The sequence below is a fragment of the Silene latifolia genome, chromosome Y, assembly GCF_048544455.1.
Source record: "Silene latifolia isolate original U9 population chromosome Y, ASM4854445v1, whole genome shotgun sequence".
NCBI classification, from domain to species: Eukaryota; Viridiplantae; Streptophyta; class Magnoliopsida; order Caryophyllales; family Caryophyllaceae; genus Silene; species Silene latifolia.
The window spans coordinates 375,648,528-375,720,616 of NC_133538.1; the positions used below are offsets into that span (position 1 = coordinate 375,648,528).

Here is a 72,089-nt window from a genome sequence, read left to right on the forward strand (position 1 = left end):
CTTGTCCGAACAAGTGTAGGTGCGATAACCGATTCTCATATTCATTTAAAATTTCTCCCACTCAATGTAAAACAATTTGCAGATCCGGATCCACAAAGGTCGTATTTTACAATCGATCTGTATCTAGAGTGGTTTCCCCGACTAGAGAGTAACTTAACTGATAAAACGAATCCGTATCCGAGCATGGCCATGCATTTCGATTCTGACTCCTCGAGTGGCCCTGAGAAATATCGAGTACCCGATAAAGGCTGAATATTTCCTTCAACTCGACTCCTTCCGATCTAAGCACGACATGAAATGACCCGAAAAATCTACTTGGCCCCCTTTTACGGATGACCGTGAGAAAGAAACCAAAGTCACCCAAAATCTGCCGTAGTCTCAAGAGACAGTCGATAGTCTAAGAATCGACTCTTAGGATCACCATGGAAGTCCTATCCACGACCGGGCAACGAATGTTATAAAACATTTAGGACTCCACGTCGATGTCACAATTGTGTCCTACGAAATATCCGTATAAATCGCCTCTGTGATTGGTCAGTCAACCGGTTGACTTATGGCTCGTTGAACCCACCATCAACCAACGTCACAAAATAATTGCCAGAGTTATCAGCTCATGTGGGCAATTAAGGACTAACAAGATATGATGTTTGTTCAGTTCACTTTGTGGTGTTCAAAATCGTCGTACAATTCCACATGAAAAACAAAATATATATATAAAATATCAAAACGATGAGGTCGTATAGAGTACAAAAGCGAATGAATCTAATCCATAAAAGAGTACTACAACTTAGGAACACGTTTAATTCCCATGGAATTAACGTGCCCTTCATGCTTATCTTGTCGTAATGCTTTAGTGAGAGGATCTCGCTATGTTGTCATCTCGTAGCAATCTTTTCTATCACTACTGTCTTTTGCTCCACGTAATCCCGGATTAGATGAGCTTTCCGTTGTACATGTCTAGACTTGTTGCTAGACTTAGGCTCCTTAGCTTGGAAGATGGCACCACTATTGTCGCAATAGATGGTGATCGGGTCATTCGAACTAGGCACTACAGATAGCCCATGTAAGAATTGACGCATCCATATCGCTTCCTTTGTTGCTTCGGACGCGGCATAGTACTCGGACTCGATCGTAGAATCTGTTTTTGTAACAGTTTGTTTCGAACTCTTCCAGTGATCTGCAGCGCCATTAAGAGTAAAAACGAATCCTGACCGAGATTTCGAGTCATCACGATCCGTTTGGAAGCTAGCATCTCGCAGAATCGGTTGCACATAGCTTTTGTTCGCCTCCATAAGTCAATGCCCAATCTTTAGTCCTCCGTAGGTACTTAAGAATGTTCTTGACAGCTAACCAATGTGATTCACCTGGATGCTGTTGGAATCGACTTGTCATACTCAATGCATATGCCACGTCCGGACGTGTGCATATCATGGCATACATGATTGATCCTATTGCCGAAGCATAAGGAATCCGTGTCATGCGCTCTTTCTCTTCCGGTGTCTCTGGTGCCTGAGACTTGCTCAAATGCACCCCTGGAGACATAGGAAGGAACCCCTTCTTGGAGTTAGTCATGCTTTGAATCTCTCTAGGACTTTGTCTATGTAAGACTCGATCGAGAGACAACATCCGTCGTGATCTATCTCGATAGATACGGATGCCTAGAATTCTTTGTGCCTCTCCCAGATCTTTCATCCGGAAATGGTTTTTCAACCATACTTTCACCGGGTTAGGAGAGGTATGTCATTCCCAATCGGGAGTATGTCGTCAACATACAATATTAGGAAGACAATCTTGCTCCCACTCGACTTGATATATAGACATGGTTCCTCGACGGATCGAGTAAATCCATTTTCTTTTATCACTTGGTCGAAGCGATGATTCCAACTCCTTGATGCTTGCTTAAGTCCATAAATGGAACGCTTAAGCTTGCACACTTTCTTAGGATGTCTTTGGATCGATAAAACCTTCGGGTTGTACCATGTACAACTCTTCCTCCAAAAAGCCGTTTAAGAAGGCGGTTTTCACGTCCATTTGCCAAATTTCATAATCATGAAAAGCGGCAATCGCTAAGATAATCCGAATGGAACGCAGCATGACTACGGGTGCAAAAATCTCATCGTAGTGCAAACCTGGCACTTGGGTGAAACCTTTAGCAACTAGTCGTGCTTTGTAGATATCTTGCTTCAACCTTCCACGAGAATGCTTTATCTTGTAAAGCCATTTGCATTGAAGGGGACGAACCTTAGCGGGTAAGTCAACAAGATCCCACACGTTGTTCTCATACATAGAGTCCATCTCGGATTTCATGGCCTCAAGCCATAGCTTTGAGTCGAATCTGGTCATGGCACCTTTATAGGTTGCGGGTTCACTACTCGTTAAGAGTAGAACGTCATCTATGTCATGTTCCTCGACCATACCAATGTATCTGTCTGGAGGAATAGAGACTCTTCCCGACCTTCTTGGTTCCTCAGGAATGTTCACCGCAGCCGGGATTGAAGGAATAGGTTCCTCCAATGGTTGCTCGGTGTTTGGTTCTGGAATCTCCGACAGGTCGAAGGTTCTATCACTCTTTGCATTCTCGAGAAATTCCTTCTCTAAGAATGTCGCACTAGCCGCAACAAAAACACGTTGTTCGGTTGGCGAATAGAAGTAATGACCACGTGATCCTTTAGGATAACCTATAAAGTATGTCTTGACCGATCGCGGGCCGAGCTTATCTTCAGGTCTCCACTTGACATAAGCCTCGCAGCCCCAAACCCGTATAAAGGACAAGTTAGGGACCGTTCCCTTCCATAGTTCATATGGAGTCTTGTCAACAGCTTTAGACGGACTTCGGTTAAGTATTAGAGCGGCTGACAAAAGAGCATAACCCCATAATGAATCAGGTAAAACCGTGTGACTCATCATGGATCGAACCATATCAAGTAGTGTTCGATTTCTCCGTTCGGACACACCATTCAATTGAGGTGTCCAGGTGGAGTTAACTGTAGGGCAATCCCACCGTCTTTAAGGTGTTGATCAAACTCGTGAGAAAGATACTCGCCACCACGATCCGAACGTAGTGTTTTAATCTTTCTACCTAATAGGTTCAGTACCCTATTTTGGTATTCCTTGAATTTCTCAAAGGATTCACTTTTGTGCTTCATTAAGTAGACATAGCCATATCTACTCAAATCGTCCGTGAAAGTGATGAAATACCTATAGCCTTCTCGTGCGGTGATTGACATAGGACCACATACATCCGTGTGTATGAGCCCTAATAGGTCGCCAGCCGCGCATTCCAACACCTTTGAAGGAAATACGAGTCATCTTACCGATGAGACATGATTCACACGTGCCAAATGATTGAAAATCAAAGGCCGAGATAGCTCCATGTTTGATGAGCTGTTTTACGCGTTTCTCATTAATGTGTCCCATACGGCAGTGCCATAGATACGTTTGATCTTTGTCACCAACCTTTAACTTTTTATTCATTACGTGTAATATTTCCGTGGTCCGATCTAAAACATAAATTCCGTTCATAGAGACTCGCCTTTGCCAGAAATCATATCGTGTAATGAGAAAATGCAAGCATTGTTTTCTATTACAAATGAAAAACCAAGTTTATCAAGCGCAGAAACTGAAATAATGTTTTTGGAAAGACTAGGAACATAATAGCAATCATATAAAGACAACTCAAATCCGCTAGGAAGCTGGATCACATATGTCCCCTTGGAGATGGCGGCTACTCTTGCTCCATTCCCGACACGCAGTCCACCTCACCCTTTACGAGGGGTTCGATGTTTGAGCCCCCGCACATGATTACACATGAGAAACCACAACCAGATCAAGTACCCAAGTTCCGTAACTTGCGTGGTTAATCTCAATCATGTGAATAAAAGTAGAAGAGAGAGAAGACATACCAACGGGTTTAACACGACCTGCCTTTAAGTCCTCATGATAAACAGGACATGTGCGTCTCCAATGCCCAATCTTGTGGCAATGGTGGCATTCCATGTTTTCACTCTTGCTCTTTGTCATGCCTGATGAGTTACTCGCCTCACCAGGACCACTCTTCCCCGAACCCGACTTCTTGAACTTCGCCTTACCTATCGTTAGGTTTGCCGAGCTTTTGCCCTTACCTTTCCCTTTGTTTGACACAACAAGAATATCCTGTTTCGAGCTCCCACTGAACTTCATGTCCTTCTCGGTCCATACGAGGAGGGAGTGCAATTCATGGGGAGTTTTCTTCAAATCATTCATATAGTAATTCGCTCTGAATTGCGAATAACCATCGTGGAGTGAATGAAGAATACGGTCGATAACAATGTTCTCACCGATGTTACGATTAAAGGTCTCCGGTTTCTCGACATTCTCAATCATGCTGAGAATGTGTGGGCTAACCGGTTGGCCCTTCTCGAGTCTCGCATCAAAGAAGCGAGTGGTATGCTCATAGGTCACGATTCTCGGTGCTTTCGAGAATTCCTTAGTGAGCGTGGTGAAAATCTTGTTTGCACCTTGGGCTATGAAGCGTTTATGCAAATTGGGTTCCATTGCAAAAATAAGTACGTTCTTTACCGCACCAGCTTCTAAAGCGAAATCGTTATACTCGTTGATTTCGTTAATTCCAGCCGTGGGGCCTGGGTTTAACGGCATGGCTCAAGCAGATATCCGAGCTTCCCGTCGGCCAGGCGGCAGATTCCGTAATCTTTGCCTCCCGATCCAGCGAAGTTGGATCCGTCATTCTTCGATCCGAGTAGACCGATTCATCCGACTCATGAAGATCCTAAGCCAAGACTCACGGTCCAATGTGGCACTTGGCATTGGGTTATCACTTGAACCACCATTTGTTGTTAAGCGCTTTAAAATCGTGATCTACACCGAAAAAGAAAGAAAAACAAAACGAAATAAGCAACTCATCGAGGTGATTTAAGTCTATTTTAAAATTCATTTTAAACATGTAGACTCTTGCACTTGCATAATTGATCTCCCTCAAGAAAGATACAAGTGATCCCAAGACTCAATTTTCGTAAATTGATAAGCCAACTGTTTAGCTAATTCTTCCGTAAGAACTCTTGGTCGATAGATTTTCGTAAATCCTATCTATAGTCCACCATAGTCACAGGATCGTACGAGTGACCATGGTGTTGAGATAAAATAGGTCAATCGGTTCCAACTTACCCGACGTAGAAGGGGTCATAGTATGCCTACCGACGAAGAAGGGACTCATTGGAGTTTGACCTATAAAGACCGTTCTCAATTTTAGTTTATACGAGGAAGATCCCATCAACTTAATTGTAATTCATTTTAAGTGAACGAATAACTAGCGTCTGCGTGAATGAATCAATTTAGATGATGGCTTAGCATGATCGTGTGACATACGAATGTCAATGAAAACTAACTCGTGACCTCTATATGTGTCAGTTTTCATGCAATAATTAGGTGGTTTGGTTTTTAGGCGGAATATGATGCAAATTATCGTTGCGAAAAATAAATAAAAGAATGCAATACGTAAATAAAAGGTCCTAGTGTGGCCTATCCTAGTAAAAGAACATAATACAACTTTGGAATCCACCGTTGGACCCGAAAAGCTTGTCTTGATGTTCCATCTTGATCCATGTAGCGGGAGTGAGCATCCGGTCTCCATCTTTGGTCTTCTCAAAAATTACAATTAAAATTACAAAATATAAACCTATTTACATTCTAATTAAAAACTGTAATTACAAGTGAAAAATCCAAAACGGAGATACAAGATCTCAAAATACAACCAAGACCGTGTTCCATCATTACGGTAACACGTTCTACTAAGGCCACACTAAGTTACAACTGATTGCAAAATTAAATACGTAATTAAAATGGCATTCACGGCATTCAACAAAACGATAAATAAAAATGCATCAACTAAAAACAAATTCATTCGTGACATAATTCCGTAATTATGTTAAATTTATCCAAACCACCTTTTAATGATTAAAATTCATGTGATAAAACCGCTTCTATCATTCAATTTTAATCTATTATAATCCGTTACTTTAAATATAATTTAAAATAACTTAATGGTACGTGTGTGAACCGTTTCACAATCATAGCGAGTGTACTATATCCGGATAAAGTACATATTGAAGCCAAAAGAAAATTTAAATCAAAAGAAACAAATTTTCAAAGTCAAGTAAAGATGAAATCCCTCGATCCAGGGACACAAGTGCTCGATCGAGGACGGAGGGCTCGATCGACGATCGATCGCAAGTCGATCGAGAGGTATGCCAATCAGGAGGTGCTCGATCGACTAATCATGAGGTCGATCGAGTACCTATATCAGCAAGTCTGCTCGATCGAGTACGAGGACAACTCGATCGAGCAGAGGGGTTTTGAAAATGGGTCGATCGAGTACAGCAAGGACTCGATCGAGCAAAAAGTTTTTGAGACAGGGTCGATCGAGTACAACAGGGACTCGATCGATCAAAAACAAGACAGAAACAGCACTCGATCGAGTAGAAATACGCTCGATCGAATGCTAAAGAGGCTGTAACTTCAAAAACCCTCGTGAAAACATATTTTCGAGACAAAATCAATTGTAATTTTGATCAAAACCGCATCAAAACAATTTTAACAATTGACAAAAACTTGACATGTTGCTATAATCTCCGTATAAAATAACAACATGTAAAAACAACATGAAATTTGAAACAAAACAGCCGTGTAAAACATGGCACGGTTTGGTTTTTGAGACAAAATAAAACAAGAGCAACCGTGTAAACAAGACACGGGTTCCCAAAGCAACCAAAAAAAACGCAAAAATAAAAAAAAATTTCTGCCGAGTTAAAAAAAATGGCTGCCGAGACAAAATTTTTTAACCAAAATACATCGTTTCAACGACGTTTTATGAAAAACACATGAAAAATTCACGTGGCCTCGCTCTGATACCACTTGTGGGTTAATATCCGTATACTACCCTTTAATTGCAGGACTATAACGTAAATTTAAACATGCAATTTATAGTCATAAAACGATAAACACAATGAAATGATTAATGTATAGAAATAACCTCGGGTCCTTTAAAATTGCGGCGTAAAGAAAGAATGAAATCAAAGCGATTTCCTCCTAATTGTTACACCCAAGACTTTGTCCGAGATATGCCCTTGTGCTAGAACAGTGTTCTCCGATTGCCTTGCAATATAGGGAGAACTGATGTGAGTTTTGTCGAGATGAGAGATCTCGGGTTTTTCGAGAGGAGAATGCTCTTCAAAACCCTAGTTTTTCTCAAAAATGAAATTGTCTAGGTCAAAAGGAGAGGGAGTCTCTCCTTTTGTTTGGTTCGGCCGGACCGAGTGCATGCATGGGGAAGTGGGCTTCCACTTCCTCTTAATATTAGCTCGAGGTCCAGTTCACCAAATGCTAAAATGTATATGACGGGTTTATATTATAAACTGTTATCGGTTATCGGAAATTAAGGCATCGGCTAATAATACGGGTCAAATTTGAATTATTAATACGTGTCCGACAAAACAGTATTGTATAATTATTTTTAATATACATTTAATTAAATATAAATCACGTATATTTAATTTTACGAATTAACTGGTTAATTCGCCTTAGCCCATGATATTTAATCCGTATTAAATATAATATCTCAACATCACATATTTGACTAATTACTAGTCAAATAACTCGGACTAACTGGTTAGTCAATCTTGGCATCTACATGACAGTATTTTCATACCGTCATATCTCTCGAACGTATCCTATAGGTGTGACTTTTAGGGACCAGTTGATCACCGCCATCTGTATGACAATAACGTCAAACTTATCTAGCAAGCCAACCGTTATTGATAAACGTGGATCAACTGATAATAATACCAAAAGTATGCCCTTTGATCCTTTTAGAGGTTTATAAGTCCTTGCACTAACTGTTAAGGACACCAACCCCAACAAAATCTCCCCACACTAAGTCCTTACTCGTCCCCGAGTAAGAGGAGAAAAACATTACACTTATATTCACCTTTAAATAATATCCGATGAAAGGCATTTAACGGGCCTTCTCCGTCTCTTCAACTCACAACGAGACACTTATGAGGTAAAGTGCCTCCTTGCAAGGCAAGTGGGGTCTTGCCAAAATGGAGGTGCATCCAACATGTAAGCACATAAGCAAGTAATAGAATGCATCAATCAAAAAGTCAACCGCCTTCCTCATCCAAGCGGGGGTTTTGTTTTGAAAAGTTAAAAGGTTTTGGTCGGGAGATACCGTCTCATAGTCTCGGCGGGGTGTCAATGCCCTAGTTATGGCTCAAGAAACCTCAATATGACAACCAAATGCCTAGGAAACACATTCAAAGGCGGGAAAGGGGGAGACAAAGCCTAACCTTCAAGATTGACATGACACACATAAGATTCAACCAAATTGACCCATGACTACAAGGACCTAGACTACCGACTTCCTCACGGTTTTCGCTAATCGCTCATTTTGTAAGGATGGGTGATTTATGTGCCAAAAAGTAACCAAAATCACTCACTCCTCGACTCGTGAGACATGCCCGCAATCTAACGTAGAAGCTCCTCCTATATGACCATACATGAGATACAATAAGGAAACAGGTGCATAAAGAGAAACAAGGGTTGTAATGGGGCTAGGTGACGGGTCGAAACGGGGTTGGTGCAAGCACCATTTTGGAAAAATGTGGAGGTGCACATTAAGAAGTTGCCGAAATTCCATTTCTTCCACTTTATTACAACAAATGAGTAAAGTCTACACCCTAACAAAATTCGGTTTCCCAAATTATGCAAAAATTGTGCAAACCTGACTCACTTTGGAAAAACATAAAAACATCACCTTATTGCAACAATTGAGTAACGTTTACACCCTAACATGAACTCGGCTTACCAAATTCAAGCAAAAATTGTGTAAACCCGACTCACATAGGAAAAATCATCATAAGCCCCTTATTTTGCAACGCCTTTTTCTACTCCCTTAATGATGCATAAGGAGTGTTGCTCGGCTTTTTTTATCAAACATTATTCAAATACATAATAAGTAAATCTCTTTTTTTTTTCTTTTCTTTTGCTTTCTTTTTCAAAACCGCTTTATTCAATTTCTTGCCAAAATAGATACTAATGTTCCAACACAAGTGAAGTGAGCTCAACTTCACCAAATTAGGACACAATACCCCCAACTCATGCAACCACAACCATGACAACTTCTTGATCGGGGAAGGATGTTTTTGGAATGTAGTGGATATATAGTAGGTTCCAAAAGGAAAAGCAAGGCTCAAGAGGGTTAAACAAAAGAATGTCCTAATCTAGTGGGTAGAAACAAAGCTTAGTTTGGCAATGTGAGGTTAAAACAAGTATATGCAACAAATTGATTCAAACTATTCACAAAAATGAACATCTCATGGTCTAGAGGGAGAGGATGCCACGCTTATGCGTCGTGGTGTGACATGCCACGCAAGGAGCCTACTCACAACCTAAGGGAGACCGGGTATGGATGTACCGGTCTCAAGAAGGCTCTAGATCTCACATGTAAGTGGCTATGTCGAAATCTAGGTCTAGACTACGGTCTAGGTCTCACATGGTGGTCAATGCTTTTGGTCAAGCCTTATTTCCCGGGTATTTGCAAGCAAATACCCTATCAAGGAGGTCAATGAGTGCAAGCCATTAAAAGGGGAAGGACACGGCCAAGACGGTATAATCATAGGGATATCATGCTCCCTTCCTAGACCACATTTGTTAGAAATATGTACAAACTTGATGCAAAAAAGAAAATTGAAAACACAAACAAACATTTACAAGGTACGAGATGCAATTCTAAGCTAGCAACCAAAGTAAATATGCAAACAATTTTTCTAACCTAGCAGCACATAAGCACACAAACCAAGTTTCAAAATGGAACATTCTCATCAACATTGTCCATCCTCTTCCATATATACATCAACTTGTAAAAGAAAAGGAATGGGGAAAGGAGAAAGAGGTAAGGAAGATCAAACCAAGCGGTCTTCTAGTCTCCTAATGCCTGCAATGTTCCTTATGTGCCTGTGCCACTTGTTAGACAAACATATACTCCCTCCTATTCACCATTTTCTTCCCTATTTCCTTAAACGGATTATTCAGGTTTTCTTCCCCTTTCCTCTTTTGGAAATATTAGAGATATTATATTAGAGATATTATTATTAGGAAAATATATTTTTAAGTATTAGAGAATATTATATTATAGGTAGAATATTATTAGGAATATTCTTGGATTATTCCTTAAGTTACTCTACTATATAATGTAATCGGTTTATCAATAATAATCACCTCATTCAGTTATACTCTCCCTTATATTATTAATATGGTATCAGCCTAAAATCGATCCTTTCAAACACCCTTCCGCTTGTAACAACCTCGAACAAAATTCGCCGGCCGGAGATGGCTGTTATATACCACCCAAAGCAAACCACCTAGCCACCACCTTTTATCCTGGCCATCTCCGTCCTTGAGTCTTCCGCCTACCACCACCTCTCACACCCAGACCCCACCCATCACCATCACCAATCTCCGACCAACCAGAATGACATCGGTTCACCGGCGTCAATCCAACCGTATCCCTCACCGCTACCGCCGATCCACCATACCACTGCTTTCCACCATATTCCCGCATCCAAACCCAAACCCTAGTCCTAACCCTAACCCTGCAACGACCCTAGCCCAACATCACCCTAAGCCTAAATTATTATATGAGGAATAAATAAATTGCTCTCAGCCTCCGACCGTTCCTCATGTTGGATTGCTGCCATCTTGTTGACTAAGTTAAGTCCGTCCACGCTAACACCGCTCTCAAACTTGTCGCTGTCCATGGTTGCTAAAACAACCTTCTTTGCCATGTTGCTTCGACAACCGCCACCGTCCTAAACCACGCCATGTCCCGTCATCGCCTTCTCCCTCTCTGCCTCAGGTTCGCCCTAACAACCCCCCCTGCCTCATGGGCCGGGTGGTTGACTCCGCCGGCTACGGCCCGCACCGCTAACCATGATTGCCTCGGGATCGAAGAGCCTCGGATATGTGCTTTGTCTTTGGTTTAGTAGTCTGTTGTTTTTAATTGTACTGTTGAATTTGCTTTGGACCTCACAGTTCCGGTGTTTCACAAGTTTGCTTCGGCCCTCGTGCACCATTTGTTTTTCTTTTATTTTATAGTCGGTGTTCCACGAGTTGCTTCGGTCCTCGTGCACCTTGACATTAGTTCGGTGTCTCACAAGTTGCTACGGCCCTTGTGCACCCTTCATTTCATTATGTGTGGCATTCTCCTCTTATGGCAAGATCTCCGACACGACGAGGCACCGCATCCGGTTAGAGTGTCAACAAAGGTTAACTTGGCTCATCTACAACGGCATCAACTATCTTTTGGTCCAGCCAAAACGTCCGTCAACTATCGTTTTGACTGAGGGGGTGTATTAGAAATATTATATTAGAGATATTATTATTAGGAAAATATATTATTAAGTATTAGAGAATATTATATTATAGGTAGAATATTATTAGGAATATTCTTGGATTATTCCTTAAGTTACTCTACTATATAATGTAATCGGTTTATCAATAATAATCACCTCATTCAGTTATACTCTCCCTTATATTATTAATAGGAAACTTTTACTCTTATTTAATTAATTCCTCTCTCCTATCACCAAATCCCACCCAACTCACAATTCCTTATGTAATTTCTATTTATTCATTCCTCTCTCCTATCACCAAACCCACACAACTCAAAATTCATTATTTAATTCCTAATTATTAATTTCTCTCCCCTATCATCAAACCCCACTCAACTCAGAATTCATATTTTATTTCCCTCCTAAAATCTTGTGCCCACCACAAAGGGGAACAAAATGGAGAATAGGAGGGAGTATATACAATGCAATTCTTTTGAAATTTTTGGATTTTTTCTATTTTTAGGCATTTTCTTGAATTTTCTTAAATTTACAAGCATATATACATGGATGTTTACAAATGCACATTATATACAAATATATACGAAGTAGATATTTCCCTCCCCATACTTAGAAGTTCCATTGTCCCCAAGGCAATAAAGCATAGGGAGAGAATAGGAAAAAAATTAAGCTAAGACTCAATCTTTGACACAAACACCCAAAGACTCAATCTTTGGATGAGAGCAGCAATGGTGAACAAGGAAAAGATGAATAAGAAAGAGAAAAATAACAATCAAACAACAAAAGAGAAGAATTCTAGCATAAACAATTAAACAAAACTTAAGAGAAAGCAAATGTAAACAAATGAAATTAAGGAAGGAAATTGTACCAATTCAATAGCAAGAAGGAAACTTAGATTAAAAATAAGGATGGATAAATCTTCAACCTTGTTACAACCCAATTACTAGCACTAATAATCTACTAATTATTGAAGGAATTAATCTAATTAGGGAAAGATTAGCAAAGTAATTAGCAAAGTTTCAAACTTGGAGAATAGAATTAATGTAGATCTAGGGTTGTGTGTCTAAACACGATTTAGAGAGAGTATTTATAGTATCCTCCTACTTAGGTTACAAAAAGGGAATTAAGAGAAAACACGGGTAGCAGCGACAGCCAGCCGGTCGACCGGCCGCCGGCCACCCTTCCGGCGCCGAGACATTTCAATTTTGGAGCTTTAAATTGCTTAAGGCAACCCTCCGCCGGTTGACCGGCCGCCGGCTGGTCGGCCCAGGGGCATCTTCAGCTCTTCTCCTCCCTTCTTCCTTGCTAACTTCCACATGTGTCTTGTTCCTTGCTAGATTCCCCTTGGTTAGCTCGATTTCCTACAATCAAATGTAGGAGACGGTAATAGCGGGAATGGAAAGCATAATGCAAGAAAAAGACCTAAGATCATGCCTAAGTACGTCTAAAAGTTTAGCAAAAAGAAGGGTAACAAGGTGCCATATGTTCAATCATCATTGCACTAACACCCTTTTCACCTTCGGTTCTTCTTTTGCCACAAAACATAAATCAATTAATCAATCAAGTTTGTAGTTAATTATTCAGCACATTTCAATATCTAAATTTCTAACAAAAGATTATAACACCCCTTGAATCCTCTTAATTTCAGTAAAATTAAAAAATTCACCATCAAAGTAAAATGCATCAACTATGGACACCAATTAATAGATCAAAAAGAATAAGAATAAGCATTCCTAAAGGTGGAGAAGAAGAAGATGAAGTGATGGAGAGCTTCTGAAAGTCGAGCAAGGGCCACTTCAGAGGTCTCTCGTTGATTTCAATCCATAAAGCTTCAAGAGGAGATTGGTGGATCTTCCGCTTAACCCTAACAATCACAGGCTTTTCACCACCACCATTGCTTGGTTGCATAGTTGAGATTGCCCCAATCACTTGTCCCCTTTCCGCTTCTGATGATTCCATTGCCTTGAACTAAATTCTCTTCAAATCCCTTTAATGAAATTTAACTAAATGTATTCTACGTTCATAACACATAGCATAATAAATAATCTCATAAATAACTTGCTTTTGAAGAAGTTCTTAATCAAATCTTGAAAGAGAACTTCAGGGATCAAACAATTGATCATACAAGGAGAAAAGGTCTTTTCTTACATTTGCAAAAAAAATCTCTCTTCATATATACATGGACTCTTACCTTACTATATAAAGTCTTATCAAAGCTCAGTAAGTCAACAACTCAAATGCTCCTCTACTAATAGTGTGTTTCGATTCAAAAAGAGGAGAGAACAGGAAGGGAGGGAATTTCCTATGTAGGAAAGATATTAATTTGCTTTATAGGAGGAAAATTGAGGGAATGACTGAATGAGAGATCCATTTTTCCTTGTCTCAAAATCCCTCGAAATCCATCTTGCTAGCAAAACAAAGGTAATTTACCTCCCTCCAAATCCATCTGCTCCATCTCCCTCCGAATCCCGTATCCAAATTCCAAACACACCCTAGATGTTATATCTACAGAAAGCATTGCATTGCATGGCATTGACTAGATATATAGCATGCCTTGCTTATGAACTAAAACATAACTAAGATTTGTGGTTTTATGCATCAGGCTGCCAAAACCCAGGATGTGCAGATAAGGCGATAATAGTTTGATTCGAAACAAATAGACTTGAGCATGAGTCGGTCATAACGCCATCTCCCATTCTTTCAGCCATTAGTTCCAAGATGACAGGCCATGTAAAAATGTAGAATGACTTAGACATGGGAGTTATAGCTAATTAAGGTGTTAATTGAGGATGATAATACACAGAATTCAAGTAAATACAATTATACAATACTCCCTCCGTACAGGTCATTTGTTGTCCTTTAGTTTTGGCACAAAGACCAAGGAAATAGGAGAGGGTCAATAGCTAAATGACATCTGTAACAAATTGAGTGTGAATGATCAAATTACTCATCAAGTTCATTCTTAAAATAGAAAGGACAACAAATGACTGAGACACCCAAAATGGAAAAGGACAACAAATGACCGGGACAGAGGGAGTACAATGATATTCCACAAGAATCTGAAACATATATTTCCACCACAATTTGAGTCTACAGTAAGGTATTAAAAGTAAAGATTCTGAACTTAATATTTCCACCACAATTTAAACTTTAATTCTAATTAAAAACTAAGGAGAAAGAGAAAATATTCATCTGACCGGAAAATATTAAGGAGGAGCAAGCGCCGTGGTGTGTGGTCGCTCGACGGCTGGAGGAACGGCGGCAGAAGTGGTGGGGGGAGGTGTTTTGTGGTGGTCGATTCAGAGGAGTGTTTTAATTTGGGAATTTAGGCTTCAGAATGACAAATTATTGTCCTTTTTTCGTAGGTTCTTTTTCATACACCAGTATTAGCGCGTCAAATGGAATTAAGGGGTGTTTGGTTGGGGGAGTTAAATGGAATGGAATGGAATGGATTTAATCCATTCTAGTGTTTGGTTGAGCCATTTTGAAATGGAGTTAGAATCCGAATGGATTCTAAATCCATTCCAACCCCCTCTTATGTCATACCCAACCTTTAACCCAAGATTCTAACTCCATTCCATAATATTTAACATTTCATTCCATTCCAAAATTCAACCAAACAATATAAACCAAGTATGGGTTTTAGAATCCATACCACAATGGTATGAGATTTCAATCCATTCCATTCCTTCCTTTCGAACCAAACGCCCCCTAAAATCTTAGCTATATGTGTCATAAGGGTGAGCAAAACCGGATATCTGATACGGTTTTGGAAACTGTATAGGATATCCGGTTTTTTAAATCTCCTTTTTTAGTATCCTTATCCAATACGGTTTTTCTGTATATACGGAAACCGTATATCCGGTTTTTCCGTATATCCGGAAATCGTGTATCTGGTATCCGGTTTTCAGCCTTACTTACGTAATTTAATATATTTTTTTCCTTTTTTATGTGTGATTGTTGATTTTTTTAGTAACTTAAAAGTGTTATAAAAAGTTATAAAAGTAAATTACTTATAAAGTTTAATACTAATAAGGTTTAATCACCAACATATTGGATATTTTATGATTTATGTATATATTTCAATATTTTATTCTAGAAAAAAGGCAACCATATCGGATACCGATATGCGGTTTCATATTTTGCCGATCCTTATCTGATACAGTTTTTAAAGAACCGTATCGGATATACGGAAATTTGTATAGGATATCCGGAAATCTGTATAATTAAATTCGTATAGCGTATCGGATACGTATAATAAAACTGTATCGTATAATTTTACTCAGCCCTAATATGTGACACTAAAACGTCTTCTAACTCTGAACCTTATCTAATGGCGAGTTTTGGGTTTAATTATCCTGATTTTATTCCTAATACTGGCTTATCAGGTGGTATATGGTTATTTTGGAAAGAGTCTATCTCGATGACTTTTTCGATAAATGTCACATTTAAGTCGAATAGATTCATTGCTTGTGAAGTGTGTGACTTAACGAAGAATGTGGTATTTTGCCTTATTTTTGTTTATGCTCCTGCTCAAGTGGATGGAAAAACGGACTTTTGGAATGAATTTCAAAATTTTGTACTTAGTCTTGATTTGCCTTTCTTATTATTAGGCGATCTTAACGAGATTACGAGTCCTAGTGAAAAAGAAGGGGGTGCAAAAGTTACCAATGCGCGTTGTTTGAGATTAACTAAGTTCTTAAGTAATACTAATTGTGTGGATCTACCTTTTTCCGGTAATTTTTTTACTTGGAGAAAAAGGAAAGATGGTTCTGAAAATATTTTTGAAATCCTTGATAGAGCCTTAGCATCTCCTAATTGGATTAGTATTTATCCAAACATGCAGTTTGTGCATCATGCGTTCACTATCTCCGACCATTGTCCTGTCTCTGTGAAGTTTCATGACCAAATTCATACGAAAGCCCCTCTTTTTCGATTTAAACTTATGTGGACTCTTCGAGATGATTTTAATAAATTGGTAAAAATGTGTTGGCAATACCAGTTTCAGGGGTCTTATATGTTTTGTCTTTCTCAAAAATGCAAATTCTTAAAGCAAAAGGCAAAAAAATTGAATCAATCTACTTTCGGAAATATTTTAAGACAACTTTCGATTGTTGACAAAAAGTTAGAGAATATACAAAACCAACTTGGTTCATCTCATTCATCGGTTTTAGAAGTCGAACAATTGAAATGGCTAAAAAAGCGTGATGTCCTCCTCGATTATAAACGTCTCTATTGGCAACAAAAAACTCGTATAGACAAAGCTAACTTTGGAGATAATAATACTAAGTATTTTCAAAATCATGCTACAATTAGACATAGTAAAAATGGTATTAAGCAGTTTATTAATAAGGATGGTGCTCTTTTTATTGATCAAGAGCTCATTCAACAAGAAATATCTAATGAGTTCAAATTGAGGTTTACAAAGAATCAACTTTGTCATTTTGATAAAAATGAGGACTTTAGGTCTATTAGTGGAATAATAACGGATGGAGATAACAATTTTCTTACAAGTAAGATTAGTAAGGAAGAGGTTAAAGAAATTGTTTTCAATTTAGCTGCAGATAAAAGTCCTGGACCTGATGGCTATCCCGTGGAATTTTTTCGAAATACTGGGATATAGTAGGAAATTCTGTTACCAAAGCAGTTTTAGCATTTCTCCATTCTAGTAAACTTCTTAAAGAAGTCAATCATACTTTTATAGCATTAATCCCTAAAATTGATAATCCTCAATCAGCAAATCATTTTCGGCCAATTAGTCTTTGTTCAACAATTTATAAAATTATTTCGAAAATTTTAGCAACTCGTCTCCGAAGTGTATTACATAAGGTTATATATCCGTATCAAGGTGCTTTTACACCTAATCGCTTTATTCAAGATAATATCCTCCTAGCGCATGAGATCTTTAACTCGTTTAAGCGTAAAAAAGGTAAAGGAGGATGGATTGCTATTAAATTTGATATGGAGAAAGCATATGATCGACTTGAGTGAAACTTTATTGAAGAGACTTTTACGCAAATGGGTTTTAATCCTACTTGGATCTCTTGGATTATGGAATGTATTAAAATTATTTATTTCTCGGTTCTTGTAAATGGAAGACCGGGGAACGTGTTCACACCTACTCGAGGTATTAGACAGGGAGACTCACTTTCGCCATATATTTTTATTATGTGTGCTGATGTTTTAGCAAGATCTCTACAAAAGAATAGCAATCTTAGTTCTAGTAATATTGGTATTAGAATTGGGCCTCGATTGGAAAAAATTTCATTCTTGACTTTTGCGGATGATACTATCATTTTTGCGAAAACCTCTAATCAGAGTTGTAGAACTATTAAATCTATTTTGGATAAATTTTGCACGATTTCTGGATAATTTGTTAATTTCGACAAATCGAATTTCCACTGCACTCGAAATATTGACTGCTCACTTCATGGTTCTTTTAGAGGTATTCTTGGTATGAACAAAGAAGCTCATTCGGGTAAGTACTTAGGTTGTCCTTTAATTGACGGCAGAGTGACTAAAAATATGTTTGAAAGTATTATTAATTCCTCTTGCGCTCAATTATCGAAATAGAAAGCGAATTCTTTATCGCAAGCAGGTGGACTGGTTCTTGTTAATGCTAATCTTGCCGCGAAGGAAACCTTCCAAATGCAAAGTTTACTCCTTCCATCAAGTATCCATAACAAATTAGACAAAATTAATAGAGATTTTTGTATGGAATAAGAATCCATCACAGCGTTCTCCTAATTTAATTGGTTGGCATAAAGTTTGTTTACCAAAGTCTCTTGGTGGATTAGGAATAAAATCCTCTGAAGTAGCTAATAAAGCCTTCCAAATAAAACTTTTATGGGAAATTCTTATGGAAAAGGATAATATATGGGTCAAAGTGGTAACTAAGAAATATTTGAGAAATTGTTCACTTTTTGAACATAAGCCTAATTCAGTTTGCTCCTGGCAATGGTGTAAATTCATGAGTATTCAGGACATGTTTAAAAAGGGGTTGAGATGGCAGGTAGGTAATGGTAGCAATATTAAATTTTGAACTGACAATTGGGTTTTTTCTTATCCTCTTACTCGTCATAGTAACCTTGATTTAAATCTTTTGGTTAGAGATTTCATAACCCCTGATAAACAATGGGATGTCAGTAAATTATCAGATATAGTAAATGATGATATTGTTAACCAGATAGTTAATATTCCATTGCTGCACAATGATATTCCAGATACCCTTCTTTGGGGGTTGTCTGTGGATGAAAATTTTTCGACCAAAACAGCGACATGGTTAGCACAAGGCTTGTTCGATAGAAATATTGACAAATGTAAATTTTACTGGATTTGGAAACTAGATGTTCCTCCAAAATTGAAATTTTTTCTTTGGAAAACTTGTGGAGATGGTCTCCCTATGAAAAGTAGGCTTCTAAGAAATCATATAACTGTTCCACCTCAATGTGTTTTGTGCAATCATCCAATTGAAGATAGAGATCATTTCTTTTTTAAGTGTTCCTTGATTGCATTGGTCATCCAAGATATGAATATTGTTAGCTTTAACAATTTTTTGGCAATATACGATAATATTGCAAGTCAGAGCTTTATACAGAAACTTAATCATCTTAAAATTATAATTCCAACAGCCGATTTCATTAAGATTGTATTTATTTGATGGAATGTATGGTTCCACAGAAATGACATTATTTTTAATGATGTTCATTTTAATATTAGCAAATTTATTCTTTTATGTAATAATTGCATCATGATTTGTATAGAGACTAGACATAAGGATCTTAACAATCCTGATAAAGATGTGTCAGTTAGAAATAGTACTAGTAAGGAAGAAATTTGGTGGGAGAAACCTAAAAATGGGTTTCTAAAGCTAAATTTTGACGGATCAAAAATAGATGGTAATAAAGCTGCTCTAGGATAATCTATATGAGATCATAATGGTAAAGTCGTTTTGCTATGAGCAAAAAAGTTCGGATCTAATAGTATTCTTGTTGCTAAAACTTTTGCTTTAAAAGAAGGCATTTTAGCGGCTAAATATTTAGGAATCTCGAAATTAATTGTAGAAGGTGATAATTTATGTGTTATCAACTCAATCCGTAGTACTTGACAAATTCTTTGGGAAATTTCTAGTATTATCAAGGATGTAAAATTAGATCTTCAGTTCTTTGATGAAGTGATAATTAAACATTACTTTCGTGAAACCAACAAAGTTTCCGACTTTATGGCTTCTATTGGACATTCATGTCCAACTCTTTCGAGGTGGTTTGAAAGCCGGTGGTTTAAACTTACCTTTATCATTCGAAAGGATGAGATATGTTTGTCCTACCTTAGAGGATCAATCTAGTTTTATTACCTAATAAAAAAAAGTACTTCCCCAAATCGCTCATTTATAACCCCTTTCATTTTGTACAAGAAATAAGAAAATGATTTTCAACCATACAAAACGCTCTTTCCACATGTAAATGTATTTGGACCACACAAAAAGACGGAAAAAGGAAAGAAAATTCAACTATCATTAAAAAGGAAGGAGTATAAATTTTTGTCCTTTGTTAATTTACATACCTTATCGGCTAACATTTCCCAGAAAAAGCAAAATAAACAAATTTTCTCTAATTCTCTTCTTCACAAAATTAATCAAATCCGTCAAATCACTCAATTATGAACGCATCTAATTCTTATTCTAATTTACTAACTATGCATCAAGAATATGAAATTAGGGAGATTTAATTAGGTTAATGAAATTAGGGTTATAAAAATTAGTGTTAAAGTGGATTAGGGTGGCTCGGTAGATGGTAGGGGAGGGGGTCGGAAGAATACACTACATCAAAAGGCTGTTTGGCGAGCAACTTTTGCGACTAACCATTTATTAGTTGCTAATTAGCAACCACTTACAAGTTGGTCGCTCTTTAGCAACCATCTAAACATTGGTTGTAAAAATTAGACGCTAATTAGCAACTAATCACAAGTTGGTCCCTAATTAGAAACCACCTTATTATTGGTTGCAAACATTGGATGCTAATTAGCAACCAATCCAAAGTTGGTAGCTAATTAGCATCCACTCTGACATTGGTTGCAAATATTAGATGCTAATTAGCAACTAATAACAAGTTGGTTGCTAATTAGCGACCAACTTAACATTGATTCTCTGTATTTCTTAAAGTCGTGTGCTACAAAAGATATTATTTATATCACTTAGGACCTTAAATGAAAATAGTGATAAGCTAAGACGATGTAATTGAAATGTAAATAATAAATAGTTCTTCGTATAGAATAATGTAAATAACACATATTAAGACAAAACAATAATTATAAGAAATGAATTAAGAGAGGAATTCAGATGATCGGGTGAACAAATATCCACTAGTGCTATCAACAAATAACGGAAAATTACAAGATTAACAAGATTAATAACGGAAAATTATTAACGGAAAATAACGGAAGATAAATAACAGAAAATTACACCGATATTAGAAGACTAACTCGAAACGCGATAGTTTAGCTAATTACAAGATTAACAAGACTAATAACGGAAAATTGTTCTGACTATAATAACAACTTGCTGAACCGCATTTGTCTTTTATTTAATTTCGTCTATTACACTAATGATTTCGCTTTCATAAGATAGTTTCTTTTAAATAAAATACTTCGTAACTTATAATTATTTTACTTTAGGAAATACTCTTTTATTTTGATTTTATACTCTTTCAAGGGTGACACGGGAATTAAGGAAACCGAATTAAATAAGTTAAAGTATTGTGATGGGGTGAGTTAATTGGAGAAAAGGAAAGTATTGTGCGGTATTATTGTGGGTCGAGTGATTAAAATAAGTATTGTTGTGAGGTGAAGTGATTAAAATAAGTATTGTTGTGAGGTGAGGTGAGGTATTATTGTGAGGTGATGTGATTAAAATAAATATAAAATTTTACTCCCTCCTATTCTAGATAATCGTCCCATTGTCCATTTCCGTCTAGTCGGGTAACTGTCCCATTGTCTATTTTTGGTAAGTGTTGTGTGGTCCAAATTCAATTCCATTTCCGTCTATTCACATAACTGTCCCATTGTCCGTTTTGTGTGGTCTAAACTCACTTTCTTAATTCTTGTGCCATTTTCACAATGGGACGGTTATGTGGAATAGGAGGGAGTATCAAATAAGGAAATGGGAAAAATTATTTAGAATAGGAGGGAGTACTACGAAGTAAGCTAAGTCATACACTCCCAAGTCCCACCAAAGTTGCACTCACACTATTCCAAATTTCGGGTTAGGCGGGAGAAATTGTTTTCTAAATTTCGTTTTCCGCCAAACATAACATCTTGTCTTGGTCATTGGTATCTTAAGTAGTACTAGAACTATGTGCTAGGGTTCTTATTTTATTCATCTTATTTTCTGCCAAACTGCCCCTCTCTCCTTGAATCACCTCTTTTAATTAACCCTATCCAAGCTTCTCCCTAAAACTGGTTAGATCAATGAATCTATCTATTTTCTTCATTTGTCTTCTCTTTCATTCGTTGTCCCTTTCAATTGTTTTCTCCTACATCTTCTTGTCCTTCATTCGTTGTTTTTATGGCAGATCGGAGGTCCGGGGTCACGGTACCACTGTAAAATCAAAGCTAAAGCAAAGGTACAACATTTTCTCCTTCAATTTGTTTGTGTTCAATCGTATGTCTTCACTTCGTCCCAGGGCGGACGCAGGAATTTATCGTAAGGGGGCACAAATTTTTTTTAGTTTAAAAATTAGTATTTTATTTTGAACTTTCTTCTAAAATATTTAAATTTGAAATAAATACACTTTGTAAATAAAAATAAATAATATCTTCTATTATAAGATATATTATATTCTAATATTTAAATAAACACTAAACATAAGTAGTTCAATGATAGAGAAGGTGGTATATAACCTCGAGGTCAAGGGTTCAAATCCTGAGAGGAACATTTTTAACGAACCTGTGACCTTTTGTGTATTTCTAAATTGCAGACATGTATCGGGATTCAGAGATTTGATTTGAAGAATACTTTAATTCTCAGATTTTCTTTAATAAATAGGAGTATATCTATTTTTTGCACTAATATTTTGGCAATATAGATATTCAAATGTTCACAAAATCTCATTGAAGACGGACGATATCCGTCACAAGCTTGTGACGGATACCGTTTCCTTTCACAAAATGCCCATGGAGAGGTGAGTGGGAAGCACATGGGGGGTGCCCCACCTTGTCCCCTCTCCCTTTTTTGTGAGAGGTCACAAGCTTGTGACGGGATTAGCCCGTCACAAGCAAGACTAGCTGTCAAATGTTATGAGCAACAATATATGTTGTAAGTTGTAATCAAGAAAATAGTTGTTGGTTCTATAATTTTTATCTCTAATGATCTCGCTAATTCCTTAATTGGGCGTCTCAATCTTAGTTCTAAGCTAATTGTCTTAAGATTTTTAATTACGACTTTCTCATCTCTACCTAATTAGGTAGGAAGGTCGTATTTTTTTTTTAAAAATACGAAAATACGATTTGCAACCATTTTTGCAACTGAATGTACAAGTAGTAGTTAAATTGCTACCAAATGAAGTGGTTGCTGAGTAGCGACTAATTGAATTGGTCACTGATTAGCGACTAACTAGATTGGTCGTTGATTAGCGACTAATTTAATTGGTCGCTGATTAGCGACTAATTTAATTGGTCGCTACTTAGCAACCAATATAGCAATCAATTGAGATCTGGGCCTATAACGACTACCTAAAATTGGTCGCTAATTGGTCGCAAATTGAGTTTAGCGACTAATTTTGGGCAGTTTGCTACGAATCAAGTTGGTGGCTAATCGCCCTGTAGTGATATTTTGACTGTTGAACATATTTTCTTCTAATGCATCTTGTTTCTTCTAACATCTTGATTATTATTTTCTACTTTGTTTAGCTACGGTCCGGATTCTCTTCATTACCTATTCATCACTCATCAATGGACCGGATTGCTTCTACGGACAAAATAAAGGGCTCGAATTAATTTTGGGCACTCCAATCTCCACCTCAATTTTTATACAATCTTGATAAATTTAAATCGTTAATTTTTTGTTCAAATCAAATCATACCCATTAATAGGTAATGGAGAGAAGGAAGTAATGGATGTAATACCCGCCCTGTTAGGGACCCGTTGACTTACCTATTAACCAAAGAAGAGCCTTAGCAAGGGAAACGGGAGAGATTAGTTGGCTAACGTGACTTGTTACTCGACCTAGATGAGGTCACTCGGCCGAGTAGTTGAGATACTCGACCGAGTGGGGCGTACTCAGTCGAGTAAGTCCATACTTGTAATATCCCGAAAAAAAATACATATTATTTTATTAAATAATCCATATGACATTTTTTTTATATTGTCCGCTAACACGACTATATAGATAAATATCGAAAAAAACGTTTGTATGAGAGATTGGAACCGAGACGAAGGGAGTATTACTTTAACCTTGAGGCCACGTATATAACTTATTACCATGACAATGCTCATGCATGGCTACGTGTCCTGTGCATGAATATTCCTTAATAGGTAAGGATTTGATTATCATCATTATCTAATCTAGTGTGTGCTTGGTGGCCACGCATTTGATGGCTATAAATAGCGAGTCTTATGCGTTACTTCCTCCATTCAACTCCACTCTACCACTTTGCTTTTTTTACGTTTGTCAACGCGTATTTTACTCGCTAAATATCGTTAGCTACGTATTTTCAAAAATTATAAAAGTTAGATATTTTTAATGTACTCGTAAAGACGAATTAAACAAAATCTCACATGAATATATTTTCACTTACGTATTGAGAGAAAATTGAAATTGAATACTCAATTGTGAATAATATACAAAAATGAAATTGGTAGAGTGGAGTTGAATGGAGGAAGTATTTTCCAAGTATTACAAGAACAAGCGTCGATCCCGTCATACTCATACGTGCACAAGTGAGAAATGTTTCATAGTATTTCGTAGATATAACTGTTACTCTGTATATAAGAATAAGGTATGATTTCGGGATCCTTCGTCGTAGAAATAAGTAATAATGTAGTGATTATTGTATGGTATTATCGATAGTATAATGTTATATTATCATTATGTTACTCGCATGTTATATTAACTGTCTTTGTATGAGCATATGATGGTCATGTTAATACTTCTATTATAATGTACTATTTGCCGAGCTACGATTATTGAATAGAGACGACATTATTCTACCCTATGTACATGGAAGAGGGGAGGGGGAAGTATGACCCCATATGAGAAATGAGGGAGGGGGGGGGGGGTATGGCCCCATATGAACGATAATTAGGTTATAGATGAGTCTCAGACTCTGATTTCTTATCCTATGTACATGGAGGTGGACTTGGCCCGGAGGAGTTCGGCTCCGTAATGTCCTTCCTTTTAATATTGGTAGACCGGTATAAGAGTGGAATGAAATGTTGAATATTGAAATCACAGGTTGTGCATGTCTATTTTATGATACAATTGTACCCATGTGACTTATCACACAGCCTTGTGAGACATTAGTAAAATATTAAAATGGAGGTACGTAGGGCCGGTGGAGGTGATCGGAGTCATACTCAGCCTGTGGTTGGTTGATTCCGTTACTTTCATGCCTTTTTATGTATCAGTGTCGGGGAAGGACAAGTGTGAGGAATTTCAGATAGGATCAATGACCTAATAGGATGAATATGTAGTAGAGTTATTAGTTTTTAGCTTTAACAACTGTATTTATCTTTATTCTTGTAAAAGCCTTGTATTTTTCGGAGGGGAAATACGGCGGTGATGCCCTTGTAATTTCCGCTACCATTATTATTAATAAAAAGACTTATTTTGAGCTGCTTGTCTGCTTTTCGGGGCGTTAAAATACTCGACCGAGTACCTCGTCACTTAGCGTGTTAATATAAAACGCGGAGTCGTAAACATAATTCATTTTTCGTCGGTTCCTTCTCTTTCTAAACCTAATCTCTCGCTCTCTCTCTCTTTCCCAATACTCTCATCCCACCTTACACATCTTGGATGTTCTTGAACACTAATCTGGGAAGGGAGACGGTCTATGTATGGAGTCATCGAGTCGGGTTATCGCCGTCGTCGGCATCGGTCTGCGTCTCACGGTGACTTTGTGTTTAATTGTCATCCTTCAGTAGATTTTGAATAGTTTAGTGATAGGATATGTTTGCTACTTGTAGGATTCGGTATGGAGTCTCGTTTGGTTGTGTGATGGACGCACTTTCGTGGAATATCGAAAAGGTAAGGTTTACCTACTCAGTTGACTGCGTAATTAAGTATAAGATGGTGATTGTTACTGGCATGATAATTATTGTTGATGAGATTGTTACTTTAGATTGGCCTGTTTATATTGGTATTGTTTAGTTTGTTTGTTTGTTTGTTTGTGGTTCTCGAGGTGCGCCCTCGGCTGAGTGGAGTCATCTTCGGGAATGGCTTCACGCCCTTGATTCGCCCCTTGTGGTTCCCGTCACAAGGGGGATGTGCACATTAATGGACATGGGTTATTCGCTCGTTGCGATGAGGGGGGCTTAGGTGGGCAAGGCTGCAGTCCCCCACTGGCATTAAGGGTCTCATGTTGCGATGGGAACCTGGCAGAGGTACACACTTCGGTGTGTAGTCGGTTACTGGTTACTGGTTACTGGTGGAGTTTGGAGGAATATGTATTGCGTGACTTGGATGTTGGCTAGATATTTTCCTTATCTTGGTTATATAGGTGACTGACCCCGTCTTATGTTTCCAAAACTGTGGTGATCCATTCGGGGATGGTGAGCAGTCGGTTTAGCAGGTGTTGGTTGATAGGTTGCTTGCGGGACATAAAAGGGAATCGGGTCATCACGCTGTTTAGCAAGTTGCCGCTGTCACTCATGCTTAGTAGTTCTTTCAGTTGTTAGAGTTGTAATCCTTCCCACGTTGGTTTAATCTGTAAGGGACATTTAATAAACGTTCTGTAATTGTGTATTTGAAATACTTACCTCCGGCAACCGAGAAGGTAACGCCCTTACTTATTGGGGAAGGTCTGGTTAAGGCTCCTTGGTAAGTGGGGGTGTTACAAAGTGGTATCAGAACAACGATTTTGGAACCTGAACCAATGAACCAAATGAATATAGAGTGTCAAATTAAAATGAACCTGGTGTATGTGTGTTGGGAGCCCTCTTTTGTCGGTTTTTGGTAAGAAGGCGCCCTCATCTCAGAATTCTGGCCCTATCATGCTTAAGCTAGCAACGTCGCGTGGGGTAAACGTATGGGGATTTATGTGTGTAATGAATGTGTGATATGTGGTTTCCTTGAATGTTACTTTGTGTTGGTGTCAAAAGTTAAAACCGCTAGAATATAAGTATGGTAATAATGTGGGTAATATTACGGTTTTATGAGCAGTTGGGTACTCTATCGAGTAATACTCTGTCGAGTAAGTTAGTTTTGCGTTCTGGACAGTGTTCTGCCTAATGGGTACTCGATCGAGTAGGGGTAACTCGATCGAGTAGGGGCTACTCGATCGAGTACCTCGGTTACTCAATCGAGTACGTCGGTTCTTTCGGGTCTTTGACCGGGTTTTGATAGCAACGCGAGAATGATATATAAATTACTTTCATCAGTTTCTTTTACCTTTATTTTTATTCTAAACATTTTATAAAGAGAAAACAAGCTACTTGAATCCTCTCTCGCATTGCTATCAAATTCAAAGGGTTAGAGTCGTCGGATTGCAGAGTTCCTTGCACCTTTGAGACCGTCGTATTGTAGGTAAGATCCTAGTACAGTTTTTATATTATTTCGTTAACTTTGATTTAAACCCTAATTGGGTGATTTGGGGATTTTGGGAGTATTATTGGTATTAGATTGTGATTGTATGATTATATGTTGATAGGAGGTGATTTCGTAGAGGAGCGCTTTTGATCTGCTGTTGTGTCGATTTGTGGTGATTGCATTCCAGGTAGGGTTTCCTACTCAGTTATTGTATACATAATTATGAGATGGTTATTGGTTGTTGTTTGGGCTAAAAATAGCACAATAAAGAGGAGGCCCACTTGATAAAATAAAAGGCTATGGGAGGAGTGATATGGAGGAAGGAAGTCCGTAATTAGAGAAGGGGGGCACGGGCTGGCGTATACGGAAAGAAGACCAGGGGCCCATCAGAGGAGACGTCCAGATTAAGGAAAGAAAAGTCAGGGAGAAGTTAGGGAGAAGTCAGGGAGATCAAGGAGAATTGGGGAAGACGGCCGAATATGGAAAGAGTTCTTATGGAAATTATATTCCCTTTCCATAATCAAGGTAGGATATGTCTAGGATTCTCACCCTATAAATAGCCAAGGAAGCAAATCATGAAGGACATTCAACACATCCACATATTCACACATTGACGTGAAGACCTCAGCATATTCTCATACTCACATATACATCCGCCCAAGGTCTTACAGGCCTGATACCTCGTGCCAGCAAGATTAGCACTACGTCACTATTGTAATCATCCTCATATTTAAGTATAGTGCAATATTTGGAAGGGTACCGTCCCTCCCGCGGTTGTTCCCACATTGGGTTTTCCGCGTCACCAAATCTCACGTGTTAATTAATATTTCGCACTTAGTTTCTTTATTTACGTATCAACATACGAACAATCATACGATCAACCAATGAGTAAGACCGCATTGACCCTAAACAACCAATTCGGTAAAAAATACTTAAACAGTTTGGCGCCCACCTTGGGGCATTGTGGTCGTCAATCGTTGATACTCTAAATATACAATGGATAAGCAAGCATCGAACGCCTTGTCAGGGAGCAGACAACCATCGCCACCACCGCCCTCTATTCAAAATCCAACATCAACAGTGGCAACACAGGCTCCCGGACACACCTCAAGAATCATACCAATAGCAAAAACCTCGCTACCTCCTAGGACTCCTGCTGTCGCGACCCAAGCCAGATCAGATAAGGGAGCGGCAAGTTCAGGCCTCACCTCGCCACCTAGCCCCACACAAATCTTGCTCACTGGCGTAGAAAATCTTCAGAAAGCCATGGAAAACATGAGAGAAGACCAAAGAAAGTCAAGTCAAGCAAGAAAGAGGGACAGAGCTCGAGCGCAGATAAACATCCTAAGCAAAGAATCCGCCACCCCAAATGGCAGGCGGATGTGGGAAGGTCTCCATTAGTAGATCGACGCAGGAGCATCAAAAAGGGCAGAATCCACTTCGACGATACCGACCAACTCGGTAACCAGGTTGGATCTGCTCTACAAAACCATCGAGATGGAAGGATAACCTGCAAGGGCCGGGATACCACGCCGGTAATGGCCTGCGCGCCACCGCGGGAAGCACGAGCAGTGGCATCCTCGGCTGCCACCCCGCAACGATCGATCGGACACCGGAGCAGGGGATCCTACCGAACCAACAAATGAACTCGCGGCGGGGACGGTCGTTACAACAACTCCTCTAAAGAAATGGAACATATCGTAACCTTCAAGAGCCCTGATCGGGAGGCGGATATTGAATTAGCAGAAATGACAGTCGAACCCCGCACTCGAAAAGATAACAAATCGCAGATACTTGAGTTAAAAGAAATACGAGTAGGGTCCCAGGGTTGCCACCCCTACTCGAGAAAGCAGCACTAGACAGTTATGCCGACTCACCATTCGTGGACACCATATCAATCACAGCCATGCCAAAGGGATTCACAAATCCAAATATGCCCCTCTTCGACGGCACAACAGATTCCTTTGATCATATAAGCCAGTACAAGAAGAAGATGATGACAGTAACAGCTATAGGGCAAGTCAAGGAGGCTTGCATGTGCAAGGGATTTGGATCCACCCTAGCAGGGCCGACACTTCAATGGTTTGTTAGCCTGCCCAATAGGTCGATATCTACATTTGCTGAGTTGGTGAACGCGTTTACTCAATAGTTTGCAAGCAGCAGAAAACCACAGAAGCACGCAGGAGATCTGTACAGGATCGTCCAAGAGGCAGAAGAGACCATTGGAGAATACAATACTAGATTCAACAATGAGAAGGTAGCAGTACGAGAGTGTGACATTTCGACAGCAGTAGAAGCCTTCAGAAGAGGCTTCCACCACGACTCCGACCTATACAAGCAGCTAACTATGCATCCCTGCCATAGTTTCGAGGCGGTGCAAGAGAAGGCAGCTGCCGCAATCAGATTGGAGGAAGATATCCTAGCTGAGCCGCCTTACTTAGCACGCCAAGTATTTCTAGTACCTCGGTAGTGGAGAAATCGGGAAGAAAGCAAACCACCAGAAAGAAAGACGAGAGGTACAAACCATATGGAAGGGGAGTCAACGAATCGAGGAAAATCGGCAACTCCCTACTCGGCGAATATGGATTCACTACGGGTATCGGAGGAATCCTCAAGGCACTCGGGAGATGGGAGATGGAGTCGGTGGCCCACCCACCAAAAGAGGGAGAGCAAGAATGGAGAAAGGATATCAAAAAGAAGTGTGAGTTCCACCGTGATATTGGGCACAACACTGAGGATTGCTACACATTACGAAGAGAGATCAAGCGCCTGTATAAACAAGGAAAGCTGAGCCACCTATTACCATGTGGGGGCAAACAGCAGGATAAGGTAGGCTCCGCCAAGCCTGCAAACCCACTCACATGCACCAAAATCATAAACATGATAACATGCGGCTCAGACCTAAGCGGGCTGACATACTCAGCAGCCAAGAGACGTGCTACCGAGACCAAAGGAGACAGGCCAGCAAATTCTTGCAGAATTTCTCACAACGACTTACCAGCTGTCAGCTTTGATGAATGAGATACGTACGACGAACGAGAACATCATGATGCACTTATTATCACCTTATCAATGGCCAATTGCGCAATTAAGAAGGTCTTGGTAGATACAAGTAGCTCGGTCAACCTGATCATGTTGAAGACCATAGAGAACATGAGATTCAACGAGAAGGATCTGCAGAAGAAGACTATTCTGCTAGTAGGCTTCAGTGGGGAAACAGCTAACTCGCTGGGAGAAATAGTCATCCCAACCTATGTGGGAGGAGTCAACAAGCAAGTCAGGTATCTGGTTATAGACGGCCCCTCCACCTACAATGTCATCTTGGGAAGACCGTGGCTACACCAGATGAAAGCAAATCCCCAACATATCACCGGTGCATAAAGTTCCCCACACCATGGGGAGTAGAGACAATAAGAGGAGATCGGGAGGAAGCTAGAGGTCGCTATAAGAAGGCACTTAAGTGTACCGCCACCCACCCGCATAGAAATTACAGGACGACTGTCCAGGACGAATACATCGAACCCCCAGCAGAAGAGCTGGATCAAATCAACCTGGACAAGCTGCACCCAGAAAGAACTGTGCTCATTGGAGAAGGATGCACAGGAAGCTTGAGACAACAACTAATCAAGTTCTTACAGGATAACATGGATTGTTTTGCATGGTCACACGATGACATGTTAGGAATAGATCCGTCCATCATAACGCATAAGCTTAGTGTGGACCCAAAGTGTAAACCCATTGATGTGACCATAATTAGCGCATATTTAGTCCCCGAATTAGCCTTGTTCCCATGCTTTTTAGTGCATATTTGGGTCATTTATTGTCTTTAGTTCTTTGTTTTGCATATTCTTTGAGATTTTGATCCCTTGGTAGGAATGGAGTGCAAATCTTGCATTTTCATGGCAAAACGAGACTAAATTGATTGAATTCAATGACCAAGCATCAAGGAGAGACAAGATTAGAAGGCCTTTGTACATATTATAGTAGTTGGGCAATGACGAGAAAGGATCCTTGCATCCCCGAAGAAATCCCCAAGGATTTTACGAAGAAAAGGGAAGGAAAGAAGAAGAAGCAAGACTGAGGAGCAATCCGTGCGGATTGTCCTGAATCCGCCCGTCCTCCACAGCACAATCCGTCCGTCTTCCTTCAAAGACGCCCGGGCAGCAAGCCCAGAAGATGCCCAGATTCCCTTGAAGACGCCCGGGCAGAGGATCCTGAATCCGCCCGTCCCGTGCCTAAGACGCACGGATTCCAGTCCAGTACAAATCCGTTTCTTCAAGCTTCAAAGAAAGAAGCCCTTCCTTCGAAAAATACCGGCGTCTCCCTGCTCAATCTAAAAAGTGTAATTACTAGTTTAGCCCTTAGTTAACCCTAATGCATCCACCTAATTTCCACTATAAATACTCCATTAGTCTAATTAGAAGAGCATGTTCTTCTTATCAATTATTAGAGTAGTTAATATCAATCAAATCTCTCTTTAGTATTGTAATCAACAATTAATCAAGTTTTAATACAAGTTTTATTTCCTTAATCTCTCTCTTGTTCATCATTTATTTTGGGTAATTGAAGATTATTTGGGTTATTATTGGGAGATTGACAACCTCTCAATCAAGCATCAAGTACTTTTTTTATTCTTTGCTTTATTATTGGAATCATTAGTAAGTATAATTCTCTTAATCCCTTTTTAATTATTGTTAATTACTTTCATTTGTTCATCATGTTTCATTTTGTTGGTATGATTGACAACCTTGCTAGCATGATCAACATGATAATGAGTGAGTAGTGACCTAGCTAGGGTTAATGGGTAATTAGGGGAAACCAACATGGGGAATGATTCATGCTTAAATTAATATGCTTTCATGGTTTATTTGCTTGCTTGTTTTGATCTCAACTCATGCACATCTTATGTTTGATGAAATGTGAGCCTATGATTCCTTGCATTTTTTACCCATCACATATCTTTTCAATGAGACTTGTAAGACATAAACCAACTCGAGTCTCATTAGACCATGCATGTTGTTGAGTAGGAAAGACTAAGTCGACTTGTAGGTGTTGTACAATCTAATCGATTCGGCTCCGGGACCCAAACTTTCCTAGGATTGTAAGATATAACCCAACTTAATCCATCACAACAATAATTGCTTGCTTATAATTTGAGAACATGTTTGTATGATCAATTCCCATGATTCCCCTATGACCCCATGATACCATAGTGCTTTTTATCAATTGTTTACAACCCTTTTAATTCATCTTGCTTATTTATTTTTATTGCTATCTAGTTAGTGACCTTCTACATCAACCCAAATTGTGACACCCCTAAGACACCACTAGTTTCAATAGAAATCTCATCTCAATTCCCGTCCCTTGGGATCCGACCTTTACTTGCCTCTTTAATAATTGTAGAGTTGTTTGTGAAGTTATAAATTGTGTTTTGGTCTAGGTGCTTCCAACGACAATTTTTCCGAAAAATAGAATATAGCTCCGAAATAGTCCGACCAAAAATGGCGCCGTTGCCGGGGACGGTGTTATCTTGATTTAGATTTTCTTATATTGTTATTAGTTGTGTCTTTCTTTGCCTTAGGGAAGTAAAACTCCTTAAGGTTTGTTCTAATTGTTTTCAAGTTGTTTGATATTTAGCATGTCTAGAAGGTCACAAGGTGTTTTGTTACCTTTTGATCGTGAAATTGAAAGAACTTTGACAAACAATTGAAGATTTGCTAGGAGGAATTTGAGAGGTATTAGTGAGGTTGTGGATATTCAACCAACTATTGAGTTCATCAACCCTTTTGAAACAGAAGGTGAGGAGAACCCAACACAAAATACCACACAAAATCAACCCACAATGCCTAAGTTTTCATCACATTCCGTACCCACCGAGGAGAACCTACCCAATGGTACTCCCACACCACAACATTTGACCGGAAATTTTATTGCCAAATCCGCCTTTATCCAATTAGTTGAAAGGAGCCAATTTGGGGGGATGCCTAGTGAAGACCCTCATTCTCATATGGAAACCTTTTGTGACTATTGTGATGCGATTTCTCAAACCGGTGTAACTCAAGACCAAATTCGATGGGTCTTATTTCCTTTTTCTCTAATTGGCACCGCGAAACAATGGTTGAAGGGCCTTGATAAGGCCACTCTCGGAATTGATTCTTGGAAGAAGTTGGCTCTAGATTTCTACAAAAAATTCTACCCACCTGAAAAGACTAACATGCTAAGAGCTCAAATTACGGGTTTTAAGCAAAGGGATGAAAAATATTTGTATGAAGCTTGGGAGCGGTTCAAAGGAATTTGTCCCTCATGTCCTTACCATGAACTTAGCGAGTGGTTCTTGGTACAACGATTTTGGAACGGTCTATATGAAGATTCAAGGAACATTCTCAACATGGGATCAAATGGAATGTTCACCGAAGTTGATGACAATCAAACATGGAACAAAATTGAGGAAATGGCGGTCCATAACTCACAATATAGTAGACCTCGCAAGGCTACTAGAGGAGGAAAGCATGAAGTGGACTCCGTTACTCAATTGGGTGCTCAACTTAGTGCTCACATTGACACAATCAATTTGAAGTTTGAAAAAGCTATGGCTAGACTTGAAGAAGCCTCAAAATCACCAAAGCATCATGTTAATGCCATGAAGGCATCCTCATCAATCCCAAGTGGGATATGTGAGAATTGTGGAACTTTGGGACATGATCAAAGCGAGTGTAGGGGAACAAATGAACAAGTAAATGCTTTCCAAGCATACAAGAGTGGTACCCCTTATTCCAACTATTACAATGAAAACACCAAATTCCATCCAAATCTCTCATACAAAAGCCAAAATGTTCAAAACCCTCAAACAACATACACCCCACCTCCCATGAGAAATCAAAATCAAATACCCTTGTACAACTAAAACCAAGGTTACCAAAATCAAAATCCGTACAATCAACCAAATGACCAAGGTTTTGATGTTCAAAAAGCGGTCCTCCAAATGCAAAAGAATCAACAAGAATTTTTCACTCAAATGCAAAAAGATAGTCAAGCAAAGGAAACCACCATCAACAACATTCTAACTCACACCAAAATGTTGGAAACTCAATTGACTCAACTAGCATCTTCAAGCTCACAAAGACAAAAGGGGAAATTACCACCTCAAAGAAATCCCCCAAGACATGAAACGGTTAGTGCCATTCACTTGAGAAGTGGTACAAGGTATGAAGCACCGAAGAAGCAAGTTGAGGATGAAGTTGTGAAAGCTAGTGATAAGGATGAAATTGTGCAAAACTCCAAAGATGGAGAATCATCAAAAGAAGAAATTTCAAAGAAAAATGAAGACAAGGCCAAGGAGAAGGAGCCCATTGTGATTAGACTTCCTTTTCCAAGCCGTCAAGCCAAGCCCAAATTTGATGACCAACTTGGAAAGTTTATGGAAATTGTGAAGAATTTGGAAATATCAATTCCTTTCACGGAATTAATCAATCACGTGCCGGCCTATGCGAAATACATGAAAGACATCCTCACAAAGAAGAAGTCGATCCGGAAGCTTGAGACTATCGCCTTCACTAAGGTGAGTAGTGCAATACTTCAAGGGAGTTCACCTCCAAAACTAAAGGATCCGGGAAGCTTCTCAATACCGTGTACCATTGGCGACACCACGATCAACAAACCCTTATGTGATCTAGGGGCTAGTGTGAGTGTTATACCGTACTCGGTAAGTAAAAGGTTGGGGATGGGAGAGCTTAAATGCACCAATATCACACTCCAAATGGCCGATAGATCGACGAAGACACCATTAGGGATATGGGAAGATGTCCCCGTACGAATTGGGAAGTTTTTCATCCCGGTGGACTTTGTCATTGTTGATGTGGAGGAAGACTACAACATTCCAATCATTCTAGGAAGACCCTTCTTACACACCGCGGGTGCGGTGATTAATGTAAAACATGGTGAGCTCACTCTAGAAGTGGGAGATGAGAGTATAACTTTTAATCTTGACAAGACTATGAGAGCTCCCCGTTTACATGAACCGTGTTTTATGATCGATCATTATAGTCGGAAGGATGAAAGGAAGGAGTCGGAACTCCAATGGAAGAAGAAAATTGAAGATACTCCATTCAAAGAGCAAGTGAATTGTGACAAAGAGAGCTTGCAAAGCTCATCAAAATCAAGCAAGGAAGAAGAGGATGGCCTTATTAGCCAAGAAAAGGAAATGGGAGAGTTGTCTCCACCAAATCAAGAGATTTTCAATGATCAACTTAATGAAGTTTGTGGTCTTTGGACGACGAATTTGAAGGGATTTTTAATCCCTACATTGGTAATGCCATCGATCAAGACCGATAACAAGGGCCAAGGTCTATTGAAGACCTCTATCATGATAATGAACAAGCGTTTGATTACTATTTCAAGGTGTTGAGCAACATCAACAACACCTTGAACATGCCCCCTTGACATCTCATCAAGAATGAGAGTTTGGTGGAGTCCTCCCTAAACCACCATTTGTAAATATCTCTAACTCCCTAACTTGCATTTTAATTCTTATATTGCATTTTTTGTCATTTTTGGATTTTTATACTTTGATCAAGATAATTATCATGTTTGAGAGAAGTGAGGGAGGGACTAATAATTTCAATTAATGTGTAGTGCTTTAGCTTAGTGTGGGGATGCCAATTGCCTAGGCTATCCATGCCTTAGTAGTGCCCCCACAATGAAGAACACGAGATATGAAGAAGAATGGAAAAATGACAAGGGATATGCAAAGTACACGGATGGAACTGAATCCGGGTAAAAAGGGGTCGAATCCGAGCGGATTCAGGAGAATCCGCCTGTCTTCAGGCAATCCGGGCATATTGGGTAGAAGACGCCCGTCCAACATAAGCTGAATTTTTGAAATTTCTGACTGTCAACGAATCCGGGCGTTCTGCATTCAAATCCGCCCGTCTTCAAAAATCCGCCCATCCTGAAAGGAAGACGCCCGTCTTCTTGGCTGAGAAAAACAAGAAAAATCCCTGTAAAGGAATCCGCCCGTCTTCTCTAAAAGACGCCCATCCCGTGTTTGCAAATCCGAGCGTCTTCACTGAAAGACGCCCGTCTTTAGGCGAGTTTTTCCCAATCCAGAACAGGCCAAATCCGGGCGTCCCGAGCAAAAACCGCCCGTCTTGCCCCTGCTTTTCAAATTTTTCGGGTTTTATAAACCCCCACCCACATTCATTTCTTCATCCCTTCATTCATAACACTACTCATAACTCCAAAACCCTCAATCTCTCCATCACAAAAACAAGATTACTCAACAACATTCACCAAAATCAAATCAAAACATCCTTTTAACAACAAATCAATCACTCCTCTTTCAACAAAAATCAAAACCAAGCACAAAATATTCAACCTTTGAGTCGATTTTTGAATTCATAAAGGCAAAGCCTTTCATCTTTAAATCGATTTGGGAACACTAGAAATTGAAAATTTTTACTCTTTTCTTGGTTTATTCATCAATGGCAAGGACTAAGGGAGCAACAAAAGCAACAAAGGCAAAGGCACCAAAGGCAAAGGCACTCTCATCAAGACAAAAGAGTCTTCAAGCAAAGAAAGCATTGGCTATGGTGGTAGCTAGCCCAAACTTGGAAGTGCAACAACAACAACAACCTCCCATGGAAGCAACAACATCTTCTACTCCGGAAATTTCTCAACTTTCGAATTATCCGGAGGTAATTTTCATTTCCAAATCCCATAGGGACACTTTTGCCAAGTTTGCTAGGAAATCATTTCTATCCACCAAGTTTATTTGTGAAGATACCTTAGATAAGTTGGGTGTCCTTGAGCAAACTAGAGCCTTCTTTAAAGCCATGGGGTTGGAGAAATTATTTGAATCAAAAGAATTGACATACCCCTCCCTTACCTTAGAATTTTTGAGTTCTTTGAAAGTTAACAAGGTTGAGACCATGGAGACCATCGAGTTTCGTCTAGCTAATGTTAGAAGGCGCATCTCCTTTGAGGAAATGGGTAAAGCTTTGGGTCTTAGTGATTCACCAAGTTATTTTAAGAATGTTGGCAAGTATGACACCGACCCTCTTTGCGAGGCGATTTCCGGAAGGAAATTTGAGGACTTTCATGCTAGTCGCGCTCTATTAGTCCACCATCCGGGCATTAGAGTGTGGCACAAGGTCATAGGGAACACCATCATTGCAAGAAAAGACACCAACCATTTCACCAAACTTGATTTTGTTCTTCTTGAGTCGGCTTTGAACATTGGAAGGGAATTCACCAAGCCTTTCAACTCTCTAAGGCTTTTGGTGGATAGATGGCTAAATATTGATTGTGTGAAGAAAGGCACCACCGTTATTGTGAATGGAGGCCTAGTCACTATCCTAGCTAAATACTTTGATCCAAACTTCAACAAAGATAACAAGTATGAGGCGAAAGAGGGTGGTCATCTTATTGATATTAATACTATGATATACAAGTACAAGTGGGTTACCCATAACCCTCTTGACACCAAGTATGGATGGCTCACTAGTGAGGCTAGATCCTTCACTTTGCCTTCAAAGATTTGTCGATTGAGTGTCCACCGGACCAACAATCTACTTCCCCTTTCAAAAGAGGCCGAGTACATTATCCGACAACAAAAGGGTGAAATTTAAATGCCCTCCTCTTCCATTTTCACACGAACCTATCCTTTCGAGTACCAAGAGTTCAAGCCCGAAGGCGTTGAAGCAAGAAATGATTATTTGACTCTTCTCATGCAAGATATGCACAAGCAAGCTTTCGAGGATCGGAAATATGCTTACTTAGCACAATATACACCCCTCCTTCATTTAGCTAGGCAAGGACTACTTGACCCTTCATGTCCTTTGCCTAGTTGGGCGGATAAGGAAGTCTTCTTTCCAAGTGCATCTAGGGTTGTTCCGGGTGATAATGAGGTTGTCGGTAATGAAGAGGTTGATGATAACATTGATGAAGAAGCTAGTGAAGAAGGAGAAGAGGATGATGAGCAAGGTGAAGAAGAAAGTGAAGAACAAAGTGGTGACGAGTCCACTTCTAGTGAGGAAGGTGATGATAATGATGATATGATGGAAGATTAACAAGCTTTAGAGGCTCCTACCCTCTTGAGGTTTGTCTATTTCTCTCTTTGTTCTATTTATTAATCTTGATCATTGTTGGAGTAGTCCTAGCACCATTGAGGACTAACACCTCGGCCCCATTGAGGTGTTCTCATTTAATTGTTCCCACCTTTCAAAATCCAAAATGACAAAATTAGTTTCATGCATTGCATAGTGTGTGCATGAATTACACCCAACCTTAGGACATTAGAAATAATGTCTAGATTGGTTTGGGGAAGTTAATGCATACACAACGGGAGGTAATCTAAATTATCCTCTCCGTCATAAACAAAAACCATGCATCATGTAGTGTAGATTAGTGTAGCTTGCATTTAGTGTAGAAATCATGCATCATGTTTGCATAATTTCCCATCATTTTGGTCATTGAGGACAATGCCCATATTAGTGTGGGGATGGGGAATTCTAACTTAACTTTTATTCAAAAATCCAAAAAAATTGAAAAATTTCGAAAAACCATAAAAATTTGAAAATTGAAAAACCCAAAAACATGTTTATTTCCTTTTTAGTGTAGTCATGTATTATTGTATATATGTGTTTGTTCTATCCTTGTTCACATTTATTGACTACGCTACATCCGAGACATGAGGATCATGAAGACCGCATGGTATGATCTTTCCAATCTCCTTTTTCCTCTTTATGTTAATGACTATGTGGCTTTATTTTGATTGATGCGGTATAACAATGTGAACTTAGGACTTGCATTTAGTTTATATGTCATATTAGTTGGTAGAATCACTTGCATTAGGATGTATATAATAGTTGCATCATGGCATATAGTTGCATTTAGATGAAATATTTTGAAAAGTGCCTAATTGAGAACTTTGAAAAGAGCAACTAAACCATTACAAATACTTTTTCAAATTAAGACTTTGCCTACTAGAATGGTTGTAAAACACCCTAGGTTGTGTCATACTAGTGTCTTTTGACCCATGACTCAAAGCCTAGTCAAGAGTTTGCATGTGAGTCACCTATTCCAACCCCGTGATGCGATGTGGACTTGGTTAACTTGTCTAGGTGACCTTGATTGACCTTGTGGTAAGGCAACCCAAAAAAACTTTTCTATCAATAAGTTTGAAATGCTCATTTCGAAAATTTTTATATGTGGAAGTAATTTATTGTTAAGGAAACCTCAAATGTTATGAAATGTTGAAATGTTGAGAAATTTTAGTTGTTTTTATGGAGGCGTACCACTTCGATGTGCTTTGGAGAGGGATCCATTGAATTGGGCCCCCACACGGTTGTGAATTCAACCGCCCAGAGACAGAGTGACTATCACCCCAAAAAGCTATTGTCTAGAGGTTAACCAGTTGCCTAATAAGCGATTGGCGAAAGCAAAGGACACTAGCTCGGAAGGGACAAACCCCATCTTAAATTTTTGAAATGTGAAAGTTGAATGAGGTCAAATTTTGAATACTAGTCATATCCACCCTTTGGTTATAACGATTTGAGCATTTCATTCCCAAAGAGCCTTTTTGTCAAGCCACTTTGTCGAGCTTGGGACGATCCATGACCTTTACTTTTGTAGAGAATTCGAGACTTGTCATGTCATATGCTACTAGCATCATAGGGATCATCATTCCACCACCATCCGATCGCTCTTGACAAAAGCATTTGGGAATTGAGGACGAAAGTAGTCTAGTTTAACACCATTTGGAGGTGATTTAGTGCCATCCTCTTAGCCTTAGTAATTTGTTGAACTAGTATTTGTGAAGGATTATATGCTCTTAAACTTGTTCTCTCTTAGTTGCCTCCGCCACTTTATGAGGAAGTGGCTATTCCTTTTGTAGATGCATCCATTATTTGATTTTGTGTGCTTAATATTTGGATGTGTCGCCATTTTGGCAAGACCCACCTTGCCTTGCAAGAAGGCATCCTACCTCATGGTTGTCTTGTTGTGAGTTGAAGGGGCAGAGTGAGACCCGCTAATTGTCTCATATCGGCTATGTTATTAGGATAGTTTAAATAATGGTCCTAGTCTTTGTCACCTCTTTACTCGAGACGAGCAAAGGTTCGGTTTGGGGATATTTGATGTGACCATAATAAGCGCATATTTAGTCCCCGAATTAGCCTTGTTCCCATGCTTTTAGTGCATATTTGGGTCATTTATTGTCTTTAGTTCTTTGTTTTGCATATTCTTTGAGATTTTGATCCCTTGGTAGGAAAGGAGTGCAAATCTTGCATTTTCATGGCAAAACGAGACTAAATTGATTGAATTCAATGACCAAGCATCAAGGAGAGACAAGATTAGAAGGCCTTTGTACATATTATAGTAGTTGGGCAATGACGAGAAAGGATCCTTGCATCCCCGAGGAAATCCCCAAGGATTTTACGAAGAAAAGGGAAGAAAAGAAGAAGAAGCAAGATCGAGGAGCAATCCGTGCGGATTGTCCCCGAATCCGCCCGTCCTCCACAAAGACAATCCGTGCGTCTTCCTTCAAAGACGCCCGGCAAAGCAAGCCCAGAAGACGCCCGGATTCCCTTGAAGACGCCCGCAGGCTCCACGAATCCTCCCGTCCCGTGCCTAAGACGCACGGATTCCAGTCCAGCACAAATCCGTTTTTTCAAGTTTCAAAGAAAGAAGCCCTTCCTTCGAAAAATACCGGCGTCTCCCTGCTCAATCTAAAAAGTGTAATTACTAATTTAGCCCTTAGTTAACCCTAATGCATCCACCTAATTTCCACTATAAATACCCCATTAGTCTAATTAGAAGAGCATGTTCTTCTTATCAATTATTAGAGTAGTTAATATCAATCAAATCTCTCTTTAGTATTGTAATCAACAACTAATCAAGTTTTAATACAAGTTTTATTTCCTTAATCTCTCTCTTGTTCATCCTTTATTTTGGGTAATTGAAGATTATTTGGGTTATTATTGGGAGATTGACAGCCTCTCAATCAAGCATCAAGTACTTCTTTTATTCTTTGCTTTATTATTGGAATCATTAGTAGGTATAATTCTCTTAATCCCTTTTTAATTATTGTTAATTACTTTCATTTGTTCATCATGTTTCATTTTGTTGGTATGATTGACAACCTTGCTAGCATGATCAACATGATAATGAGTGAGTAGTGACCTAGCTAGGGTTAATGGGTAATTAGGGGAAACCAACATGGGGAATGATTCATGCTTAAATTAATATGCTTTCATGGTTTATTTGCTTGCTTGTTTTGATCTCAACTCATGCACATGTTATGTTTGATGAAACGTGAGCCTATGAATCCTTGCATTTTTTACCCATCACCTATCTTTTCAATGAGACTTGTAAGACATAAACCAACTCGAGTCTCATTAGACCATGCATGTTGTTGAGTAGGAAAGACTAAGTCGACTTGTAGGTGTTGTACAATCTAATCGATTCGGCTCCGGGACCCAAACTTTCCTAGGATTGTAAGATATAACCCAACTTAATCCATCACAACAATAATTGCTTCCTTATAATTTGAGAACATGTTTGTATGATCAATTCCCATGATTCCCCTATGACCCCATGATACCCTAGTGCTTTTTGTCAATTGTTTACAACCCTTTTAATTCATCTTGCTTATTTATTTTCATTGCTATCTAGTTAGTGACCTTCTACATCAACCCAAATTGTGACACCCCTAAGACACCACTAGTTTCAATAGAAATCTCATCTCAATTCCGGTCCCTTGGGATCCGACCTTTACTTGCCTCTTTACTAATTGTATAGTTGTTTGTGAAGTTATAAATTGTGTTTGGGTCTAGGTGCTTCCAACGACAATTGTTCCAAAAAATAGAATATAGCTCCTAAATAGTCCGACCACCCATCCAGCAGAGAAGAAGAAAGTTTGCAGCGAAAAGAAACAAGGTGATCAACCAAGAGGTAGATAGTCTGCTGGCAGCAAAGAAAATAAGAGAAGTAAAATATCCAGAATGGCTGTCTAATGTAGTGGTGGTGCCTAAGAAGAATGGGAAGTTGAGAGTATGTGTGGACTACACCGACCTCAACAAGGCGTGCCCTAAAAGATCCCTTCCCGCTGCCTCATATTGACGCAATGGTAGATGCGACAGCTGGACATGAGATGTTAACATTCCTGGACGCATGGAGTGGATACAATCAGATTAAGATGGATCCTGCAGATCAAGAGAAGACGGCATTCATGTCCGAAAGAGGAATATATTGCTACAACGTCATGCCATTCGACCTAAAGAACGCAGGCTCCACATATCAAAGGCTGGTTAACCGCATGTTCAAAGAGCAGATAAGAAGAAATATGGAGGTGTATATTGATGACATGGTGGTGAAATCAGAAAAAGCCCAAGATCACATGTGGCACCTGGCAGAAACATTCTGCACCCTCAGGGAATACAAAATGAAGCTAAACCCATCTAAATGCACCTTTGGAGTATCTTCTGGCAAATTCTTAGGCTATATTGTAACTCAAAGAGGGATAAAGGCCAACATCGAGCAGATCAAAGCCGTCTTACAACTAGAGTCACCCGAGAAGCCTAAAGATGTTCAAAGACTAGCTGGAAAGGTAGCAGCCCTGAGCAGGTTCATTTCAAGATCTTCAGATAAATGCAGGTTGTTTTACGACGTACTAAGGAAAAGTCAAAAGTTTGAATGGACCGCGGATCACAAGCAAGCCTTCAGGGAGCTGAAACACTACCTCAGCAGTCCGCCACTACTGTCGAAGCCGGAGCCAGGAGAACCACTATTCCTATACCTAGCTGCCACAGAGGTGGCAGTGAGCGCTGTTCTGGTCAGAGAGCAGGAAAAGGAGCAAAAACCAGTGTATTACGTGAGCAAGTCTCTGCTGCCGGCAGAGACCAGGTACACATCTCTTGAAAAGTTAGTATTAGCACTGGTAGTAGCATCTTGCAAACTGCGCCCCTATTTTGAGTCCCACACCATATATGTTGTGACCAAGTACCCGCTGAAATCTATCATGAGGAAGCCTGAACTATCAGGCAGAATGTCAAAATGGTTTGTGCACCTCAGTGGATACGATATACAGTATGACCCCAAAACAGCGATCAAATCACAAGCACTGGCTGACGTCGTGTCAGACTTCAGCCCAGCCATCCAGAATCTGGCAGATGAGGAAATCCTCACCTTAAAGGGGAGCAAGGAGACAGAGGTCTGGCAGATGCACATTGACGGAGCCTCCAACCAAAGGGGGGCAGGTGTGGGATTAATCCTGCGATCACCACAGGGAGACATGATAGCACAAGCAGTAAGATGTGAATTCAAGGCAACCAACAATGAAACAGAGTACGAGGCCTTGATATTAGGAATGAAGCTAGCTCTGGAATTAGGAGTTAGACACCTGCGCATATCCAGTGACTCTCTACTAATAGTTAATCACGTGAATGATGAGTTTATAGCCAGAGACTCAAAGATGATTGTGTACCTGAAGATAGCGTAGGAATTAAAAAAAAAAAATTCGAAACTTGCAAGCTTAAGCAGATCCCTAGAGATCAAAACGTGGAAGCAGATGCCTTAGCAACTCTGGGGGCAACATTCAAGCCAACAAAACTATCCAGCATTCCAATAGCACACATGCTAGAGCCTTCCATCCAGAAGGCAGATGAAATAGATAAGGGAGAACTGGAGGATTCATAGAACGGGGAAGGAGTCCAGGCAGTTACAGAGGAAGGCGAGAACTCTCAGCCAACCAGACATCCGCCTGACAAAACAGCCGAACAGGCAAGTGACTGGGATTGGCGTACACCTTACCTAGACTGGCTGCGTCATAGCAAGCTACCAGATGACAAGAAAGAAGTAAGAGCTTTCCGAGTAAAGGCATCCAGGTTCATACTTATTGACGATACACTATTAAGAAAATCACTGGCAGGACCCTACTTACGGTGCCTGGAAAAGGAAGAAGCACAAACTGTGTTGCATGCTCTCCACAGTGGTGAATATGGAAACCATGCAAGGGGCAGGAGTTTGGCAAACAAAGCCCTCAGGCAGGGATACTACTGGTCTACAATTAAGGCAGATGTAGCAGAGTACGCATGCAAATGTATCGCCTGCCAGCGCTCAGCACCAATGATTCATCAGCCGGCAGAACCCTTGCACCCTATCAATTCTCCCTGGCCATTCATGGCATGGGGCATGAACATAGTAGGACCTCTTCCACGAGCCACAAGAAACAGAACCTGGATACTGGCAATGACAGATAACTTCTCCAAATGGATAGAGGTAGAAGCATTCACAGAAATAAAGGCCAAACAAGTCATTTCGTTTATAAAACGAAACATCATTTGCAGGTTTGGTATCCCATCAGAAATCATATGTGACAATGGCTCACAATTCATTTCCAACGACACCGAGGGATACTGTGCCAGGTGGAACATCACCCTAAAAAAGTCAGCACCCAGGACTCCAAAGTCCAACGGGCAAGCTGAGTCCAGCAACAAAATCATCATGGATAACCTAAGAAGGAGGTTACAGGAGTTATGAGGAAAGTGGGTAGATGAATTGCCACTTGTATTGTGGTCAGACAGGACGACACTAAAAGTAGCAACAGGTCAAACACCCTTCAGCCTGGTGTTTGGCGCAGAAGCAGTCATTCCATCAGAGGTTCTAGTTTCTCACTTACAGGTATAAAAATATGACAGAGGAACTGAACAATGCAGAGATGGTCAGAAGCCTGGACACAATTGACGAGCTATGAGAAAGCGCAAAAATACGTCTGGCTGCCTACAAACAGTTAGTGGCCAGGATTTATAATAAGAATGTGAAAGTCAAGCTCCTGGAGGTAGGAGACCTGGTTCTCCGAGAGGTGTTTCAAATCACTAAGAATCGAAAAGTAGGCAAATTCGCCTACAAATGGGAAGGACCATACCAGGTAGAAGGAGTTGTTGGCCATGGTGCATATAGACTGATGACTATGGACGGTCAAATCATACAACGCCCATGGAACATACTTCACCTAAAGAGATATTACTTTTAATAATAAGTAGACTTTAGCCTTTAGAATGATGTACTATGAAAAGCTAAAACATTTCAAAATTAAAATAAAAACCCGGTAGTAGGCATACTGCCAATTTCACTCCTATTTCTGGCATCTCTTACTATTTCAAATTTTAAATTACTGCTAGATGGTGTGGTATGGCAGCGTCCTGGGACCAAAATTACTCTGGTACCCCATGAGATGGCGACAGGTACTTCACACCATTTTAGTAGATTTTTCTATTTTCAGACTTCTCTAAGTACATCACTCTGAATCCTGGTGTCTATGGTACTTTGAAAGGATATCTAGCAGGACAATCAACTGCCAACGCGGGGTGACAAGGCACATGGCACTCCAACATGCCTAACTTATTTTCTCCACAAGGAGCACCCTCACCAGGCGGACTGTGGAACATACGAAAGGGAGCCTGGTTGTGACTAAACACGCTTACCCAGCTACCCCTGATACCACCCCCTAGACGTAGCTCGCACTAATCGCAATTAATTAGGGCCCCAGCATGCATGCACACGAACATGGAACGTAGGGATCTCTGCGCTACCAGAATCCTGCAGCGTCCCATTGGTCCTAGAATGACGATAAACTTGCCTAAATTACGCCCCTGTTGGCTTTAAACGTGATGAACACACCTTATGTCATGAACAAGGTTAAGTAATCCAAAACTGCGGCATACACCTAAATCAGCCATCAGGCTGACACGACAGCTAGCTTAGTCTTGATCAGCCTCTTAAGGATGACAAGACTGGTCTAAATCAGCCTCAGGTTGACACGGCCACTCCTCCTTACATTGCGGCATATAACTAAATCAGCCATCAGGCTGACACGGCAGCTAACTGAGTCAGAAAGTCGACCTTTTTAGGATGACATGACTCGCCTAAATTAGCCAGACAGGCTGACACGGCAGTTTCCTAAACTAAGGAAATCTAAGAAATAAGCACAAGATATAAATTAAACCTTGCCAAAACCGCGACAAGGATATTCCAAAATATGGCCAAAATACGGTCTCTGAGTTTTAACGGCCACCTTGGCGGAACAGCCAGAAAAATTTTAAAACTTACAAGTCTTCCACATCTGGGCCAGACTGCCAAAACGTTCGTTAAAAAAAAAAACAACAACAACTTAATTATCGGTCACATTAATGACCTCCACCTCTGGCACCTCCTCTGCCTGCTGACCTCCTGTTTTAGGTACCGCACCAGCTGTAATACTACGTATTTATGAGTCTTGGGGTACTCTATCGAGTAGGCCTTACTCTGTCGAGTAAGGGCGTGTTGCAGAATAAAAGAGTTTCTGACCTGTTGGGTACTCGATCGAGTAACGTGGGTACTCGATCGAGTATAGGGGCACTCGATCGAGTACCTTAGCTACTCGATCGAGTAGCCGGTTTACGGGGGCTGTTTTCTCGGGTTTTGTTAATAATGCGATTAGAGTATATAATACTTCCGTCATTGTTCCTAAATCACTTTTCAAAACTTAATCACTGTGAGAAGAGAAAGCAAACTACGTTATTAGCTTTAATCGCATTGTTGGCAAATCCCGGAGCTTGGAAGGTCGGATTCCACTTTCCTTTATACCGTTGTGATCCTTGCGTCGATGGTAAGACCTATATACCATTTTTATGATGTTTCTTTAAAGTTGGTTAAACCCTAGTTTGGGTATTTGGGGGTTTTGTTGTTTGTATGCTTGGCAGTGATTATGTGTTTGTATATTAGGAGGAGGATTCGTAGAGGAAGCTTTTTGATATCAGCTGCGAGATCGTCTGATTGTTGTGCTTTCCAGGTAGGGTTTCCCTACTCAGTATTACTTACATAATGTGTGGTGATTGTGCTGTAGTTAGTGTGGTTGATTGATTCAGACGGTTGTGATTATACATTGTTGATAGATTCAGACGGTTGTTGATATTGTGATTGTGATTGTTTGTCTATGGTTCTCGAGATGCGTTCTCGGCTGAGTGGAGTCACTTGTGGGAGTGGCTTCACGTCCTAGTATCACCCTTCGTGGAACCCGCCACGGAAGGGGATGTGCACATTAATGGGATAGGGTTATCGCTTGGTATGATGAGCGGGGATTTGGTGGGTACGGCTGCGGTCCCCCAACGCGCGGGTCCAGTGGACGATCGGTGACGGAGATGGAGTGGAGTGGATGATTGTGTATGATTGTATGAGTTTGTATTGTTTCTTTTTTCATTGGTTATATAATTTATGTAAATAAATCTTGACCCCGATTATTGTTTTAAAACTGCGGTGATCCATTCGGGATGGTGAGCGATATTGAGCGGTATGAGTTGAGTACGGGATAGATAGGATGTGCCACGATCTGATGATAGAAGTCTTCCATTGTAGCTTAGTAGTTTTTATAAACATTTCGATTAGATCGATAAAATGCAGACTTTGAGAATATGTATTTGTACTTTTGGTTTTGGTTTTGAGATTGTAACCTTTCACTAAGTATTTCTATTTAAACGTTGTTTCATTATTGTTTATTTGATTATCATTGCCTCGGGTAACCGAGATGGTAACATCCTTATACCTGGGTGGTCCTGGTAAGTCACTTGGAGTATGGGGGTGTTACAAAATGGTATCAGAGCGACGATCCCGAAACCTGTAACCAATGAACCCAATGAATATAGGGAGTCAATTAAAATGAACCCGGGGTAAAGGTTGTAGGAGCTAATGCAAAGGCTTGGGAAACGTCCTAAAGTCGCGAAATCGCCCTACGATTTTCAACCGGTCACATGGGGGGTGTATGTCAAGTCGTATATGTTGTTTGTCAGCTTGTGTGTGGATGTGATGAAGTATGACGTAATTGTTGAATGCTTGGAGTTGAAGGTTGAGAATATGAATGAAAGGTTGATGAGACATATAGAACTGTGTTGGAATAAGAAGCATGTTGGATGTTTACTATGTGGCATTTGATCATATGATATAACCGTTTCGTTGATTTTATGAAAAGCTTGGTAGAATTGCATGCTTAGCTATATCACATGTTGCGTTTATAATGTTGCTTAGTATGTTGGGAGATGTGAGATAACATGCGGGTAGTTATGCGAATCAGCATGACTCGATCGAGTAGGGGGGGGTACTTGATCGAGTAGGTGAGATACTCGGTCGAGTGGGTTTAACTCGATCGAGTGGGTATTTGACGATTTTGAATCCAGAATCGTGTTTTTGGGCACTCGATCGAGTACCTCGGGCACTCGATCGAGTACCTCGGGCACTCGATCGAGTAGGGGGTCACTCGATCGAGTAGCCGGGCTACTCGGTCGAGTATGTTTGAGGTCAGAAGGTCTGTTTGGGTTCTGGAGTCGAGGCACTCGATCGAGTATGTTGGGCACTCGATCGAGTAGCCTCTTACTCGATCGAGTGTGTTCTGGGCAGCCTGTTTTCGTGTTTTGAGGTTCTAGTGCGTATGTTTATGTCTACCCTTTCTTATATAGTTTCAAGATGCCGCCCAAGAGAAACGCGTACTATGCGAGAGCTGAGACCATGAACATAGATGATGTTGTTAAGATGTTGGAGCACCAAGATGCTCTTACCGAGGCCTTAAAGAAAGTGAATAAAGATAAGGAGGTTGATCACTCTAAGATCAGTCTCTATATAGCGAGGTTTAACCCAAAAGAGTACACGGGAATCGGGGAACCAAACCTTCTTGACAACTGGCATCGTGAGATGGAGAACATTCTGGACCTGGTCCATTGTCCTGATGAGATGAGAGTAGAAGTAGCTGCGTTCTACCTGAGGGTAGCAACTGGCAAGTGGTGGGATACGGTGAAGGTGGGTGCTAGGGAGATGTATGTGAATCAGGGCTTACCTGCTATACCTTGGGAAGAGTTTCGGAGGGCTATGAGGAAGGAGTTTGTACCGGAACATGTGAGGAGTAAGCTGAGAGAGGAGTTTGATGGATTTAAGATGACATCGATATGTCGATTCTTTGAGTATTACAAGCGATTTAATGAGAAGTCTAGGTATCTTTTGAGGATATGGGTCCGAGTGAGGAGAACACGGCGAGCTTTGAGAGAGGGTTGACACCCAAGATTATGGATAAGTTACCCGTGGGAGTCCTTACCGATGTTAAGGAAGCTTATGAGAGGGCTGAGAGAGCTGAGAGGCTAGTTGAGATGGCTCAGGAGAGAGTGAGTGAGAAAAGAAAGGCTGAGAGTGAGGGTGAAGGCCAATCTAGTCACAAGAAAGGCAACCACAATCAAGCTAATGGGGTTTTCTTCTGGGTCAGGATTCAGTGCTGGGGCTTCCTATCGGCGTGGCCGTGTGAGTGGTAGTGGTAGTTGGGGGATGAGTTGATATGGCTGTGGCGGTTTAGGCCACAATAGACATGAGTGCACGAGTGCAGGAGCTTTCGGGGGTCGGCTCGGGGAGCTATTCTCGGGGACACCGCACGAGTTATGCGAGCAACGGACCCGGTGGGTCATGGTCTAACCGGGAAGTCGAGCTATCGGGGTGGAGGTAACCGCAATGGCGGTAATTCTTATCAGAAACCAGCTACGAACAACAACAACAATCGGGGTCGGGTGCTAAGCCGACCACATCGGCCCGATCTTGTCGGGAGGTGGACGAAAGACCGATGGAAAGTTGTTCATGATGGACAAGAAAGCAGGTGAGGAGGATGCACATGTTATCAGTGGTACTTTTCTTGTTAACGGTATTCCTACCTTTGTTTTGTTTGATTCGGGCGTCTCGATCGTTTGTATCTTGAGTCATGTTAAACGGTTGGGTTTGAGGGTATATGAGTCTGTAAGTGAGAAAGTTTTTATACCTTCGGGTGAGTCCGTATCATGTGGGAGGTTGTTTAGAGATGTATCTATGATAGTTGGGCAAGTTTATCTTTGTAGACTTGCTAGAGTTTCCTTTTGACGGTTTTGAGATGATAGTCGGGATGGATTGGTTAGGAAAGTATAAAGCTAAGATAGACTGTCATCAAAAGAAAGTGTCTTTGAGAGGGCCTAAGGGTGTTAGTGTGTCTTATCGTGGGTTTCTAGTCAAACCCAAAGTTAAGTTGATTGCGGTTGTCACCTTGACGTCTTATCGAGGAAGGATGTCCTTTGATCTTGTGCCATGTGAGAGATGACCGGATAGAGAGTCCGACAGTTGATCGAGATACCGATGGTGGGAGAGTTTACGAGATGTTTTTCCGAGAGAGATTCCGGGGTTACCACCGAAGAGGGAGATAGATTTCACCGTTGAGTTGAAACCGGGGACGGGGCCAATCTCTAAGGCACCGTACCAGATGGGTCCTAAAGAGATGGAGGAGCTCAGGAAACAGTTAGATGATCTGATAGAGAAGGGATATATTAGACCTAGTGTATCGCCGTGGGGAGCACCAGTTCTTTTCGTGAAGAAGAAAGATGGGAGTTTGAGGTTGTGCATAGATTACAGAGAGCTGAACCGAGTGACAGTGAAGAATAAGTATCCTTTGCCAAGGATAGATGACCTGTTTGATCAGTTGAGTGGTGCATCAGTCTTTTCCAAGATTGATTTGAGGTCGGGATACCATCAGGCGAAGATTAGAGAGATGGACATACCAAAGACCGCTTTCACGTCGAGGTATGGTCATTATGAGTACGTGGTGATGCCGTTTGGGTTATCTAATGCACCGGCTGTGTTTATGGATTTGATGAACAGAATCTTGAGGCTTTTTGACACAAGTTCGTGGTGGTGTTTATCGATGACATCTTAGTCTACTCTAAGACTAAGGAGGAGCATGAGAAGCATCCGAGGATTGTGTTGCGGACTACGAGGGAGCATGAGTTGTATGCTAAGCTGTCCAAGTGTGAGTTAAGTTAGAGAAAGTTGCTTTTCCTGGGGCATGTGATCTCTAAGGAGGAGAGTAGTGTGGATCCGGCGAAGATTGAGGCAGTGACAAAGTGGGAAGCACCAAAGAATGTTGCTGAGATCAGGAGTTTCTTGGGTTTAGCTGGATACTACAGACGGTTCGTGAAAGATTTCTCCGAGATAGCTAGACCTATGACAGCTTTGATGAGGAAAGAGAACAGGTTTCGTTGGGATGAGAGTTGTGAGAAGGCGTTCCAAACATTAAAGGAGCGTTTGACCACAGCTCCTATCTTGGCATTACCTGAAGGGATCGAGAACTTTGAGGTTTATACAGATGCCTCAAAGAATGGGTTGGGATGTGTGTTGATGCAGAACGGTAAGGTGATTGCCTATGCTTCTAGGCAATTGAAGCCGTATGAGGAGAATTATCCTACACATGATCTAGAGTTGGGTGCAGTGGTGTTTGCTCTCAAGATTTGGAGGCATTACCTTTATGGGGCGCCCGTTAAGGTATTTTCAGATCAGAAGAGTCTCAAGTACATCTTCACTCAAAAGGAGTTGAACATGAGACAGAGGAGGTGGATGGAGCTGATTGGCGATTATGACATGGATATTATCTACCATGAAGGGAAAGCCAATGTGGTTGCAGATGCTTTGAGTAGGAAGAGTGTACATTCTTTGTGTACAGCTCTATCTTTGATGAGGTTGAGAGATGAGGTGGGGAAGTTTGGTATACATATGATGCAGAGAGGAGATGCTGTGGGAGATTTGACAGTACAGCCTGATATTTATGAGGATATTCGTGGTAAACAGGCTTTGGATCCTAAGATGGTTGAGTGGAGAGCTGGAGTTGAGAAAGGGACAGTGTCTCGATTCTCCATTCATACAGATGGTAGTTTGAGGTTCGATGGTAAGTGGTGAGTCCCTAATGATGACGAGCTGAAAAAGACAATCATGACAGAGGCACATTGTACACCATATTCAGTACATCCAGGTGGTGACAAGCTATACAAGGATTTGAAGAACACGTTTTGGTGGCCTGGGATGAAGAAAGAAACAACATAGTTTGTGGCCCGTTATTTGACATGCCAGAGAGTTAAAGGGGAACAGCGACGACCACAAGGTAAGATTCAGTCTTTAGAGGTACCTGAGTGGAAGTGGGAATCCATTTCTATGGATTTTATCGTGGGTTTGCCAAAGAGTCAACAGGGTAACAACCTGATATGGGTAATAGTGGATCGACTGACCAAGTCAGCTCATTTTGTGCCAATGAAAGATATATGGACTAAAGCACAATTAGCTAAGGCCTACAGGAAGAATGTGCTTAAGTTACACGGAGTCCCTAAGGACATAGTGTCTGACAGAGATGCGAGATTTATCTCAAGGTTTTGGAAAGAGTTGCAGGAATCTTTGGGAACAACTTTGAAGATGAGTACGACTTTTCATCTGCGACAGACAGTCGGTCAGACTGAAAGAACAATAAAAACTCTTGAGGATATGTTACGAGCTTGTGTGATGGACTTTGGTGGTAGCTGGGAACAAAGGTTGGATTTGATAGAGTTTTCTTACAACAACAGCTATCACACTAGTATTGACATGGCACCGTTTGAGGCTTTATATGGGAGGAGATGCAGGAGTCCGATTTGTTGGGACGACAGTCCTGAGGCAGTGGTTCTAGGACCAGAGATGGTACATGAGATGGTTGAATAGATAAAGATGATCAGGGAACGGATGAGAGCAGCTCAGGATAGGCAAAAGAGTTATGCAGATCTTCATCGCCGGGATATAGAGTTTCAGGTTGGGGATAAGGTTCTTCTGAAAGTGTCTCCTATGCGTGGGGTTATGAGATTTGGGAAGAAAGGCAAGCTGAGCCAGAAGTTCATCGGTCCTTATGAGATCTTAGAGAGAGTTGGGGAAGTTGCTTATCGTCTGGCTTTACCTGCTGCGTTAGAGAGAGTGCATAATGTGTTTCATGTATCGCAGTTGTGGAAGTATGTGAGTGACCCGTCACATGTGTTAGAGGTAGAGAACTGAGAGCTAGATGAGTCTTTATCATATCTTGAGGTACCTAAGCAGATTCTTAATCGGAAGGTTAGGAAGACTAGGAGTGGTGAGACAGTTTTGCTTAAGATCCTTTGGTCTAACCACGAGACTGAGGAAGCTACATGGGAGGCAGAGGATATCATGAGAGAGCGCTACCCTTTCCTTTTCGATTAGGTATGTATGGTTACGGGGACGTAACCTTGTTTCTTTTAGGGGGGTAGGAGATGATCGCAAAGAGTTTTTGTGAGTTTTATACCCTTTTTATGTTGTGTCGGCATGGTCGTTGTCGTTGAGTCGGGTTGAGTTTGGGTTAGTAACATGTTTTTAATGTTGAGTTTTGTTTTGGTTGTTGAGTCGGGAATGCGTAGTGTGTGTCTTTGTTTTGTTGTGGTTTGAACTTCGAGGACGAAGTTCTTTTTAAGGAGGGAAGACTGTAATACTACGTATTTATGAGTCTTGGGGTACTCTATCGAGTAGGCCTTACTCTGTCGAGTAAGGGCGTGTTGCGGGATAAAATAGTTTCTGACCTGTTGGGTACTCGATCGAGTAACGTGGGTACTCGATCGAGTAAGGGGGCACTCGATCGAGTACCTTAGCTACTCGATCGAGTAAGCTTTTATTTCTGAGGGCTGTTTTCTCGGGTTTTGTTAATAATGCGATTAGAGTATATAATACTTCCGTCATTGTTCCTAAATCACTTTTCAAAACCTAATCACTGTGAGAAGAGAAAGCAAACTACGTTATTAGCTTTAATCGCATTGTTGGCAAATTCCGGAGCTTGGAAGGTCGGATTCCACTTTCCTTTATACCGTTGTGATCCTTGCGTCGAGGGTAAGACCTATATACCATTTTTATGATGTTTCTTTAAAGTTGGTTAAACCCTAGTTTGGGGATTTGGGGGTTTTGTTGTTTGTATGCTTGGTAGTGATTATGTGTTTGTATATTAGGAGGAGGATTCGTAGAGGAAGCTTTTTGATATCGGTGTGTGAGATCGTCGATTGTTGTGCTTTCCGGTAGGGTTTCCCTACTCGATTACTTACATAATGTGTGGTGATTGTCTTGTAGTTAGTGTGGTTGATTAATTGAGACGGTTGTGATTATACATTGTTGATAGATTCAGACGGTTGTTGATATTGTGATTGTGATTGTTTGTCTATGGTTCTCGAGATTCGTTCTCGGCTGAGTGGAGTCACTTGCGGGAGTGGCTTCACGCCCTAGTTTCGCCCTTCGTGGGACCCGCCACGGAAGGGGATGTGCACATTAATGGGACAGGGTGATCGCTCGGTATGATGAGCGGGGATTTGGTGGGTACGGCTGCGGTCTCCCATTTGGCGGTGTCCAGTGGACGATCGGTGAGACGAGATGGAGTGGAGTGGATGATTGTGTATGATTGTATGAGCTGTATTGTTTACTGTTCTATTGGTTATATAATTTATGTAAATAGTACTGACTCCGATTATTGTTTTAAAAGCTGCGGTGATCCATTCGGGGATGGTGAGCAGATATTGAGCGGTATGAGTTGTGTCTTTGGGATAGGCCGGGATGTGCCACGATCGATGATAGAAGTCTTCATTTGTAGCTTAGTAGTTTTTATAAACATTTCGTTAGATCGATGTAAACAGATCAGGTTTGAGAATATGTATTTGTACTTTTGGTTTTGGTTTTGAGATTGTAACCTTTCACTAAGTATTTCTATTTAAACGTTGTTTCATTATTGTTTATTTGATTATCATTGCCTCGGGTAACCGAGATGGTAATATCCTTATACCTGGGTGGTCCCGGTAAGGCACTTGGAGTATGGGGGTGTTACACTAGCTTGCATATCCTCACCTGCCATAGCTTCCTGAACTCCGTCAGTAGCATCCTGGGACATTCCAGCGTCACCCCCAGCAGCTTGCTCGCCAATGCAGGAGAATTCACCTCACCAACTTCAGGCATCAGCGCACTCAGATCAGGTTGGGTGGGATAGAGCATCTCCAGCTGTTTCTCCTCCTCCTCTATAGCTTGTTGGGTGGGAGCCTCCTCAAGAGCAACACGCATCCCGCTGATTTTTCCCCGCCAAGTAACATAGGCAACAACATTGGTGGCCAGGGAGATCAGCTCGCTGATCTTCTCATCAGAGCGCTTGAGGGATTCAGAGAAAGTGCTGCACACCTCTTGAGTGCGAGCCAGCTGATCAGCCCCTTCTTTCAGCTTCTTCTTGGTGACAGCAAGCTCAGTCTTCAACTCCACCACACGCTCCTTCAGATCAGACCGCTGCTGCGCCAAATCAGCAATTTTCCCCTTCAGCTCCTGGTTTTTGGCGTTGGTGGCACGACTGGTGGTCTGCACTATGTTGATCATCTTCCTATTATAGAGTAAAGACTAGAGGGTCTGGGGCAAGAAAGTCAGAAGTCAGCAAGGGAAGTCAAAGGGCAGAATCTAAGCAAAAGCAAACAAACAAGTAGAAGATGAAGGGCATTAACCATGAAGGCGTTGTGCACATCATTCTCAGCTATCTCCTCTGGGGAGAACTCTGAGAATGTCTCCTTTAGAGGAGGGAAGAGCAGCTGGTCAATCTCCGGCCAGTATGGTACCTTGTCCACATTCCCAAAACCCTCTGGGAAATGAGCCGTAATACCTCTGCTAGATGAAGCACGAGGACTGACAGGAGGAGTAGGCAGATGGCGAGACAACGGGTCAACCTCTAAGGGCTCAGGAACAGCAGAACTGGAATACGTAGGTGGAGTCTGGAAGGAAGCAGCATGAGCACTCCTTTTGGAGGCAGATGCCACGTCACGACTGGCAGAAGGTCTCTTCCTTTTGGCGCTTTGGAGGATGATTTCTAAAGGATCAACTTTTGAGCCTGCAAGCAGATGTAGTCTCAGGCGTCAGGACAACTAAAGCATTAATAAATGCTGCAAACTGAAATGATTGTGGTAAGCTCACCAGAAGACATGCTGTGAGCTGATTGAAGAGGGTTGGAAGAGGAAGTGATACCTGTCGATGTGAGTATCAAAAATAATATTTATAATTTCCAAACTACAACTAGCAAGCGGTAGTAAGGGTCGATCCGCAGAGAGGTAGGTAGTTCTAATTGTCTTAATTTTAGTCTTAAAGAAACGAATAAGTGGGGGGTTTTGATTTGGTCTATAACTAACTAATAGCAATAAAAATAAAAGCTACAACTAAAGCAATTAAATAAAAGATGTAATCAATAATAAAAAGGATGCTAAGACGATCAGTTCACTGTAGCTACGACGACACAAGTCCTAGGTAAGTCTGAAATAGTCACGTAAGATGGGAAAATAAGAAGTCCTCTTAGTCCAACTTAACAAGTAGCGCCGCTCAGCCTAAGCTACTAGTCCCTAGGTCTCACTAATACTAGCTCACGCCCTGAAAAGTGATTCCCAATGCCTAAATTTTACTTATCTTACGATCTTAGTATAATTTAGTCGTTCAATTAGTAGTCCATTGCCCTCCCCTCTCTTTCGATCTAATGGGTCGGTCAATTCCTAAGTATTTAACAAACAGCCTCTCAGTCTTTTACTAAAAAAAATAACAATTAAATCAATTGAACAGTGCTGATTCTTACGTGACGCAGTCGATCGACTAGCTAGGCCAGTCGATCGACCAGGTTCTCAGTCGAATAACTATTGACATCAGTCGATCGACCAAGACCCGTATCAGGTCTACCTATTCTACGTCGTCTACGCTACAGATCCCCTCACATCTTAGCAAAGGGTGATTAGCTACGCATATTAATATTGATAACAACAACGAAATTGAAATAAACGATATGGGAAAACATAATTTGAATGATTAAAGCAATAAAACGCAATAAAGAGGTTATGGTTCGGGATTCTAATCTATCAATTCTATGCTAATGACAAAATAAAGTAGAAACTGAAATTAAGGGCAAAACAATACCAAAGTAGGAGGCAAGAGTTGAATCCGAAAGCAAGAACTTTATTGAGAAATTAATGTACCGAAGCCAAACTAACGTGTGAGATCTAAACTAAGAATGAATGGAACTAGGTGATAATGAATGCTAATACAGAGAGAAAGTGTTACGTTATATAGCAAAATAACGTAACACTTCCTAAACCTTATTACACAAATGGGCTTAAGATAAATCTCGTCTTTAAATTCTCGTCAGACTCGTGGAGTGGTCGATCGACCACTTGGACCAGTCGATCGACCAAGAGCGCTGTATAGAATTGCATTCTGACGGATTCTGCAGCGCGCCGATCTTAAAACAGCTGCCATTTCTTCGTTACTTATCGGAATAAAGCGATTCTCGCGGTGTTGGAAAGCTAATAGGATAAGCTTTCACCTCCAGTTAGAATCACTCGATTATCAGCTCTAGAACTCCAGATATAGCCATTTGAAACAGGCTGCGATATCGTGAAGTGCATCTTTGCTTGTTAAATTCTTGTAACTTGTACGCACCCATGCTCTTGCTATCTTCAGGCCTTGAAATGCATTCTAAACTTCAAGTCCGAGTCAAATATTCATGTCCTTCCTAAGCTTAGCTTTTGGGGTCAAGATTTGGTTCATTTTCTACTCATTTCCGCAATAATCTGCAATATTACATAAAAATACGAGAGTAGACAGAAATAGGGGAAATAGTAGAATAAACTACATATAATAGACATAAAATGCGTGGAAATAAAGATGTAAAACATCATATTATAGACACGCATCAAACTTCCCCAAACCAAACCTTTGCTTGTCCCCAAGCAAACTAAATGCAAAACTAAATCTAGATAGGAAGGAGCAAAACATGGACAAACTGAAAATCGTCTACTTTAAACCAATTTAATGCATATGAATCAACTACTAATAGCTCAAGGTCACGCAAACGAATTTATGCATATTTCGAAAAGATGTTAAACGTTTGACCTTGCAAGACTTTCAAGATTAGACTCTCCCGGGTCACTCTTCTCTCAACCAAGCAAATGGTAAGAAATTTATATGTAAGAGAGAAAGAGACAAAAGTCGCTCACCTAGACTCAACCAACATGATCATGCATGCAATATAGTATGATAAGTAATTCTAGCTACCGTGCACATACATTCCAACCATTCAGGGTCCATCACATGCCGAATACTTGCAAAGATTTGGATACGTGAGGATATGGGTTAGAAGAGGCAAAACAATATGGGAATGAGAGGGAAATAGCCAAGCTAGCATCCTACCAAACCGAATAAAACATCCACTTCTAACTCAATGAAATAAGCTCAAATGCCTTAGTGAATTAGGCAAACACTTCACTAATCCAAATAACACTCCTCATAAAATATAAAGCAAACATAGGAGTAAACTTTTTTCTCTTTTTTTTTTTTCATTTTTTCTTTGCCGTTTCTTTTTCTTTTGTTTTCTTTTTTTGTTTTCGTTTCTTTTTTTCGGCAGTCACTATTTTTCAATTTTTTCATTTTTCTTTTTCTTTTCTCCTTCATTCGATACCAACTTCATCGAGTGCAAATCAAGCCAAAATTGATACAATACAACGAATACCACTAAAAATACTAAACTAGCTCAGCAAAGGGTAGGCTTAGTTTATGGATTGTAGCTAAAGGGTCAATTGGCAATTTTTGGCTAATATGAAGCTAATGGGTAAAATGAATAAAAGAGATTTTCGCAAGCATTCTCCAAACATGCAATACCAACCACTAACCTGAATGTATGCAGGCAAAAAGCAATTAAATGTCATACTTGTGCAAATTAATGTTACACGATATGCAGGGAGTAACTACTCACAATCCTAGATGAAACTGGTCATGAATGATACCAGTTTATAAAGCTCTAATTCCTTAGAAAGTTTTGTAGTTTGCCAAAATTTCAAGTCAAGTCTAATTGTTCAACAAATTTTGAAACGAAATTCGAGATATTGCAAAAACTTTTGCTAAAAGATGTGATAAAATGCAGGGTTTAAGCAAATGACAACTATCAGTAATGAATACTCCAATCTGACTCAACCTTATATGCAAAATTAAACGTGATATTTTTGATTTTTTTTTTCTAATTTAATTATTTTTGAAATTTTGTATATATGGAAAATAAAAAAAACAATGCAAGACAAAAATGTAAACGTGAATGCAAAACAGAATGAAATGCAATGCAAAACCCTTCCCCAAACCAAATCACACAATGCCCTCATTGTGCGAAATCATGTGTATAAATAAGCAAAGGAAATTGGGATTTTGTGATAAGAAACTAAATAAGACATGAAATTGGGACTCGGAAACTTACAAGATTTTAAGCGCAAAAGGAAACCTCCCCAAACCAGCGTGAGCTAGGAGGTTTCAGTAGCCAACAGTGCTACCATAAAGTACCTGAAAAGAAACAAAATACTGCGCGTAATCCGAGAAAACAAAATTGAAACGGTAATTATGTGAAAAGAATTAAAAGAACGAGGTATAGCAGCTACAGTGGTCGATCGACCGCTCTAGCCAGTCGATCGACCAAGTTACCTGGAACAGTAGCTTTTGTGCTGTGCGTATCAGTCGATCGACCACTCTAACCAGTCGATCGACCAAGTTACCTGACGTGAACAGTTCCTGCTCACGAATTAACTCAATAAAATGAGTTAATATGGTCTTAGTACCTGCAAGTGCACATAATAACGCGCCCAAAATTGCGCTGAACCTAAAGGTAATAGTCTAAAGACGGAAATTAAACTAAGCACACACTAAGAGTTTTTTTATTTTTAAACAACTATGAAGTTTTATTCAAAACAAAAACCAAAACACATCCGGGTTGCCTCCCGGCTAGCGCTGGTTTCAGACCGGTCCCGCTCGACCTCTTTTTCTTCAGCAGCTTACTCTAATGGAGCCCAATCAAAACAACTCAAGGCTCTCAGCAATCTATCATACCTCTGAACATGTGCTACACAAAACTGTAAGTAGCACCATAAGATAGAAATAACATAGGAAATCAAAATGTAAAAACATTTAAGCTTAACAAATTTCCTATGGCAGCTCCTAAAATCATCCACAAAATAATTCTGCCCTCCAGCTAAGGGCGGAATATAAAAGTTCAAATTATCCGCAGGTGGAAAATTAGAGAGCTCAGGAGCAATTGACTCAAAAATAACGCGAGTAGAATTAAGATGCTCAGACGGGTATGAACTGTGAGGTGGAGAAGTCTGGTCATCTAAAGGATAAGGTGGATAATCATCCCAAATGCAAGGGGCGGTAAAGTCAAATAGGTCAATCGGGTCCTCAATAATAGGTTCATCTATAATATCGTCATACACATCCTAATTAACCTCAAGACTGTCAAAATTTTCCTCCTCACTCTCCCTATCGCTAGACTCGTCAAGTTGGAGGTTCTCAAAGAGATCCTCCAAATCGACTTCACTATCAGTGCAAGAATCATAAAGGGGCTCTAAACTATCCTCATAAAAAGGATTGTCAACCACGCTAATGGTCTCCTCTATGTCTCCGTCAGCATTTCCTAGATCGGTTTCTAAGGTCTCACCCACCCCCTCATCTGAGTCAACATGAAGAGAAAAGTTGGGTTTAAGAGATTCAGCAGCAAACCAATCAAAAAATTCTAATACCTCTTTTACGGGCATTCCTGTGAAATCCCCCTTACCAATAGAATTTAGGTATGCTCGCGTAGGGTCATTCACTCCATGGATGAGAGTCATGAATATTTGGAGTCCAGAGAATGCATCTCGTCTGGGCTCGACCCACTCCATAAGCCTGGCGAAATAAGCGCCAAAAATTTCGTCCTCTTCCTGCGGAAATCTCAGAAAGAACGACATGAGAACGGTCTCAAGGAACCGAAGCTCCTTGAGACAAGAAAGAAAAACTAAAATTAAAGACAACAAAAACTAGCGCTGCCTTCCCAGCAACGGCGCCAAAATTTGATACCTGTCGATGTGAGTATCAAAAATAATATTTATAATTTCCAAAGTACAACTAGCAAGCGGTAGTAAGGGTCGATCCGCAGGGAGGTAGGGAGTTCTAATTGTCTTATTTTTAGTCTTCAAGAAACGAATAAGTGGGGGGTTTTGATTTGGTCTATAACTAACTAATAGCAATAAAAATAAAAGCTACAACTAAAGCAATTAAATAAAAGATGTAATCAATAATAAAAAGGATGCTAAGACGATCGGTTCACTGTAGCTACGACGACACAAGTCCTAGGTAAGTCTGAAATAGTCACGTAAGATGGGAAAATAAGAAGTCTTCTCAGTCCAACTTAACAAGTAGCGCCGCTCAGCCTAAGCTACTAGTCCCTAGGTCTCACTAATACTAGCTCACGCCCTGAAAAGTGATTCCCAATGCCTAAATTTTACTTATCTTACGATCTTAGTATAATTTAGTCGTTCAATTAGTAGTCCATTGCCCTCCCCTCTCTTTCGATCTAATGGGTCGGTCAATTCCTAAGTATTTAACAAACAGCCTCTCGGTCTTTTACTAAAAAAAACAATTAAATCAATTGAACAGTGCTGATTCTTACGTGATGCATTCGATCGACTAGCTAGGCCAGTCGATCGACCAGGTTCTCAGTCGAACAACTATTGACATCAGTCGATCGACCAAGACCCGTATCAGGTCTACCTATTCTACGTCGTCTACGCTACAGATCCCCTCACATCTTAGTAAAGGGTGATTAGCTACGCATATTAATATTGATAACAACAAAGAAATTGAAATAAACGATATGGGAAAACATAATTTGAATGATTAAAGCAATAAAATGCAATAAAGAGGCTATGGTTCGGGATTCTAATCTATCAATTCTATGCTAATGGCAAAATAAAGTAGAAACTGAAATTAAGGGCAAAACAATACCAAAGTAGGAGGCAAGAGTTGAATCCGGAAGCAAGAACTTTATTGAGAAATTAATGTACCGAAGCCAAACTAACGTGTGAGATCTAAACTAATAATGAATGGAACTAGGTGATAATGAATGCTAATACAGAGAGAAAGTGTTACGTTATATAGCAAAATAACGTAACACTTCCTAAACCTAATTACACAAATGGGCTTAAGCTAAATCTCGTCTTTAAATTCTTGTCAGACTCGTGGAGTGGTCGATCGACCACTTGGACCAGTCGATCGACCAAGAGCGCCGTATGCACTGCATTGCATTAACGGTTCTGCAGCGCGCGCCGATCTTAAAACAGCTGCCATTTCTTCGTTACTTATCGGAATAAAGCGATTCTCACGGCGTTGGAAATCTAAGAGGATAAGCTTTCACTTTCAATTGGAATCACTTGATTATCAGCTCTAGAACTCGAGATATAGCCATTTGAAATAGGCTGCAATATCGTGAAGTGCATCTTTGCTTGTTAAATTCTTGTAACTTGTACGCACCCATGCTCTTGCTATCTTCAGGCCTTGAAATGCATTCTAAACTTCAAGTCCGAGTCAAATATTCATGTCCTTCCTAAGCTTAGCTTTCGGGGTCAATATTTGGTTCATTTTCTACTCATTTCCGCAATAATCTGCAATATTACATAAAAATACGAGAGTAGACAGAAATAGGGGAAATAGTAGAATAAACTACATATAATAGACATAAAATGCGTGGAAATAAAGATGTAAAACATCATATTATAGACACGCATCAGGAAGCAGGTGAAAAACCGGGGAGCAGGTCGGGGAACTTTCTCTCAGATTCAGAGATACTGAACAATTTGCAGCAGGTAGGGATCTTGGCACCAATGCGAGTCAGGTCACAGGGGCCTGCACGAAGACGATGAAGTAAGCTAGTAAGCAGCGAGATAAATAAATAAGGTGATAGGAAGGCTACTTACTCGAAGTTATAACCCATTTCTCAAAGATGTATTCGGCAGGAGGCTGGATGGAGTCCTTCCTCACAAAGAAGAAGTCCTCAAACCATTTCTCATCATGGGATTTGGACACATACCTAAAGGGAGCCTCTCCACGGCCCCAGAATGAGAATTGACCCCTACCCAGGGACCTGATGTTGTACATATGGGCTAGATCACCCAAGGTGATAGAATTACCAGTGTTTTGACCGGCAACCAGAGAGTAAAGAAGAACCCTCCAAATGGCAGCGGAAATTTGTGCCATGGCGAAATTATTCGTAAAAATGAAATCTTGGATGAGTTTGGGAAAAGGAAAACGGAGGCCATATTTAAGCGGGTACAAATAAAAACAAACCCATCCGGGACAAAGGGCGTCGGCTTTCTGACCCGGTTCAGGGATGCCAATATCCACCCCGTCACCAAGACCAAGCAAACCCTTGATCGTGGGAATGTCACCAGCAGTCAAAGTAGAATCGCAGTCGTGGGGATACTTAAAGAGTCCCCGAGAAGGAAAGGTTGGGTCAAGATTGCGGTCAGCGGGTGCAGAGGTTGATCGGGTTTTACCCATGGTGGAAAAGAGAAAATGAAGATCAAAGAAGGAAAAGGGGAAGAATACCTGATAAGAGTAACGATGGAAAGCGGAACAGTGAAGCCGGCGAGGTAAGAGAAGAGGAAGGTTGAGGGTTTAGAGAGAGGGAGAGTTTTTTAAATGATTTGGAGTAAATGGAAGTACAAAGTGGGGGTTGGGGTTATAAAGAGGAGAGAGGGAGTAGGGTGCGAGAAAAGAGGAGTGGGGCGGCTGACGTGATGGAGCTGCATGAAAAGAAGTACAAATGACGGCTTAGGCTTTTAGCATTCGATTACGTAAATTCCTTGCTCGACACCTCAAAGCATACTTCACAAGAAATTTGGGGCAAACTGTTTGGGCTAAAAATAGCACAATAAAGGGGAGGCCCACTTAATAAAATAAAAGGCTATGGGAGGAGTGATAAGGAGGAAGGAAGCCCGTAATTAGAGAAGGGGGGAACGGGCTGGCGTATATGGAAAGAAGACCAGGGGCCCATCAGAGGAGATGTCCAGATTAAGGAAAGAAAAGTCAGGGAGAAGTTAGGGAGAAGTCAGAGAGATCAGGGAGAATTGGGGAAGACGACCGAATATGGAAAGAGTTCTTATGGAAATTATATTCCCTTTCCATAGTCAAGGTAGGATATGTCTAGAGTTCTCACCCTATAAATAGCCAAGGAAGCAAATCAAGAAGGACATTCAACATATCCACATATTCACACATTGACGTGAAGACCTCAGCATATTCTCATACTCACATATACATCTGCCCATGGTCTTGCAGGCCTGATACCTCGTGCCAGCAAGATTAGCACTACGTCACTATTATAATCATCCTCCTATTCAAGTATAGTGCAATATTTAAAAGGGTACCGTCCCTCCCGCGGTTGTTCCCACATTAGGTTTTCCGCGTCACCAAATCTCACGTGTTAATTAATATTTCGCACTTAGTTTCTTTATTTACGTATCAACATACGAACAATCATACGATCAACCAACGAGTAAGACCACATTGACCCTAAACAACCAATTCGGTAAAAAATACCTAAACAGTTGTTAGTTGTTGACATTTGATTATATCGTAATTGATTTGGTATTGTTGGTATTGTAATTGGTTGTTGTTGTTTGTCTGTGGTTCATGAGGTGCGCCCTCGGCTGAGTAGAGTCACTTGCGGGAGTGGCTTCATGCCCTTGATTCACCCCTTGTGGAACCTGCCACAAAAGGGGATGTGCACATTAAGGAACATGAGTTTTCGCTCGGTAAAGATGAGCGGGGCTTAGGTGGGAACGACTGCGGTCCCCCACCGGCAGAGTGGATTACTGGTTACAACTGGTAATCTGGTAGGGCAAGACCTTTAGGCTAGTCAGATGATTGGTGATGTGACGGTATTGGAGAATTGTGTCTGTGTATTGTTGTTGTATTATCTTATATTGTATATGCAGTAACTGACCTCGTTTAATTATTTTAAAAATTGTGGTGATCCATTCGGGGATGGTGAGCAGGTATTGAGCAGGTATAACTTGGATGTGCAAGGGTTAGCTGTGGATGAGTCACCACGAGTCAGCTAGTAGTTTTCCACTGTTGTGTCGAGATACTTTTATTTATTTAGTTGGATTTTGATTTGAATACTTGTATCGTATTTTATCAGTTTGGTTTTGGCATGTAATCACTTTAAACTCATTTATTTAAAGTACGTTCTTTGATGGTCTATTTGGTATACATTGCCTCGGGTAACCGAGACAGTAGCACTCTCATGCATTAGGTGCTCTTGGTAAGGCACCTAGGTGTAAGGGGGTGTTACAATGTGTGCTTGTGTTTATGAATGAACTGCGTAGTTGGTTTAAAGTTTTGTGTATGGTTGTTTTTGACAAGGGAAGTAATGGTAGACGGGGATGGTATGACATGTAAAGAGATGGCAAGGTATATGAATGGCTCGAGTTAGTAATGGATGCTTGAATGGGATAAATGCGTGGATGCGTATGATTTTATTTACATATTGTTGGTGATGTAATCGATTTGAGTAGGTTATGTGTGCCTATAACATAAATAATCCCGTTAAAAGAACTATATATAGTACAATGGGTGCTGCGTAATTAAGTCATCGTAGGATGTGTAAACAATAAGTTGCCTTGTGTATGATAGAAGTAAGGTTGAAGCTGTTAGAAATCTCGATCTCTTTACTAACATATTCATATATGTTTTATGTTAATTTAATCATAAAATTAATTGGTGATCTTATGCATGCAAACTATGAACAATTTAAAGAAGAAATCTTCATCTTACAATGGTATTTCGGTTTATATGGGCACAAGAGAGTTCTCCTTCTCTCTTCTTCTTGTGCTTTCCTTAATGGATGAACTAGGATCCAAGTGTAGGATCCCTCCCAAAGTAAAATACCCAAGGCAAACTCTTAATCAAATTACTATTATGTATACTAGAATAATATTAATTTTAGTGTAAAAATTGACCCAAAAGTATTATTGGACTCTTTATTATTTCGGTTAGAGAGAAGGAAGAGAAGGAAGAATTTTATCTTTCTAAAACTCAAATTTTAGATGAATGAATGAATAATCTAATACACTAATTAATTTGTAGTGTATGTTAGGTAAAATAAGAAGAAAAACAAAGTGTTTTTCTTCTCAAAAAACCGGGTGGAAGAGGGGAAGAAGAGAGAGCCAATGCATGCATGAGTTTTTCTTCACAATGACCACTAGGTTGCATGGCTAGTTTATTAGGGAAATGATTATGTTCACCACTAACATAATCAACACAATTTCATCCTAATACCCCTTTAATTTCGGTATACATAGATAATATAGACTCCATATTATTTTTGTCAAAATGTCAATTTGTCTTATGTCACATGTCATATGTTACATAAATTTGTTATGTATTTTTAACATATTAAAAATCAGCGTATTAATAAAATACGTCATATACAAAAATTGACTTAGCAATTCATAATTGCTTGTACCAAAATATTTTACCAATTTATAAATCACAATAACTTGTATTTATAATTATTCATTCAATTTCAATTGTTTCCTTAAACAATAATTTCATCCAAGTAATGAAACAATTCGATTACTCAGACCGTATCTTATTTAATCAGATTACAATGAGATACGTAAATTTTACTTCCAAAATCGTCCGTCAATTTTTAAGAAATTTAATTGACCCGTATCGTCATGCGATCAATTAAATGAGCAATTAAGAGTGTTACCCTTTAGGTATGACCTAAGGGGATCAACTGGTCACCACCGTCTCACGTCAGTAATGTCAAACTCAAGTCAGCCAATCATTACCGATATGTGTGGACCAGTTGACTGTAAAATATTACCTCCCAATTGTATTCTTTAAAATGAGACTTAAACATGTGATCATCATGATCAACAATTGTGATCGCATTATTGTCGGAGGACACATATTCCAACTATCTCCCACTTGTCCTCGACAAGTGTGCGTCACCAATTCTCTTGTCCTATTACTATCTCCCACTCAATGCAAGGTGTCTTTCAGGTCGTACTTGCAAGTGATCATATCAAGAGTGGTTTCCTCGATCTGGAGAACAACTGATTGACCGGATTTATCCACCATGGATACATTTCGAGCGTGGCCACGCATTTCCAGTTCATTACTCCTCGAGTGGCCCTGAGTAATTGTTATAACCCTGACTAGGGGTGGACAAATCCTATCGCACTCATTCCCTTCAAATAGCCACAACCATCATAACCCTTTACGAAGATCGTAGTAACATAAATCAAAGTTAATCTGAAACTGTGCCATCTTAGGCGAATAGTCTTTAGTCAAAAGAATCGACTCATTAGAATACTATAGTAGCTCTCGCCACGACCAGGCTATATAAATTTTCCAGAACTCTATAAGCGGTCATAAGGCCCGACAAAGTGTTCCTAACAGTCTGCCTATGTGATCGACTAGTCATTCTCATATGACTCCATGGCACTTGAACTTGCCATCAATCGCATCACACTCTAGTCACTTCGAGACGTCACCTCATGTAAGTGACTATGGGCAAATACAATGTTAATCCATGTTCACTTTAACGGAGTTCAATTGTCTCTACAACCCGTTTGGATATAGCAAAGTATAAGGTGAGTTAATAATAACTCAAACGACAAATGTCGACATCACACTCGGGTAGTCAATACCATATTACAACCTTGTGATGCATATCGTAAGTGTGTAAACACTTGTTGATTGCAATAGAAGTTTAACATGTCATGTGTCCATGTGTTCAAACTTATTATAATCGCATTTTCCTTTACGTTCATGTTATCTTCTCATAGCATGAACTTTACCAAGTACACATCTAGGTTCCCAACCTCGGTTTCGGTTCTTTATCTTGAAAGAACTTCTTTGTTGATTATCACATAACAAACGAATTTGTGGTGAATGATATAACTTGTACTGTTCAAGTACTCCACCCACACACAATGCACTAGGTATATGTTTTGTAGAATCTTACAACAATTGTCAAGATGATCAGTCTAGCACTTCTCACAAGTCCTAGCATATTTGGAAAAATTAGTTTTGAGTAACTTCTTATTCAACTAAGTATCTTTCCAAACTTCCTATTTCTCCTTTTGGCTTGAAAAATTTAGGATTTTCATAAATCTTTACGTGTGTTCGAACTGCAATATGTGCAACCTCTTGACACACAACAGAGTCTTCTCAAAACATCTTGAAATCGCTCATCGGATTCTCCTCGAGAATTCATGACGTTTCTTCTATGGCTTACCAATGAATCATCATGCTCTTATGCATATGATTCATTATTGGACATGTGCATGATTATTCTAATGGCGGAAACATTAGTAACTAATAATCATGAGATCAACCATTCTTAGGTTCAAGGAACGACCATGACTGCTAATGGCAATTCCGTTTTCATTTACATGAGTAACCTACGTTTCTCGTTGATTCGATGTGCATGTCTCCATACTTATCCAACATCTCATGATGTGATTGGATTCATCATAGTCCATTTTCATCCAGAATTGAAAACTCAAATACTCCTTTGTGAAGGAAGGTATTAGCTCGTCATTCTTCAATGAGTGATGAGTTATAGACTTTTATAAGATGATTACTCCCACTAAATTCCATGTCTTCACATGATAATTTCCAACTCCCACTTAATTCCACATGATCCGCAATTGACTACTCAATTGAGATATTTCAAGAATTGAAATTTATTGCTTTACTAAGTTATTGAGATAAAACCATATATGTTCTCATCATATCCTTTCAAAATACTCATTTTGAAGTGGTCTCATCTAAACCTTATGGAAAGAGATTTTAATCTCTAACTCATTCATATCATAATGATGCGTAGCAATGTCATTATTTAAATATAAATAATATCTAATACACGTCCTTCAAAATACCCTTTTCGGAAGGAGGTTTAACCATTTCATTTCCATGATGTGGTTAAGTAATGACATATGCTTGGTTAATACTTAACTTAGCTATTGAGGATATCGGTATATCTATCCTTGCAACCTCTAGTCATAAATATTGTTTATTACTAGGATGTTACTTTGATTCATTTAGGCTCTTAAGTAAAGTCGAAACTATTGGTCAAAATTTATCATAAACTAGTCAAAACTCTTGTTAGCTTTATATTAGTCATTTTTCTTCCAAAACTTTCTTTTGGTCTCCTCGTGTAGTTATCTTGAGAAAATATTCCTTTGATTACTTCACTTGGTCTCTTTTGTCATGTAGCTTGATTCGAGACCATAGATCTCATCTATTGGGTATATTATATAAATAGATATACCTTTATTCAAATCATTCTTCCTTGCGTAGATCTCGTGTACACAAGTACACACTCTTCCTTGGTGTTATGTCCTCATTTTCTCCCACTCTATCTTTAGAATAAATACACTAGAGATTCAAAGATAGCTTATGGGACACAAATGATTTGAAGTATAAGGAGGACTATCTCATAGGTTTGACTAATAGTTTTAGATTTTGTAAGTGTACTTGGTGATTGACATTCCTTTAAGAGAGTTTATAAACTCAATGACACTTTGTAAACGATCATACACAAGCCTTAAGCATGTGAACATATAATGAATCTCATCATTATAATTGTCTATTAGATCACTTTAAGTGAATAATCATATGTTTCTAAGAGCAAGCATTTGAATACGAATTTTAGAACAAGGATAAAATGATAAAACGGGTGACTTGGGTTGGAAACCAAGCCACCATTATCCAAAATACAACCAATTATCCAAAATACCTTTCCATGTCGAACACGGAAACTTAAAGGTTCTAAAATCCAAAACATAATTAAAAATAAGACAATAAAAAGCGAAGCTCCATGAAAGCTATTCCTAGCTTCTTGATGGTTTCTCAAGCTTGCTTTTCTTTTCCCTTGTCTTTGCTTGGTGGAGGCCATATTTACAATAAAAAGGGAGATACATTATCACAACTTTGTATCACAATACCATAGTTGAAATAGAAACATAAAAGAAATGATAGTCATTTACCTACTGGAGTAATCTTTCCAGCCTTAATATCACCAAGGTATTTGGAACAATTTCTTTTCCAATGTCCAACACCATTACAATAATGGCATTTATCAAGAGGACCCTTCTTGATTTTTGAAGTGCTAGCTTCATAAGTCTTAGCTTTGGTGAAAGTGGGAGCTTGTTTCTTACCCTTCCTCCCATTCTTCTTGAACTTCCCCTTGCTTTTGGTGCTAATGTTAAGCACATCCTTAGGTGGGTTCACATTTAACCCCATGTCCCTTTCGGCTTGCACAAGTAACTTGTGCAATTCTTCAAGAGACACATCCTTGTCTTGCATGTTAAAATTCACCCGGAATTGAACATACGCTTTGACTTTGGACAAGGAGTGTAGAATCCTATCTACAATAAGTTCTTTGGGGATTTCAACCTTTTGAATCTTCAAGGTCTCAACTAGCTCCATAAGTTTGAGCACATGAGGGCTAACCTTTTGGCCCTCTTTGAAGTCGAGATCAAAGAATGCCGCGGCCGCCTCATATTGGATGATCCGCGGAGTTTGTAAAAACATTGTCACAAGCTTGGAGTAAATCTCATTAGCGGTGGCCATTTTAAAGGCTCTCATTTGGAGATCCGCCTCCATCGCAAAGATCAACACGTTTTTCATTGCGGCGGACTCCTTATGGTAAGCCTCATATGCTTCTCTAGTAGCGGCGGTCGACCTAGTATTAGGTTCGGGTGGAGAGGCCTCGGTGAGGTAACGAAGCTTGTCGTCACCTTGGGCGGCTAATTTGAGTTGGGCATCCCAATCGGAGAAATTTGACCCATTCTTTTCAAGTTTACATCGATCCATAAAGGATCGGAGCCATGACGAATTAGCAAGAGGCGTGGCGTTTGGGATTGGTGTAGCCATTTGTTATGAGAAAATGAAGTGGGCTACAAAACAAAATAGATTGAGTAAAACAAATGTCGTTTTAATAATAATACTCGTGAAAACTAATTTAGACAAGTTTTATTGCATTTATCTAGTGACCTCTACCCAACTTAGATAAATGATTCCAAGACCCAAATTCATATCGACTTAGGCACGGTAGGGCCGATTCATCCTTTATCAATATAACTCAGTGGATTAACGTTTAATCGATTCTACTTTTAGAACTCTTGGTCGATAAAAGTACTCTAATAATTATCTATAGCCCGGAACACATGCGACTATGGTCACGAATACTTCCGTTGAGCTCAATCCAAATTTCGAATAAATGTGTCCATGATCCAAATCCCCATCAACTTGGGCACGGTAGGGCCGATTCATCCATTATCAACATGAATTCGGTGGATAGACATTTATCACCCACTTCCCCTACGTAACAAGTTTTGTACCCCGGTAGGGCCGAGTGCACTCCCTCGCGAAATAGGTTTTCATGGTTTCTACTCTTCGGTAAGGCTATGTCTCAATTGATTGTTTTAGCGAGAGGTCATGTCAATTTATTATCTATGTTATAAGTGAATTAAAGCGGTGAACTACGATAAGTCTAATTGACACGGTCGATAAAATCGATGAAGAAGATGCATGTTTTAGTTATGGCGATTTAGCGATGCATGCGACATATAAATAAAATGCAAAGCATAAAAATAAATCCTAGTATGGCCTTCCTAAAATAGAAAAACTATTTTACTATTACATATTCGGAAACCAACTCCATTGGTCCCTTGAACTTCGGTTGTGGCACGCATCTCGAGGTAACACCGTCTTTATGTATCGCCATCTTGAAGAAATCCGTCTTTGGGAACTCCGAATTAAATAAAATTACATAACAAATTACATAATTTCCTATTATACATTTGTAACTAAAATAAAATAAATCTATTAAATTACAAAACGGTGATACGAGATCACAATAAATTACAACCGAATCGATATTCCCATACATTTCGGGTAATACCAATTAAAAACTAAGGCCATACTAAGCAAAATTACATAATTCAAAAATTACATAAAATAAAATTATGACAATCATAAATAAAATGCAGCATTATAATATGTATGAACATGCCCAATTTTATGCTAAATCGCCTTTAAGTAGCCAATATCGTATATTACACGGTTTTTATGGATTTGCGTGATTCAACGTTTTATAATCACAAAAATTACATAAATTCATATTTATGTATAAGTTAATTAACCTAACCTATTAGGACTCAAAATTTAGTCTTCACTAATTATTTGACCATAATTACCTCATATTT

General features: G+C 39.9%; 1 non-coding gene across 1 annotated transcript; it reads right to left on the reverse strand.

Moving 5' to 3' along the window:
* Positions 1-33,352: 33,352 nt before the first annotated feature.
* On the reverse strand, positions 33,353-33,459 carry LOC141635265 (small nucleolar RNA R71). The gene has a single exon (XR_012539964.1). It is a non-coding gene; the product is annotated as a small nucleolar RNA R71 (small nucleolar RNA).
* Positions 33,460-72,089: the final 38,630 nt, after the last annotated feature.